Source organism: Ochotona princeps, chromosome 18 (assembly GCF_030435755.1).
Source record: "Ochotona princeps isolate mOchPri1 chromosome 18, mOchPri1.hap1, whole genome shotgun sequence".
NCBI lineage: Eukaryota > Metazoa > Chordata > Mammalia > Lagomorpha > Ochotonidae > Ochotona > Ochotona princeps.
In genome coordinates this window covers 9,708,384-9,769,331 of record NC_080849.1, presented here as the reverse complement: position 1 = coordinate 9,769,331, position 60,948 = coordinate 9,708,384, and the positions used below count along the sequence as shown (strand labels likewise).

At 45.2% G+C, this 60,948-nt stretch overlaps 1 protein-coding gene and 1 non-coding gene across 2 annotated transcripts; both read right to left on the bottom strand.

Annotated features, from left to right (window-relative positions):
• Positions 1 to 815: 815 nt before the first annotated feature.
• On the bottom strand, positions 816 to 30,788 carry VPS4B (vacuolar protein sorting 4 homolog B). Its single transcript, XM_004579452.4, has 11 exons — positions 30,442 to 30,788; positions 19,779 to 19,890; positions 18,298 to 18,454; positions 15,627 to 15,694; positions 11,167 to 11,286; positions 9,093 to 9,249; positions 8,597 to 8,745; positions 8,027 to 8,108; positions 6,604 to 6,823; positions 3,066 to 3,206; positions 816 to 1,055 (listed from the first exon to the last, which is right to left on the bottom strand). Exons 1-11 carry the CDS (start codon positions 30,466 to 30,468, stop codon positions 954 to 956), a joined length of 1,335 nt encoding a protein of 444 aa, XP_004579509.1. The 5' UTR covers positions 30,469 to 30,788; the 3' UTR covers positions 816 to 953.
• A 14,404-nt stretch (positions 30,789 to 45,192) lies between these two features.
• On the bottom strand, positions 45,193 to 45,296 carry LOC118758111 (U6 spliceosomal RNA). Its single transcript, XR_004995538.2, has one exon. It is a non-coding gene; the product is annotated as a U6 spliceosomal RNA (small nuclear RNA).
• Between the last annotated feature and the right edge of the window lie 15,652 nt (positions 45,297 to 60,948).

Sequence of the window (60,948 nt, the reverse complement as noted above, 5' to 3'; positions counted from 1 at the left end):
TGGCCAGGACAAACTGTTCCCTAAATTTAAAGGTGACAGACAAGACCCTTACTATTCTACATTAAAAAAAATTATGTAGCTATATATATATATTTATATATGTACACATACACCCCCCACATTACACATAAGAAACTTTCCATAATCCAAAAGGAGAACATTTCTCTTTAGCAAAGGTTTCCGTTACAGTATTTCACAACAATCATTTAAAATTTCTTATTTATCTACTAGTTGTTTGGTCAGTCTTGCTACAAAAAGACATGGAAATTCTTCTTTAAGGTAAAGAAGTGCTAATTTAGAGTTTCTCTTGAGATTGCACAGTGAAAGGTATCATTTAAATATAAAAGCTTGTTGCCTTGAAAGAAATTCTGTCACTTTACACAGGAAAAAACCATCTTCCTACTAACACTTGACCAGATCTCTGGCTGCAGCACAACCCGGCCCCGGACGCCACTCGGTGCTCGCTGCTGCTCTGCTGCCCATCCCTGAGAGCAAAGGTTCCTACCACTTTAAACTTGTTATAAGGTAAATAAACTTTACATTGACGATACAAATGATGTTTAAGAATTATTTTCAAAATATAAAGTCCTATTTCACTTTAGTCAAAGAGAGCATAAATATTTTTGCAAAGACCATTATTCACAAAAATTCTGAGTATGTTTATGCCAATCAACTGTTTATACTCTTTTTTACTGGGGATTTTTTTTTTTTAAACTATTATGTATCACTCATTTCCCTAAAACCCACTGTTTCAGTTTCTGTTAACAGAAGCATTTAACAGGCAATGGAGGAAAAGTACAATATACAACACAAAGTAACACTGGAGAGAGATGAACACTTCTCCATGCAGTAGGAGTTTTTAGTGGAAATAATCTGAAAGCCATCCAGGAAAGGCAAAAATACCTAGGAAAGAAAGAGTGCACAGGGGAAACAGCTTCCCTGCCATCTTTGGTTTAGCCTTCTTGACCAAAGTCTTCTGTAAACTTCTTTAACTTCAGTAAGTCTTGTTCATTGACTGTGGGCTTGGTACTTGACAGTGACCGCAACATGTCCGACTGTCAGGGAAGAGGGCAGAAGCACAGGTTAGTCGCAGATTAAAAAAAATAAAACTACTGCTTTAGCATTGCTGTGACTGTCACCTAGGATTAAACTGAAGGACCTGCAGTGTGCCCTAAACTACCATCAGTTTCCCGTCCCATCGCTCCTTTGTATAGAAGCTCAGACTCTCTTCCCTTGTACTAACCAAAACCATTCTCCCCATTACCCAGCAACTCCCAGAGCCTGAAGTTCAGAGTGTTTCAAAGAATATTCATGATCTAATTTCTGGCTTTACTGTAGTTTTCCTTAAACAAACAAGTCATCAGTTTTCCATGTAAGTGCAATTAAAAACAGTTGGTCATTCATTTACACTTAAGTGAAGCAAATACCATTTTATTAAAACCAACTAACCTCAGAATTTAAAAACAGCTGACATTAAGACTGTGATGGTAAGAAAAATGGGCTAACATCAGAGACTCGTTAGAAAACTAACTTCAGGCATGGGCTATCTTCTGTATATTAGAATGGAAAAATGACAAAATGGGTAGAGCATAAAAACTTGTGGAGCCGGCCTGATAGCACAACTGGCTAATCCTTCACCTGCAAGCACCAGGATCCTATCTGGGTGCTGGTTCATGTCCTGGATGCTGCACTTCCCATCTAGTTCTCTGTTCACGGCCTGGGAGAGCAGCAGAGGACGGACCAAAGCCTTGGGACCCTGCACCTGTGAGAGACCCTGGAGAGGATCTTGGCTCTGGGCCGGCTCAGCACTGGCTGCCCCAGCCGTGTGGGGAGTGAACCACCAGAGTGAAGATTTTTGTCTCTGCGAACCTGCTTTTCCAGAATAATTCTTAAAAAAAAAATTTTTGTAAAAATACTTCATCAAGGATTGAAACCTTTGAACAGGGTTTCTGAATAACTTGATGGAGAAATCTTGTTAATTAATACATAAATATATGTGTATATCTAAATATCAGGTAAGCATTATGTTAATTAACATACATATGCATCTCAGTCTAGACATTGGATAGAAGTTATTTTCTAGAAGTTACTATTAAACTAGCCATTGAGATGTCTGAAAATCTGCAAAACGTTTTTAAATTTCAGAGTTCATAACAAAGACATGGATCTATCTTTTCAATCACCCCAAGTTCCCTAAAATAGTATCTTAGAAATTATTTAATTCTCCCAATATAAACTCTAACAATGTAACTTCTATAAAAATATTCCAAGTAGTCAAAACTCTTAATTGCATTTTTTAAACTTCTATAGAATGTTAACAAAAAAACATTATTTATGAATTTTATAGAATACAAAAACATTCCTGGTTATTTTGAAAAATCCAAGATGGCGTGAAAGCTTTTTCGACAGTCCTTACTTTTATGTATTTTAAAGAAATGTCTATTTCCATCTACTTGAAAGGCAGAGTGCCAGAGGGCGAGTTGAGTGGGAGAGAACCACTCATCCATTGGTCGACCCCAGAATGCTTCAAGACAGGCCAGAGTAAGAAGCCCTGAGTTCCACTCAGGAGTCGCATGTGGGTGGCAGGGTTCCCAGCACTGGGGCCTCCTTTGAAGCAGGGGAGGGAGCTGGACTGGTAGAAAAGGTGCTGGGACGTGACCAAGTATGGGGCGTGTGTGGGCGTCCCGAGAGGCGACTGTACTGGCTGCACCAAACACCTGCCCTCTTTCTAACATGCCTGACCCTTCTTTCTAGTTAAGCCTTGACAACCAAATACGAAATCTGAGCATTTTGAAAGTGATACTCTAGCTGTAAGACCTATAATGACAGGAATTTATTTTTTATTCAATAAGTTTGTTTCCTCACAGCCCAAGAAAATATTCAAAAGATTATTTTCATTTCAGGCTCAATTATTATTTACAGTTTTTAAAGTGACCTGACAGTATTAGGCATGCTGGATAATACTAACATATTCTGGAAAATTTCACATCACTAAAAAATCTAATCTTACACATATCAGCGTGCAAAGTTTTAAAATATTTTTTAAGAACAAGTAGATTTCAAACCATGGAAACAACTGGCTCCAGAAGTTTATCCCCAGGCACATCCATCCATGTCATTTCCATGGCACCAGGATCCCCTGGAGAGCAGGGTGTCAGCAGATCTTCAACAATGTGTCCAGGATCCGCTCTAGAAGGTCCACGCACCTGGAATAAACAGCAAAACGGAAATATCCAGTTGACCAAATTAAACACTAAAATTTAGCGCCTGGTGCAATGAATGGCTCAGTGGCTACATCCTCGCCTTGCACATGCCCGGTCTCATATGAGTGCCAGTCTGTATCCCGGCTGCTCCACTTCCCATCCAGCTTCCTGCTTGTGGCCTGGGAAAGCACTAGAAGATGGTTAAAAGCCTTAAACCCAGGTTAGCTCCGGCCATGGCAGCCACTTGGGGAATGAACCTGTAGGTGGAAGATCTTTCTCTCTGTATCTCCTTTTCTCTGTAGATCTGCCTTTCCACTAAAAATAAATAAATCTTTAAAAACAAAAACACTAAAATTTAGACCATTACCAGGATAATGGAAAACATATTAATATGTTTATTTTGGATTACAATGTCTACTATTGGGAAAAAAAAGAATATATAGCAAGTATTTATCACTGAGTTACGGGATAGATTTTTGTTTTTATTTTTTTCTTGATATGATTTTCTATCTTTTAAAATTTAGTATAATAAATTACTTAATTACAGGGAGAAAATAAGTGAAAAAGAGGAAGAACAGCTGTTGACTGAGCTTTCCTTTTTTCCTGTAGTGTTTATTTAGTGGTAGTAATCTTAGAAATCAAAACAGATATGTTAACCAACTCTCAGAGCAGGTATTTGGCCTAGTCACTAAGATGCCAGTTAAGACACAAACACTGGGCCTGGCGGCGTGGCCTAGCGGCTAAAGTCCTCGCCTTGAAAGCCCCGGGATCCCATTTGGGCGCCGGTTCTGGTCCCGGCAGCTCCACTTCCCATCCAGCTCCCTGCTTGTGGCCTGGGAAAGTGGTTGAGGATGGCCCAATGCATTGGGACACTGCACCCGCGTGGGAGACCCGGAAGAGGTTCCAGGTTCCCGGCATCGGATCAGCACAGCATCGGCCCATTGCGGCTCACTTGGGGAGTGAATCATCGGATGGAAGATCTTCCTCTCTGTCTCTCCCCTCTGTGTATATCTGACTGTAATAAAATGAATAAATCTTTTTTTAAAAAAAAGACACAAATACTTCCCTCGTTAGAGCATCTGGGTTTGGGACCCAATTCTGGCTCCTAACGTCATTTTCCTGCTAATGTGGACCCTAGGAGGCAGCCACGATGGATCAAATGACTGGATTTCTGTCTCTTGGGTAGAAGAACTGGATGGAGATCTGTTTCTGGCCTCATCTGAGGACTGAAGCAGCAGATGGGAATGCTTGGTCTCTCTCTCTCTCTCTACTACTCCAATAAATTAAATTTTAACAAAATTATAAAAACCATAAACATTTTTATAAATTGTTCTATTTTGTTTTTTTCTCCCCCTTCTATTTTATTTTTAATTTTATGATACAATTCCATATGCTCTGGGATTTCCCTAGCCCTCTTCCCAAATCCCCTCCCCCTGACTGATTTCCCCGCTAGTTCTTCAGAAGCAGTCATAAGTCCATCAATTTGCTATTCAAGTGTGTCCTGACACAGCCGGTACAGACAATGGCAGCCAGTCCAGCATCATATTGTTAAGATACACCCAACAGTCTTATCGGGAGTCCTCTGGTTTGGAAGCAGAGTTGCATGCTGCACTGCATCTTCACATCAGGACACGCAAGTCTCTATTATGCCATCACTACACATCCCCTTGAATGAAAAGTCATAAAACAAAATCAACAACAGGATTAAAATTAAAAAAAAAAAATCTTTTTTAACACCATGGAGTTAAATAACATGCTACAGAATGACCAATGTGCCAGTGAAGAAATAAAACAGAAAACAAAAAACCTTTTTGGAGAAAATGATGTTATTGTATGTTCTAAGAATCAATGAAGAATTTAATAAGAAAATGATTTTAAAGAAATGAAAGTAAGAACAAAAATATCAAAACCAAAATATGAAAACATCAAAAGCAAAAAATGGATTGCAGCAAAAACGGTATTGAAAGGGCTACTGATCTTATATGTTGCATGATGCTCTATTTTCCATAGCTGAGAAACTAGTGATATTTAAAATTTTCAGTTTGAAACTACTGAATCATTTAGTCTTTTACAACCAAAATATTTTCATATAAGTACAAAATTAAATATGAACTGCAGCTTCAATGGCATTTTATGATGTGTAAGTTAAAGAAGTTTTTGGGCCTGCCGTGGTAGTCTAGTGGCTAAAATCCTCACTTTAAGCGTGCCTGGATCCCATATGGGTGCCAGTTCGTATCTCGGCTGCTCCACTTCCCTTCCAGCTCCCTGCTTGTGGCCTGGGAAAGCAGTAGAGAATGGTCAAAACCCTTGGGACCCTGCACCCACATGGGAGACCCAGAAGAGGCTGCTGTTTCTGGCTTTGGATCAGTTTAGCTCCAACCATTGTGGCCACTTGGGGAGTGAACTAGCTGACAGAAGATGTTTCTATAAATCTGCCTTTGCAATAAAAATAATTTTTTTTAAAAGATTTATTCATTTTATTACAGCCAGATATACACAGAGGAGGAGAGACAGAGAGGAAGATCTTCCATCTGATGATTCACTCCCCAAGTGAGCCGCAATGGGCCGATGCTGTGCTGATCCGATGCCGGGAACCAGGAACCTCTTCCAGGTCTCCCACGCGGGTGCAGTGTCCCAATGCATTGGGCTGTCCTCAACTGCTTTCCCAGGCCACAAGCAGGGAGCTGGATGGGAAGTGGAGCTGCCGGGATTAGAACCAGCGCCCATATGGGATCCTGGGGCTTTCAAGGCGAGGACTTAGGCCGCTAGGCCACGCCACTGGGCCTAAAATTAAATATATATATTTTAAAAGTTTTAACTTTTGAAGTTTTATCTATGTACAGTGTCTTCATAATTTGCATTTTCAATCAATTTTTGAAGACTTTTATAGTTGGGACTTCAGAATTCTTTCAATTTTTTTAGATTTATTTATTTTTATTGCAAAGTCAGATATACAGAGAGGAGGAGAGAGAGAGAGGAAGATCTTTCGTCTGATGATTCACTCCCCAAGTGACCACAATGGCCAGAGCTGAGCCAATCGAAAGCCAGGAGCCAGGAGCTTCTTCCCGATCTCCTACACAGGTGCAGGGTCCCCAGGCTTTGGGCCGTCCTCAACTGCTTTCCTGTGCCACTAAGCAGGGAGCTGGATGGGAAGCAGCATGTTCAAGGTGAGGACTTTAGCCTCTAGGTTACCACACCAGGCCCGGGACTTCAGAATTCTTCTGCTCCAAAATAAACTTACCTTTTAATTCCAGCTTCATGAACTTTTTGTAGTGTCTTTGTATCTCTATTATGTAAATCTAGTCGACATTGAAACTTTTTGCAAATTCTTTGAAAACAAACCAGTGATGATCTTAGAAAGCTAATTTTAAATATTTAAGGACAGGTAAAAATTCCTTACCTTTTTAAAATGAGTAGCTGACTGTACTTTTCTAACAGGCTGCATAAGTGCATCACGTACAATGATACTTATATCTGCCCCTGAGTAACCATCTGTTTTCTTGCCAAGGTCTCGGAAATCAGCTTCTGTGAGACTGTTCTGAGTCGTTCCCAAGTGCAGTTTAAACATTGCAGCTCGGGCATGAGCTTCCGGCAAAGGAATATAAATTCGTTTCTCAAATCTTAAAAGAGAAACAATACATAGAATTTTAATAAAAATTGGGATATTTTCCAAAAGAAATAGGTACATATATTTAATTACAGCAATTTAAGTTGATTAAGTTTAAAAAATCCGTATGTGCCAGAGTTAAAAATTTACATCTTGGTTAGCTCTCTAAGGGAGGAATATCAAGGAAGAATTAAAAACCAACAAATAAAATGAAAACAGCCAGCCTAGCAGTTTGGGGTGCTTTCATTTTTGCCACATATTCTTGGTCATCGTGTTCATAAGTCCAGAACTGACAAGGGCACATCTTCTAGGATTAGTTTCCCACTGCATCTGACTCAATCAGGGGATCAGGGAATACAGATTCTTGATTAATAATAAAAAATAGGAGTAAAGATGAAAAAATATTTCTCTGAACTCCAAAAAGTTAAATTATTTCAAAATCTTAGCTAAATACACATTGAGCAAACACTACGCAGTAATGATAATTTTACTTGCCTTCTAGAATTTCAGAACATGGAGACAAAGCAACAAGGGGTCACTTAAATGGTTTGTGCAGATGTTTTTCTGCCAGCCTCCCCCCGACAGTCAGAGGAATTCTGTGTCCTTTACTTGGAGGTGGGGTCTGGAAGGATGCCATTTTTTCCTTTTGTGGTACGGGGCGGTACACCATCAAGCATGGCATAAAAGCAGCAACCATGGAAGTGTTCTTTCTTTCCATGCAAAGTGAAGGGGATGGGGTCCTGGGAGGCAGTGGAAATCTGTGTACTGTTCCTACAGCTGAAAGTTCATGTTCAACTGAAAAAATTAGAGTAACAGCTTCTTTAACTAGAAAAATGTACCTTGGCTCCCTTACTGTGATTTACATAATGGTAATTTTGCTAAAATTTTATATGAAGGATTTTCACCAAAATATCAAATCTGTATTGGTAACTTTTTGACTCATCAGTGTCCACTATGTTCAATCAAAATTAAAGGCAATTTTAAGAAATGTGTTTTCCAATGTGAAAGATTCCAGTGTATAGAAACCTCCTGCCTTCAACAGGGCAGGCAAATAAGCAAACGACCAAAATTCCTTCCCCAAGACAAAGCGTAACTAAGGTAGGGCACCTTAAAAATTGAAGAAATTATCTGATTGCCTCCTACACAGATCAAAAGGGAGTGATCATTACTTGTTAAATCGGTAGTTAGAAATAAGACATTTATGATGCCATCATACCTTCGCCTAATGGCAGAATCCAGAACCCAAGGGATATTTGTGGCTCCCAGAACCAAAATTCCATCATTGTCCACACCAACTCCTGGATTAAAATAGTAATATTTAAATAATATGTAATTCTGATGTTCTTTGAAGTTATCTGTGTGATCCGTAAGAAATGTGGTGCTTTAGCACTTAACTGCCTCATCTTCAGTGTTTCAAAAAAGGCTATTTTTAACCAACCACTCCGCTGCAACATGATGCAAATATTCCCAAGGACCAAATCACCTAGATTCTGGACTAATACTGTGAATATCCTTCTAAAAGGATTTATTTCAAGATTTCATTTGAAGTCAAAATGCTACAGTGTTCCTAGTATAAGTGAATATTCATCTCTGTACTATCTATATCATTGAGTCCTACTTGATTATGATAGAAAAAATTATGTAAATATGAAAAGACAATCAGAATACTGAACATGATATAATGAAACAGTCGGGTAGAATACAGAAATCCTGCTGAAATTTTTCCCCTTGTTTTTAAATGAACAGTTCTACATAAAGAAATCCGTTTAAGAATCAGCTGCATTACCTTGCATTTGCACCAGGAACTCTGTCTTGATTCTACGTGCAGCTTCACTTTCATTTTCACTTCTCGAACCACACAGAGAATCAATTTCATCAATGAATATAATGGAAGGCTTGTTCTCTCTGGCAAGCTGGAATAAGTTCTTCACCAATCTAAAAATAATTAAAAACTCTCAATTTCTTAAAAAATATTAGGATTAAAATAAAGCCATATATCAATATTACAAAAACTGTTTAGCTAAGAAGCTTAATCATGTTTCAGGCATATAAATTAAGAATATATAAATGGATAATTCACTTTACAATTTAACATACAGTTTAAATCTTACAAAAGATATGAACTAGGAGTTTGAATACTTTAGGAGTAATGAATACTTTATTATGTTACTTCTATATTTACTAATGACATAAAAAATGTATTACTCTATAGACTGATAAAAAGTTATCCACTAGCTGCCCCACCTCCTCCCATATCCACCTTAAATTGACTTACTACTTACTTTTCACTTTCACCTAACCACTTAGAAACAAGGTCAGAGGAAGATATTGAAAAAAATGTGGAGTTGTTGGCTTCCGTTGCAACTGCTTTGGCTAAGTAGGACTTTCCTGTTCCAGGTGGCCCAAATAACAGGATTCCCCTCCACGGTGTTCTCTTGCCTAAAATTTCCATAGAAAGATAATATGAGAATTCCAAAACTGCTAATTCAGGTATCTTAGAAATCACCCATACTTGAAGTATCAGTAATAATTAGAAAAGTTTAAAATAAATCATTCCAGGAATGTCTCACATGTACTTTATTTCTAGAGATAACTTTGTCAAAAATGTATTGATATAAATATAAGCCTTCTCACAGAAATGGCATTTGCTTGCTCACTCCTTTATTCTGCTACTATGTGTCAAAGCCACACCCTGCGGACCAAGACAATGATCTCCGCCTTTGCGGGTCTGCGGGTCTGCGGGACAGTGCAGCAGGAGGGCACAGGTGAAGGTGATTTCTAAGCGTCTGCTCTGCACACTGCCCAGTACAGGAACACTGCAGGGAAATTACAGTGATAAAAGAAGATTTATGGCAACATGTATGAACTTTGGAGGAATAACCTACTCAACGGTCTGGAGGGTTTTTGACTTTATTGCCTTGACTCCAAAGAGAAGCACAGGGTAGTACTAGTGGCTGGGCACTTGAAAACTGCTGGGTAGAATCTGTGAATGGGTGAAGTGTCTTTTCAAAAGAATGCTATTCAAGAGGTGGTAAGGAGGGTCTTTAGCCTAGTGGTTAAAATGCCCACAGCCCATGTCAGAGTCCCGGGGTTCAAATCCTGGCTCAGGCTTCTGATTTCAGCCTCCTGCTGGTGCAGACTCTGAGAGGCGGGGGTTATGGCTCGAGCGACCTACCCCTCATCGTTGCAGGCATTTGGAAAGCAAATCAGCAGATGGTGGAATAAGCACCTCTCAAATAAAGAAAATGAAATTTTATCTTATTTTATTTTTTACAGGCTATACATATATATATACACATATTTTAAGATTTATTTATTTTATTGGAAAGGCAGATGCACAGAGAGGAGTAGAGACAGAAAGGAAGATCTTTCATCAGGTGATTCACTCCCCTAGTGGTCGCAACAGCCGGTGCTGTGCCCATCCGAAGCTAGGAACCAGGAACTTCTTTCCGGGTCTCCCACGCTGATGCAGAGTCTCAAGGCTTTGGGCCATCCTCAACTTTTTCCCAGGCCACAAGCAGGGAGCTGGATGGGAAGTGGAGCTGCCAGGATTAGAACTGGCGCCCATATCGGATCCCGACACATTCAAGGCGAGGACCTTAACCATTACGCTATCTTGCCGGGCCCAGAAAATGAAATTTTAAAAATTGGAAAAATAATATGTAGATGGTTAATAGCAAAACTAAACTCAGTTATTTTTATAATTCAAGAGCCTCAACTTTAATTTAAAATTCCATTTCTTATTATTTTATTTATTTGAAAGGGAAAGAGATTTACATTTTGATCTTTATAATAAATGCAAGGATTTAAAAAAAATGACTTTGTCAACTGACAGAGAGAGAAAAGGATTTGTATCTGTTGGTTATGCCTTAAATGATTACAATGGCCAGGGCTGGGCAAAGCTGAAAGCAGGCCCCCATTACTCATCTGGGTCCAAGGGCTTGGGCCGTCTTCTGCTGCTTTCCCAAGTGCCTTAGCAGGAAGCAGGACTGGGGATGCCAGTGTCATGGGTGGTGGCTTGACACACTGTACCACAATGCTGCCTCAGTGAAGACATTTTAATTAGTCATAGTACACACTAAATTTATCACTGGACATGTACAGTGTACTTTAATGAGCACACAGAATTCTGCTGCATGTCAGAACTACCTTCTGCCTCGCTGGTTGACACATACTTCTGCAATCTACAGTGGAAATTCTGATATGCACACACAATAATAAAACATCTTAGTGTAAAGGTATCATCACCAGCTTAGAACAGGCCGGCATTAAAGCAGTAATTCAGATGCAGCGACAAGAATCCAAAACGCTGTGCATTAAGAGTCATTAACTAACGCTAATATGAAGCGAGCTCACCTGTGAAAAGATGCGGGAACTTGATGGGCAGAATCACAGCCTCCTTAAGAGCTTCCTTGGCTCCTTCCAGCCCAGCGACATCACTCCATTTCACGTTTGGTCGCTCTATAACAATGGCACCTATAAAAAATTTTTGTCAGCTCTAAATTAAGCTCTAAATTAAGGAAGTTTATTTCATTAAAGTTAGAACACTACGAAATAATGATGTTTAAAATAACTCGAAAAGTATTAGGCACTACAAATCTGTCTGAAGTGGTACAATGAAGCAGTTCTTGGGGTAGAGAGTAGGTATCAGGAACCTTGGGTTGGTGACAATATAACCCAGGCTAAGCCACTTAACCTATTTCTTCTACCTCATCTGTGAAGTAAAAATAGTACCATTTGCCCAAACTGCTTAGATTAGTGGGAAGATAAAATAATGGATATTACAGCATTTTAGCAATAGTTTGAATTTTGCATGCACTGATTATGGAGTATTGAAAGGACTTCGTAGGGACTGATCCATGAGTTGCTTCAAAAGGTTTGTGGAAAATGGAATTAAAACGTAAGTTTGGGTACCAAAGATTTTTGAAAAGACATGTAGTTTTTCATAATATACATTTCTCATGAATTTTTAAGAGTCCTCAATACATGGATTTAAATTCATTTTTTGGCATCAAAAACTATTTTTTTTTCTTTAGTTTTCCACACTTTTTGAAGCAGAAGGTGATCTAAAATGCTCCCCTCAAAACAACAGGAAAATACGCTCAACTTTAACTGAAGCCAAGACGGAGGGAAGGAAAGGGGAGAGCAGAAAGGATGGAATGGAACAGAAGCAGATGATGGAAAAAGGTTCACGCTTCTAAATTCCTAATTCTTTCCTGAGAATTTTCTGACTTCTAAAAGACCCATATATAATTTTTGTAATTTTAATGTATAGCTACTATAACTTAACAACAATGCATAAAATTATTGTTTCTGACTGCAGTACACGCACAAGTCATAGGAATTGCTGCAGTAAAGCCAACAAGGGTTCTTTGGATGTAACTTCACAGAATGTTCTAGCTACTGTTATCAAACAATTTTTCCAAGTTTCTAGAACACAGAAATTGCTCAACTGCAACTATATACATAAATATTATATATGAATTTAGCATATGCAACATATGCAATGTGATGACTGATCTAGCGATTAAAGAATTGTCATTTCTTTTCATTATGATCATATACTATTCTAAAACTACTTACACTCAGCAACTTATTCCCCCTTTTCATGAAATTCTTTGGTTACTGGATTGAAGTTAAATGAAACCATAAAGATTTTTGTACTATGGCAAGTCCAAGAGTAGTACAAGATAAAAAAAAAAAATGTCGATTCATTTTATATTCCAGCAAGATTAATAATCTCAACTGAGAAAATACATCACATGATCGATTTCTTGTCAATTTTTTTCCCATTTAACTAATACTTTTTTCCTTAAAGGTGAAAGCTGACTTCGGAATATTTTGTTGATAAAGACTAAAAGTCAGACTTTTTAAATGGATTGTTAAATTAAAGAGGAACAATGAGTCTAACAGAAAATACAACTGGCTTATAACTTCAATTATACACATTTATTCAGTCTTTGATTTTAATATTATACTAACTATAATTCAACCTCAATTAAGTTACTATCAAAATTAGCAAACAGCAAGCTCAAACCATAAACCCATGTTTAACAATGAAGTTAATTCATAATCTGAAACAAAATTAAAATACAATTTCACAAAAAAATAATAGGAAAGGTTTTATAAAAATAAGGTGCATATTATAAAATCCATCAGTGATTCAGCAAATTAAAACATAAAGGGGGAGAAGAATCTCAGATAAGAAAGGCAAAACTGCTCTCCTATTGTATCTCATGAAATTCTAAAGAAATTTCTACATGCAAATGTTTTACACTAAAAAAAACCAGAAAAGCTTTTCTCTGATCCTCATCAAAACTGATAAGAAACTTACAGAAACTTTTATTTAAAAATTGGTGGTGAGGCTGGCACTATGAGGCAGTAGGGCTAAGCCTCCACCAGAGGCCCAAGCATCTCAAATGGGCACCAGTTTGCATCCTGGCTGTTGCACTTCCAATCCAGCTCCCTGCTTAGGGCATGGAAGGCAGTAGACAAGGGCCCAAGTCCAGAGGAAGCTCCTGGCTCCTGGCTTCGCATCAGCTCAGATTCAGCCACTGTGGCCATTTGAAGAGTGAACCAGTGGATAGAAGATCTCTTTCTGTTTCTGCAACTCTGCATTTCAAATAATTTTTTTTAAAAAAAAGGTTGTACTTTTCTCAAACAAAAAAATACAATCCAATTATCACTTGAGCTGGATGAAGGTGGAGATATAGAAAGAAGAAAAAAACTAAAACCAGTAAGACAGAACAAGCTGCTGGCCTTGTGTGTGTGAGACAGAGAGGGGGGATTCGATTGCATTTCAGGCAGTAGCGACACGGCAACACACAGAGATTTCTACCCTTGAACTATACCCACCTTTGAAATTCGTGGCATATAGAACACTCTGAATCCTCATGAACCACACTGTTTTTAAGATATTATCCATACAGTGTTATCCTACACATTCCAATGAAGTAGATTAGATAGAACTACTACCAACTTGAGAAAACTAGTGAGACCAAGTTCGAGGTCTGGCTCAGCTAGGATGTATTCAGTGGTCAGTGATCAAGGCTGAACTACTTAACAGAACCATTCCCAGTTTCCCATGCTACTTGGTAATATTCAAACGATCAGATACACACTCTCAATAACTGGGCATAAATTTTAATCTGGAAAAGCATTAGCTACAAAATAAAAGAAGCTCTGAAATGAAAAAGAACTGAATTTTAGCAATGAAGAAGCCAGAAATGCCTCCCCTTCCCCCTTAGTCCCTTCCCGGTCTCTGCTGTTTTAAGAAAACATTCAGGCGCAGGTGCAGAACAGTGCAGCACAGTGGTCACGCTGCTGCCTACACCTGTAGGCCATACCAGCAGGCCTGGGAACAAGACCTATCTATACTTCTTTATTTAAATTTCTAAAAAAGTTATTAGAAAGGCAAATTTACAGAGAGGAGGAGAGACAGAAAGATCTTCCATCTGTTGGTTCCCTCCACAAGTGGCTTCAAGGGCTGAGCCGGTCCAAAGCCAGGAACCAGGAGCTTCTTCTGGGTCTCCCACACAGGTGCAGGGTCCCAAGCACTCGGCCAATCCTCTGATGCTTTCTCAGGCCACAAGCAGGGAGCTGGATGGGAAGTGGAGCAGCTGGGACACAAACCAGAGCCATACTGGATGCTGGTGCTTGAAGGTGGAGGATTAGCCATCAGTCCTCAAACAAATGCCTTTTTAAAATTTTTTGTATCTATTTGAGACAGAGTGACAGGGAAAAAGACACACACACACACACACACACACACACACAGCTATTTTTCATCCACTCTCTCACTCACCAAATGGCTGCAATCCTGAGGGTTAGCCAGCCCAATTCCAGGAGCCAGCAACTCCTTCCAGGTCTCTCAATGAGGGGCAGGGAGGCATCTAAGTACTTGGTCACCTACTGCTGCCTTCCCAGGCATATCAAATGGATCAGCATTCAGAGCAGTGGCTAGAACCAGCACTTCACTTGGGACATGAGAATTGCAAGCAGTGACTTACACTTGCTGTGCCGTGCCAGCCCCAAACTGATGCCTTTATATATGTAGCCACCAGTTTACTGAATCCCTTGAATGTGTGAGATATAACATGAGGTAGTTTTCACACCGCTTTAAATCTTGTAATAGCCCTGAAAGGAAGTTTCCATTTCAAGGACAGGAACTCAGATTCTGGGAGGTCAGGGATGTTGCCCGTGATGACAAAGCTTTTAATGGCAGATTGTGGTGTGGAACTCAAGAGACTGGAATGGGAGTCAAAATCTTCACCCTCTCCACATGGCACCTGCATGCAAGTGCTTCCACAAATGTGGAAGGTCAAAGCAGAATACCTAATGAGTTCAATGGCAATGTGAAGAGATAAACGTAAATGAAAGCACCAAAAAGCAGGTGAGGAAGAGCCGGTGGCAAACATGAATCAACTATCAATGACTCAGCCCCAGCACCAGCAATAAGGACCAAGTGTAATTTCTAATCTATTCTGCTTGCTTGTCTGACAGTAAATTTTTGTCCATCAGATTCTGTAGCTAGCTCAGAGTATAAATGATACCTTTTCTATAAGCGGGCAAGTAGAATGAGAGACAGAAAGCTAAATAACAGCCTTTTAAAGGCAGATATAAGCCCAGCTGAACTATTACAGATCTCAGAGTGCAAGCTCTGAGCATGTTCTAAAGAAAGCCAGCATGATTCCAGAACCAAAAGTCTTGAATTCATTTAAATGCGGGAGGGGGGGGGTGCTACAAATAGACAATTCACTAAAGATTTTTTTCAAAAACAAGATAGTAAGTTTTAAAAAAATGAAATCCAAAGCAACCTTGAAGCTGATTCTGCAGTTTCTTTTTTTCAGGATCGTCAGATTCTCCTTCCCCATCACTGTCATTCCTAATAGAAAGAATTTAATATGTTCAAATGATCACTCATCGCTACCAAATAAGGCAAAATGTAGGAAAGATAACCCGAAATATTTGCAATTTAAATGACAAAACAAGACATTCACATTTATGACATTCAATAATATATTAAACAAAATAGGAAGCAGGCACATTATCACTCAATAGGGTGTCGGGAACGTGAAAAGGACATAAAGACCAGAATGAGATTGGGAACTAACTCCAGGTGCCCATGGCATACCTATGCACATATGAACTCACAAATGCATGGGCCACACAGAATTGCAAACCATAAAAACATCAGGACAGGCAAAATCAGAACACGAAGTCACAGTGCGCCAAAACCTCAGAAGGTTAGCTACAAAGGGCAACAGGTCCATAACCCTTAGTTGGGGCACTCCAAAAAACGGGTGAGCTTCCGGATGAAAAGGAACTGAACCCAATGAACACACGGGCCAGTCAAGTTCCTTTTATCTCACATTTATTCTGAGGAAATAACTTAAAATCAGCTTAAGCAGTGACTGCAAGGATAATTATACCCTCATTGTTCACACCAGGGGAAGAAAATACAGAAATAATTCATGTTTCTTCTAGCAATGAAAGTGTAACAGAATACATTTTAGAAACATATCCTAAAAACGTTAAGAGTGAAAAGCTGATAAACCAAAATTCATCTCATTACATCATTTAAAAACAACGTATAAGGATTTAGGCTAAAATGGGTCAGTCTTGGTGACTGTGCATGGTTAAAGATGCGGTTGCTAGACTCGCCCCTTGGAGCTGTTTGCAAAGGTGCTCTGTTCTGCAAAGTGCCCTCATGGCCAGGGTTCTGCCTGGGACCCAAGTTCCCTCAACACTGTGGGACTGCTCATAGGGAAACCGAATCTTGAGATGAACACACCGGCTTTTCTGAGGGAGTGGGGAAGTCTGAGCTGGTTTTACTGTCTGATCTCACCTTGACCCACCTGGTACAGCTCAAGTATCTCTCTTGGGAATGAGGAATCCCAGCTTGATTTTCTGGCCCCTTTACTCTGCAAAGCAATATTCTATGAAGTCCCTTTTGCTTAAACCAGTCAAGGTGGGTAACCAAGTAACTAATATTGCTATCTAATTATAACAGGAGAACTGGCACTCCCAGATAAGCACCCGTTTCAGGGGGTACCACTGTTGCGTCTTCAAGCAAGACTAGAACCTGAGCAGACAGGAAGAGAACTACTGTGTTAGTAAGGCACTCGTGCTGGCAGCTAGAGGGCCTGGCACTGTAGGTGAGCTGAGTGTTTCTCAATGTCTTAGTTTCTGGATTGGAGCCCTGTCTTACACCAAACATCCTTTCATGCCAGAAATCCTAAATCTTAGCTCAATAATTCAATCACACTCTGACCTGATTTTTCATTAAGCTGGTGCTGTAGGTGCTGAAGAAAAAAATATTGCTGGAATGTCAGGAGTACAAAACAATGAGCTAACTAATACTTGTCTTCAACTCTGTCTTGTGGTTCCAAGCAGCCAGTCAACTCTGGTTCTTAGATTCCCCATATTTTTCTAAATGGTCTATGGGAGCCGCCACAGCGCTCCCAAAGCACTGCCTAGCAAAGGTCCCTCTGTTTCCATACATTCTAAGTTCAAGAAAGAAACTGCACACTGTAAATGACACATTCCCTGCCGAGGAGTTTTAACTCCCCAAATGGGTTTTAATAGTCAGGCTGTACAGCCTTTGAGTTCTGTGGACACTAAGGTTCTACTGCAACACCAATCCACTCAGCTGCCACAGCATGAAATCAACCTTAAACAATAGGGAAATGACTGGGTGTGGCTATGTTCCAATAGAACTTATTTACAAAAACAGGCTGAAGCAGATCACCTCGGCCCATGAGGCATGGTTTGCCAACACTTCCTGTAGGCATAAGGCACAGTCTCCATGAACCGGACCCCACATTGGCTGGCACACACAGGAGTCAGGGCTGGGGTCACCTCTGGTAAAGTCTCTTTGGAGAACGGCCCCCTCCAGCTGGATCACTGGATTCAAAACTACAACCATAGGGAAAAGTCACAGAAAATCCCAGGGAGTGCATGTGTCAGAACTGCCCAGATGCATGTGGGGGACACGACAGATCACTGAGGCCTGCAGAGGACATCTAGTACCACGGAGGGCAGAACAAACCGGACAGCTCTTCCAGCCAAGCTTTGATGCAAGCATCTGGGTCAACGGAGACTTTACCATGGACTATGTCAGCCAATGAACCTTTGAAGGATTTCCTCAACTTTGGAGCAAAGAAATCAACAACATCTCAGAACTATCGAAACCACTTGCGCAGGACCCTCAGAACAGGCTCCATATTGGGGACCCTAGGATGACACTACTGGCCGACCCCATGCCCAGGTACTGATGTGGTTAGGCTGCTGGGTGTAGCCCTCTCCTCTTCTCTCCAATACAGGAAGGAAAAAAAAAGAAGCAAGCACCTGTCTCATCCACTTTCCCCAATTCCACGTGGGTATAAAGCATTCTCAATTACATAAACATCATCAAAAATAGCATTCATTAATTCTATATGTGAAGAAGATACAGTCTCCTATGCGACTGAACCTTTCCACACTTACCCCTTCTCATCAGCTGGACTTGGCTGAGCCTCCTTCATAGGCTTCTGCGGTTTCTTCTCCTTCTGTTTCAGATACTCCTTCAGCTTCTCCGCTCTGTCGAGATACTCTGTGCACTTTGCCCGGATGCTCTGCTTGGCCTTGTCACCTTGTGCTTCATCTAACAAAGGAAAACGAGAGACTCTTTCATTAGCATTTGGTATAAAATGTTGAAACGCCTCAGCCCGCATTTTTCAACAAGCAAAGTCGGCTGGGGGAGGCCGGCAGGCTCGTCGGTGACTCAGCGACCAGGGATGACCAGTGCTTTGCTATTCCTTACCCTGCTCCCCAGCACGGCTGACGTCAGTACTAACTGTGCATTAAAAAAAAAAAATCTGAGCAAAGCAAGAGGCTTGTACTTTGTTAATTTCCTATTCTCTTCTTCCATCTGAAAGTTGTTGGTCCAACGTAAGAAATACGGATCAGAAGTAACATGGTATTAAAATTTCCATTAATACCTCTATCAGTTTGGAGAACACAACAAGTGGTAGGAACCTGTATGTCACACATACCACTAGCACAGTGATGTTATTAGTTTATAAAGATCTCAGGGCTATTTTCTTTCTTTAAGATTTATTTTATTTTTATTAGAAAGTCAGATATACAGAGAGGAGGAGAGACAGAGAAGAAGATCTTCCATCAGCTAGTTCACTCCCCAAGTGGCTGCAATGGCCAGAGCTGAGCCGATCCAAAGCCAGGAGCCTTTAGCCTCCTCCGGGTCTCCCACACAGGTGCAGGGTCCCAAGGCTTTGGGCTGTCCTCCACTGCTTTCCCAGGCCACAAGCAGGGAGCTGGATGGGAAGCAGGGCCTCCGGGATTAGAACCAGTGCCCATATGGGATCCCAACGTGTGCAAGGTGAGGACCTAGCTGCCAGGCTACCATGCCGGGCCCTCAGGGCTATTTTCAAAAGTTGACTTCAGCACTGTGCACAACGCATTAGCCCTGCATATCTATGTGTTAATGATTCATTCTCGGTTTCGCTTTACTTTGACACAAACCTTCAAACATAAGCTTAAGATGCTTAAAGACAGGGATTTTTATTAATTCCACCCCCCCTTACTCTGTCCTCAGTGCCTAGAATGGTGCCCAGCTGACAAAAACCATGCAGTAACTCTTTGGGAAATACACAGAATATTTCCCAAACTACTTCTGAAACAATATGGTTAGAAAATGGCTATTAAGGTCACAAAATTTAGGTTCATTATCAGTAAAATAAAAAACGATTTCCGCTGATCACGTGACATTTTAAGGTGCTCGGTCACACAAGCTGGAAGCGCTCACATTTGTTAGCTAAGTCTGAGTGCTCAATTTACTAGGAAGAAAGTGGGAAATTGTTGGCCAGTGGACAGTTCCACATTTTCTGGTACTGCATTTCCAATTCTGTGAGTGGAATGGAGTAAGGCTTGCTTTCGGTGTCCCCGTGAGAAAGCTCGGCCGCCCTTACACTTGATCACATGCAGGAAGTACTGCACGGCGTGCTGGTAGAGCTGCAGGGCTTCGTCATAGTTCCCAGCCTTGTCTTCCTGCGAGGCCTTGCCAGCCAGATCAATGGCTTTCTGTTTGAGGAAGACAAAACAAGATTACAATTAAAGTTTAAACCCAAGCTTAAAATAATCACAATGAAAGGTTTTTAAATAAAAGCAACATAAAAAAAAAAAACTCCACCACTCGCTGTCTAAATCACAGCTGCATTTTACTGTTACTTTACCAAATGCAAATTACATGAAGCGGGGATAAACTGCCATCTAATACTATTTTACCTAGTACTAACCCTTAAGTCTTACATAACTTTCACTCACCTAAAGTCAAGCTCAGGGCTAGTAACAAAGACTGGATAATCTGAAAACTCAGATTTAAAAAGTCACTTACAGAAACTTAAAATCTTAAAGGCTGTATTTGAAACATATTAATAAAAAAATCAAGAATTAAAAAAAAATCCAAATAACAAGAGAAGTCTTTTAAATAACAAAGACAACAGCCAATGCTATGGCACAGCATCCTAAACCTCTGCCTGAGGTACATCACATGGGGGTACAGATCTGAGTTCATATCTGGGGGCTCCACCTCAGATTCAGCTCCCTCTTTACGGCTTGGACAAAAGCAGAGGATGCTCAAGTCCTCGGGCTTCTGCACCCATGAGGGAGACCGGGAAGACGCTCCTGCTTCCTTCTCTTTGTAATTCTTTCAAATTAAAATAAATCCTAGGGCCCAGTGCAGTAGCCTAGCAGCTACAGGCGCCTTGCTCACACCGAGATCACATATGCGTGCCAGTTCTAATCCCACCTCTTCCTATTCAGCTCTCTGCTTGTGGCCTGGGAAAGCAGTCAAGGACTGCCCAAGTCCTCGGGCTCCTGTTCCCGTGAGGGAGACCGGGAAGAAGCTCCAGGTTCCACAGCTCTGGCTCCTTCTCTTTGCAACTCTTTCAAATAAAAATAAAAACAATTCTTTAAAAAAATCAAAGACAAAACCTGGAAATTTAATTCTTAAGTAGTAATAGGCTACCACACAACAGAATATTGAAAGATCATTAAAATAATACCAAGAAACATTTGCAATAACACACAAAGTGTTTATGATGAACAGTTTCAAAAGCAGGGGATACGACTTCGCAGCCTGGTGCAACTGAAACAGCCCAAACAGCACACGACGGGGGCGACTGAGCAGGCCTGCTAAGGCGGCCTCCCCTGAGCGTTTATCTTCTCCTTCTTCACATCTTCTAGAAACGTCCATGATGAACAAGGACAACTTCGAAGCATTGTCATGCTTCCTAGCCAACAAGGCTAAGTTTCCTGACCTCCAGAGGATGCTGGAAACCCTGGATGACATCCAACACTTTGCACTGTCTCGCACAGCGACATCCCTCCCAGCATCTACGAGAGACTGGTTCCACACCACAGCAGACCTCAAACCTGTGGCTGCCTCCGTCTCACAGGACCGACTCACACCTCCAGATCACTCGACGGACTCGACACGACACACACAGAAACAGATGGCACACTGGCTGCTCACAGGAAACAAGAGGAGAGGGTGTACATGGGCAGCAGAAACCCAGGGGGCTTTTGGCCCTGCATCTGCCTGGCAGCTAAGACACCCAGGCCGTTTCTTGGGTTTCAAGTCCCAGCCTCCACCCCAGTCACAGGTTTGGACTACTGTGCGTCCCGGGAAGCAGCAGCAAAGGATCACGCAGGAACCCAGCAAGTCCCTACCTCCACGTGAGACCAGTACTGCCTTCCCACCTCCCCACTTCCGCCTGACCAGCTGGGGGTACGGAAGGGACTGAGGGAGTGGAACAGCAGAGGGGAGCTGCTTTCTACTACAGAAATAAAAATTTAAGCGTAACATTGTTTAAATTTTTCAGAAGAAAAAAACCAGAAAATTTCCAGGATTTAGGGCTGGGGGAGTCTTAGATTTCACATCAAAAGCACGTCTAAAAAAACTAGACTTAATCAAACTTACAAATCATTATAAAAGATCCTGTTAAAAGGATGAAGAGATAAATTGCAGACTGGGAGGAATATTTGCCAAACATGTATTGAAGGCTGGGTATCTAGAATGCAATTAGAAAATGGGCAGGGACCACCATGATGGCTCAATCCTCCACCTGCATATTGGCATCCCATATGGATGCCAGTTTGCATCCTGGCTGCTCCCACTTCTCATCCAGCTCCCCGTTTATGGTCTGGGCAAAGCAGCAGAGGCTGGCCCAAGTTCCTGGAATTCGGCACATGGGAGACACAGAAGACGCTCTTGGCTCCTGGCTTTAGATTGACTCAGCTCCAGCTACTCTGGCCATTTGGGGAGTGAACCAGCAGATGAAAGATCTTTCTGTTTCTCCTTCTCTATGTAAACCTGCCTTTACAATAAAATAAATCTTCCAAAAAACAAAAAAAAAAAAAAAAAGAAAAGAAAAAAAGAAAAAGGAAATGGGCAAAAGCTGCGAACAGCCGTTGTGGTGGAGGAGCCACACAGACGGAAGTGCCAGGAAAGCTGTGCAAGCTCACCAGACAGCAGGAGCACAGATGAAAACCAAGGAGACACCAGCATGCGTTTGTCAGGAAGGCTAAGGTTAACAGATACTGACAACATCAAATGCTGGTGAGCACACAGAGAACGCATCACTCACACACTACTAGTGGGATGTAAAATAGCACAACCACTCTGGGAAGCCAGCTGGGCTGTTTGTCTACAAAACTAACCTCACAACTTGCCTATGAAAACCAAATGTACTAGGGGGTATTTATCCCAAGAAATGGACATTTATGTGCATATTAACATCCATACATGAATACTCAGATGCCCTTCGAAGGCTGATCAGTTTGTTTTAAAGATTTATTTGTTTATTTATTTTGGAGAGGCAGATATAAAGAGAGGAGGAGAGACAGAGAGGAAGATCTTTCATCTGATGGTTCACTCCCCAAGCAGCTGCCACAGCTGGAGCTGAGCTGACCCAAAGCCAGGAGCCAGGAACTTCCTCCAGGTCTCCCAAGCGGGTGCAGGGTCCCAAGGCTGTGGGCTGTCCTCGACTTTTTCCCAGGCCACAAGCAGGGAGCTGGATGGGAAGTGAAGCTGCCGGGATTAAAACCGGCACCCATATGGGATCCCGGTGTGTTCAAGGTGAGGACTTTAACCCAACGCTATGGTACCAGGTCCAGCTGATCAGTTTTAAACCATGTGGTACAGGACTGTTACAATCTGGAATCCTGAGGGGATCACACTGTATGAAAACCGATCCCAAAAGGTTACATACTGTAGGAGTCCATTTACTGTAATGTTTTCAAACTGACAGAATCAGAGAGGGAGAGCAGGTTTGTTCTACTGGGGACAGGGATGGTGGGCAGAAGACAAAGGGAGATGGCTAGGGTTATGAACGGGCAGTGAGAGGGATCTTCATGAATGAAGAGCTCTGTGTCTTGACACATGGTACCACACACATGAACCCACGCATGATAAAACCTCACAGGAAGCACACACAAGTTAAAACTGGGAAAATATGAGTAAGAGTTGTGGAATGCAGCAATGTCAATTTCCTGGTTGTGATATTGTACAACTAGTTTTACAAGATACAACTGTGTGAAAGGTACATGGGACCTCCCTGTATTCTTTCTTACAACTGTATAGGAACCTACAATTATCTCAGCATAAAATTTTCACTAAACTTCGCTTTAAACTTAATTTTTCTTAAAGATTTATTTATTTTTATTGCAAAGTCAGATATACAGAGAGGAGGAGAGACAGAGAGGAAGATCTTCTGTCCGATGATTCACTCCCCAAGTGACTGCAATGGCCAGAGTTGCATGGATTTGAAGCCAGGAGCCAGGAACCTCCTCCAGGTCTCCCACACGGGTGCAGGGTCCGAAGGCCTTGGGCCATCGTCAACTGCTTTCCCAGGCCACAAGCAGGGAGCTGGTTGGGAAGTGAAGCTGCCGGGATTAGAACCGGCACCCATATGGGATCCTGGCGTGTTCAAGGCGAAAACTTTAGCCGCTAGGCCACTGTGCCAGGCCCAGCCTTAAACTTTAAAACTGTACACAGAACAACACAAGTAAAGAGGAATGATTATAACATTCCAACTGAGTTAGTTTAGGTATTAAAACCAAAACAAATGCGGACCCCCCCCCCCAAAAGATAATGATCACATTGTGAAAAACCAGCATTTAATTAAGCTAAGTATGAATCATTCCATTTCAAAGCCAGTTAGATGTCAGAATGATGCTGTAGTTTGAAGCAGGTGCTCATGGATTAGACCTGAAAGGCAAGACATCTATGAAGGAGGCGCTCAGGCCTCCCACTGGAATACGGGAGCAGAAAGCGGTGCATTTTAAAGTTGAAAAATGCAGTAGTTACCCAACCATGGCTCAGGGAGCCTGGAAACCAAGCTAAGGCCCTTCTGCCAAGCTGAGGTAAGATGGGCCCCAGTCCTGGTGCAGGGGCAAGCCCTCCCAGGGGTCCTCAGTGCACTGCCGTGGCAAGGGAGCCCTGTGTTCAGCTCTCCCACTCCCACACGCTTACCCCATCCTTAGCGCTCCGTTTATTTCTCTATATCGTTCCTAGCTGCATCTCTACGAAGCTAAGCTGCCTGGGAACACACTCCACCTGGAGTTCACGAGGCCGAGACCTTGGTGGGCAGTTGATGGTTATACCACTGCTGAATGAGTGAAAAAAAATTCGTTTTCTCAAAATCTTCCTCCCTTTGGTTATTCCAGTTCTGTCATCTCTAGCAAATTCTCTGCGCTGGGTATTTCTACCAGGAGCCAGTGTTCCTTACAAAGTCCCTGACACATCCTTTCACGGCAGCAGAGCGTCACCGCCGCAGTGCCGCAGGTACTCTCCTTGCCCCACGGAGCCTCATGATGCCAGACTGCAGGCCCACCTCTGTGTCACACTGCACGCTGCCCAGCCACAGGCACGTTCTCCTGCTGTTCTCCCATCTCTCTGCCAGCTACCTCTTAGTCTGCTCTGTGGATTCTTCCTCTTTTACGAAACACTGAAGCAGGCTCCAGGAGTCCGTGCTTGGAACTTGTACCTGTTTACTGCCCCTTATGCCCACCTCCTGGCCCTGGCCATGTGACATTTCGGTGGTTTATGGCTGATGACTATCCCATTTAGTCCATTTAACATGCACTTGGCAAGCAGCCAACACTGTACCTGCGTAAATCCCCAGCCCTGGACTCCTTCCACCCACACAGGGCACCCGGAGTGCTTGCCAGCTTCCGGCTCCAGCCCTGGTTGTCACACACATTTGAAAAGTGAAATGACAGCAGTGATCTTGGCACCCTCTCTCTGTCCGCCTCAAAATGTAGCACAGCTACCCTCCAGCTCCTTCCAGGCATGTTCTCTGTGTGTGCAGCTGTGTGTATGTGTGTGCCCGTTTCTCGCACTGGAATGCAAAGTCCGGCAGGAACAGGAGTGACGCGTGCTGGGGTCTGCTTCACACTCCCAAATTTCGCACAACGGCCAGCTCGGAGCGGATGGCTTCACCGCAGCAGGGTCAGGCCGGACCCAGACAGCAACATGAAAGTCCAAAGGCTGTGAGCAGCTGGGACTTGCCCTTTCAGATTAGCAGACCATGATGTGTCCACCCTAGAAAACCCTGAAACCAGGGACACTGTACTTCTCAGGAAAAAAGATGTCCTAGCAGCTGTCAACGTGAACGCTGTGCTCCGAGCCTGTCCCGCCTCCACAGCACGTAATCCTTCTAGGGCGTGCCGAGCCAGTGTGAGGTCATGCCTCCACAGACACCAGTTCAAGTCCCGTTTCAGACTCATACCTAGAATTCACTGTCCTCAGTGCCTAGAAGCCATCCTAGGCTTCTCGCTCCCATCTCACTTAGATCTTTATTTCCACAGCAAAATCCCAAAGGATCCCAGTCTCACGATGCCTCCGCACAGCAATGCTTTCGGCCGTGCCAAAGCTCACACTTCAACTCTAAAGTCCTCGCCTTGCACGGGCCAGGATCCCATATGGACGCTGGTTCTAATCCTGAAAGCCGTGCTCCTCATCCAGCTCCCTGCCTGTGGCCTGAGAAAGCAATCGAGGATGGCGCAAAGCCTTGGGACCCTGCACCTGCATGGAGACCCGGAAGAGGCTCCGGGCTCCTGGTTCCTGGCTTCGGATTGGTACAGCTGTGACCGTTGCGGTCACTTGAGGAGTTAATCACTGGACAAAAGATCTTCCTCTCTGTCTCTGTTTCTCTCTGTATATCTGACTTTCCAATAAAAATAAAAAAAAAAAATGGGCCCGGCAGTGTGGCCTAGCGGCTAAAGTCCTCGCCTTGAACGCACCAGGATCACATATCGGCGCCGGTTCTAATCCCAGCAGCTCCACTTCCCATCCAGCTCCCTGCTTGGGGCCTGGGAAAGCAGTCGAGGACGGCCCAATGTACTGGGACCCTGCACCTGTGTGGGAGACCTGGAAGAGGTTTCTGGCTCCCAGCTTTGGATCGGCGTAGCACCGGCCGTTGCGCTCACTTGGGGAGTGAATCATCAGACGGAAGATCTTCCTCTCTGTCTCTCCTCCTCTCTGTATATCTGACTTTGTAATAAAAATAATAAATAAATCTTTAAAAAAAAAAAAGAGTGGAACTATCGCATCCACCCGGACAGAACCCTTGGAGGATGCACTGCATTGTGACCCAGGTTGATATCGGGTGGTTGTTCCCCATCCTCAGGTACTGGCACGGTTGGGAGACTGGGTATGGCCTCCATTTATCTCTCCCCTCTCCGCAGAAATGGGAAGAAACAGAAAGCTTGGAAACAATGATCATACCCACTTCTCCTTAGCCCTAGATCCTTCCCACCCTGGATCAACTAGGTAAACATCACCTGAAATAATAATAATAAAAAAGTTTTTAACGAAAATAGTCATTTTTATTGGAAAGCCAGATTTAGAGAGGAGGACAAAGATCTTTCATCTGCTAGTTCACTCCCCAAATGGCTGGAATGACTCAAGCTGAGTTGATTCGAAGCTAGGAGCCAGTAGTTTCTTCTGGGTCTCCTACGCAGGAGCAGGGTCCCAAGGCTTTGGGCCATCTTCCACTGCTTTCCCAGGCTAAAAGCAGAGAGCTAGAAGGAAAATAGAGCAGCCAGCACACAAATTGATGCCCATTTGGGATCCCAGCAGATGCAAAGGCAGGACTTCAGCCGCTAGGTTGCTGCACTGGGTAGCACCTCTTTGAACAAGCGAGAAAGGCATCATCAAGAACTAGAGAGGAGAGTGAGGCTTGTACCCGGTTCCCACCTCGATTTCTGCAGGAGTTGTTTACGGTGCTAGAAAAGAACAAGTGTGTGAGTGACGCACTGGGATGGAGCAGCACAGTAACTTCATTCTTGTCGAGGCTGAGACATCGGTGCAGTGGGGCAAGCTTTGGCCCAGCAGTCACGATGCTTGCATTTCATGTCGGAGGGCCCGGCTGAATGCTCAACTCTGACTCCCAGTTCTGCCTTCCTGCTTGTCCAGACCCTGGGAAGCGGCTGGCAGTGGCTGAGGGCGCTGGGTCCTTGCCACCTCCAGGGGAGACCTGGTGTGACCTGCCTGGTGTGAGCCTCACTCCTGGGAGCATGAGGAGTGAGCCAGCAAGTGGGGGGCTCACTCTCTGTCTCCTCTCTTCCTCTCAAAATGAATAGAATTTAAAAAAGAAAGAAAGGCCTCAGGGACAGTCAAATGGAAATGTCCAATCATCATCTGAATTCAGATGTGTAGAACTAAGATTGAGCAGCCCTGGCTGCAAATACGGATTTTGGAGTAACTGGTATTTATTTCATTTTTTTGTATGAAAGGCAGAATTAGAAGAGAGGCGGGGAAGTTCCTGGAAGAAGTGCCTGGCTTCAGACTGGCTCCGTTCTGGCTGTTTTAGCCACTTGGGGGAGTGAACCAAGATGTTTCTCTCCGTATCTCCTCTCTGTCAATCTGCCTTTCCAATAAAAATAAATAAATTTAAAATATAAAAGTGCTACACTAACGTGACCCCGTATTTTCTGCCATCGACTGTCTTTCTCCTAACTGCTCTCCCGACTCCAGTCGAGTTTCTCCCTGGACACAGGATAGTTCCATGCTAACACACAGCACCTCAACAGGCCACTTGACGGCTATAGCTGTCATGTGGAGTAGATGATGACTGTTTATGCAGCACACGAACCTCCTCGTGACAGGGCCTAACCCTCCGGCCCATGCCACCACCTGTACACTAAGTTCCAATCATACCAAACTCCTGGCACGACCTAGTCCAACTTGGCAGGCCTGTCTGCCCAGAACATCCTATTCCACTACATTGCTGTAGAATCCCAGCTTCTGCAAGGCTCTGGGCATGGGCCTCCTGCTGCAGAGAAACCCCGTGCCAGCGTCGCTGGAACCGCCTCCCTCTAGACTTCTGCTGGCCCTGTACTTAACTCCCATGGCCACATTTTCACATGGCACAGGGCACCCACCATTCAGGATGGAGTACACTTAGCTTTATTTCACGCGACACACTTGCAATTTCCCCTAACCCTCTGAAGGGATTTTATTTTACACCTTTGAATTGAGGAATATACTGTTGTTCTCTGCCTAGGAAACATTCTACTTTCTTGTTTAAATAGTGGAATTATGTAGGGAGTTCAGAGTTCTAAGCACAAAAACCTAGATTTAAAACTATCCCACACACTCAACACCTCTATGTCTTTGGGTAAACCTTAACCTGACACTGACACTGGAAGAACGCTCACACTGCAGAGCTGCTCCGAGGCCTGGGATCACACAGAACACCAAGCACACAGTGGCAGCGCTCCTGGCTTTATCCACGCCCACAGCACCTGCTGCGAAGCACTTCTTGTGTGCCTGGAAGACTGGGATGCGCCTTTCCTTCCTACCCACCCACCTACCTTCTATTACAGCATTTGTGAAATTACTGGTAATTTTTTTGACTTTCAGATTACAAGCATCTGGCTAAAGGGGGTTAGTCTTGTTCAGTGGATAGCTGACTCTTTATCTGAATGATTTTCAAATTTCCTGAGTAAGGGACAGGACTTCAGTCAGGTAGCTACGATGTCCAAGCCCGCCATCAAAGTGCTTGGGTTCAAGGGCAGCTCTGGCTGTCAGCTTCAGCTTCTTGCTACTGTGGATGCTGGAAGGCAGCAATGATGCCTGCGTAACCGGGTGCCCGTCAGACACAGCAAAGGCCTGCTGGGAGTTCCTGCATCCTGGCTTTGACCTGCACGCATTCGGGGGGAGGGTGAACCAGCAGGTATGAATTCACTCCATATGAACCTCTCTTCCTCAAAAGAAAAGAAACTGAACGAGAGACACAGGAGTGAGTCAAGCAGCAGTAAAGTTCTGTCCTGACACTCTTCCTGTTTACCGCTGGCAATGCTGTCTTGAACATTGGTCAGTTCCTAAGATAACTCCCTGAAGAATACCCAACAATCCCGTTCAAGAAGGATGCACTCTGATTACAGAGGAAAACGGTCACTGTGGCAGAGGAAAGGTATCTGTAAGTGGATGGAAGTCGCTTTGTGGAATGACCAGATCACGCCCAACGCTGCGACCAACGAAGGCTGACAGGACAGCGTTGGCTAACCGACAGCCAGCAAGCGTGATGACAAGATGTTCACCTGAAATCTCCTTTAATTCTCAAAATGACAAACATGTTTTCAAGACACCTTTACCAAAAAGATCCTTTCTGAAGGAAATGCTTGGATTAAGTGGAAATTGTTCCATCTCAGTTGGACACTTTAGTGGGAAAAAACACAGATACGAAGCAACACATAATTTTTTCTTAATTCTAAGAAAGCAGTCGCTTCCAGGATCGTTCAGGCTCACTTTGAGCACAGAGGCCCTGAGCCGGCCTCTGTCCCCACTCTGTTTCCTGTCTAGGTAGCTCTCTTCTGCCTGGGCCTCCCCCAGGACCCTTGACTTTGGCTTCCAAGTGCACCCCGTTACCGTTGGCACCTGTTACCAGGCATTCAACGAGAAAGGCCCATCCCACACACTACTGGAAGCCCGAGATGAGCTGCAAGGTGGGCATTTCAATTGGGTATCCACTGCCTGGCAGTCCTCCAGGCCCACTCACGCCCTAGACTCTTAAGTCCCAGACCCATTTGGGGGTTACACAGTTACACACATTCCTTTTAGAAAAAGTCGCTCTATAGACGACCAACGCGGAGGTCTCCATCTTTGGAGTTCCCAAGTCGCCTACCAATGCCTTGCTCACCACGGGGACAGTGACAGACAGCAAGCACAGAGGTTTAACAAACACCCCCCACTCTTACAGTTTGGGAGTCAGGGAACGCGTGTGCTCAAACGACTGGGGGCAGGCAGGCTCGTCCCTCCATGTCAAAGCGGAAGCCGTCCACGGCTGCTCCCCGAACAGCTCGGAGAGCCGAGCTGAGCTCCAAAAACCGACAACCACCCTACTCCCAGCAGGGCCAAGAGCGGAGCTTTTGCAAACAAACCAAACCCTGAGGTTTTTTTCTTCTTTGCAGTCATGGACAGGCTCTGGTCCCGGCTCGGCTGCTTCCTCTATTTCTGTCCAGTGTCCCGAGCCCAGGGGCCCCGGAGCGAGCCACCCGCCCCGCTCCCCGCGCCTCCCCTCGGCTCCGGCCCCGCGGGCGGCGGCAGGTGAGCAGCAGCCATACCTGGAGGTTGGGGCTGGCGGATGACATGGTGGAGGTGCGAGGCGGTTCCCTGAAGTTCCACAAGGGGCGAGGAGAGCCCAGAGCAGGGGCGTCGGGCCGTGCCCTGTAATCACAGCCCCACACCGAGGGAGGCCTCCTTCCCACAACTTGTTAGTGAAACAACACTGTGAGAACCCGCTGCCGACCCTCTTCAAAACTTCCGCAATCCCGAGCCCCTTCGGCGTCTAGGCCCGCCTCCGGCAGGAGCACTTCCGCTCCGTCATCACCACGCGCACAACGCAGTCATCACCCCGTCCTCTTCTCGCAGCAGCTCGGGACTTTCCAAGAGCTAGTCTTGAAGTCTGACCAACACCTGGCGGAAGTCGGGCTTTGCGCAGGCGCAGGCGACTGCGCTCTAGTGGCGACGCGGATGGCGGGGTGGGTGCAGGGAAAAGCGCAAGCGCAGGTCAGAGGTCTTTGCAAGGAGCTGTTTACTGAAAGTAAGTTTGTAACACTGGGCATCAGGAAACTATCAAGATGAAAGTACGAGAGCTGCAGCAATGGGTGGCCCAAGAAGCCGCTCCCGGGTGCCTTGCCCAGCAGTTGCAGCCGCCCAAGGCCACACGGGGTTGGGCTTTATTCCGCTGACGGAAGGATCTGCTGAAGGGCTCTCCCTTCCTTTCCCCCCTCCTCCCTCCCCGCCTCTCCCCTTCCGGTCTTCCATCTTTGCTGGGATGTGATTTGTTTGGACCTTGGTCTGTAGGATGTGAGCCTGCCGGGCGTTTGTGGAGTGGGCCTGGAGGAGAGCGGCACAGGGAGATGGCGTCCTTCTGGGGCGGCCTGAGGAGAGGGTGCGGGGCGTTGCTGCGCCCCGAGCCCAGCCGCTGCTTCCGTGCTTTGGGGCTCAGTTGCTTTCGCTGATTCAGACTCTTCAATAATAGTCACACCAGTTCTTAAAGTGCCAGTTCCCAGGTCACCTCCTCCAGGCGCCTCTGAAAGCTGTCAGCTCTGTTTGCACGGTGGACTTTGTGTTGTCCTGGGTAAGCGGGGCTGACTGCCTAGCAGGGCGCCTGGCACACCCCGAAGGAATCAACGCTGTCAAAGCCCAAGGACTAAGCCAAGTTCCCAGTTTCTTCAGCCCATATTCACATAAGCCAGAGTATGGTCCCAGTGGCCAAGGTTTACTGAGCACGGTGAAGAAAATGCGGAAAGCTAGTGGGCAGGCACATGGCGCCTGTGCGTTCTCAGCTTTCAGAACGTCTCCAGGGCAGCCTGTTCAAGACAGAATCGGTCTCACGCAGGCCGTCTTTAAGAAATTGTGTTCTGCCCCCGCCTCACCCAGCGCTGCCCTGGGAGTTAGGTCTTGGCTTGTCAGCTCCCTCTCTGACCTGTAGTATTCTAGAGGGGTGACTCATGCTCACCGCCCAGGCAGGAAATGGGCTGGGCCATGACTAGCCCTTCAGTGTGCCCAGTTACCCTGGAGGCCCAGCCCCTGCTGGCGGGGTGGGGATTCCTCTCAGGATTCCTCTGAGGAGACAGAACTTGTGGGCAGCCCAGCAGGTGAGTCAGCTGCACTGTCCACCAAGCACTCCATGCACCAGCTGCTGCAGAGCGGGGAGGAGGCAGTTATTCCTGCTCGTTGACTACACAGGGTACTGCCGGGTGAGGCATCAGCCCAGCAGAGAAGTTGGCAGGCTAATGTCACCGTGGTCCAGATCACATGTGCTTGGCATGCAAATGATGTGCATTAGTAGTTGATTTCAGGAGCCAGCATTGTGGCACACCAGATCAGAGCTAGCATCCCACATGGGTGGTGGTTCAGCTCCAGCTCATTGCTGATGCACCTGGGAAGCAGCAGAGGAGGCGCCGAGTGCTAGGGTCCCTGCCACACGGCCCTGGGGTGGGGTTGCAGACGGGAGTTCACTCCCTACATGGCCACACCGGACCTGGCCAAAGCCAGGAGACAGGAGCTTCATCTGGGGCACCCCTCTGGGTGGCAAAGGCCCCAGTACTCAGACCATTTGCTGCTTTCCCAGCTTGCGAGGAGCTGGATTAGAAGCTGAGCAGCTGGGACTAGAACGGATACTCCGATGTGGGATGCCTGTGGAGTCCCTGCACTGGCCCCTGTCTCTCCCTATTGATTGCTCAAAACCATTTTTATATTAAATAATTTTGATATATGTGAGGGAAATTTCCCGATTCACTCTTTGGGTTATAATTTTTAAGGATTTATTTATTTTAAAGAGTTGTTTATTTTTATTGGAAAGGTAGATATACAGAGAGGAGAATTCCCCAAGTGGTCACAATGGCTGGAGCTGAGCCAATTCGAAGCCAGGAGCCAGGAGCCAGGAGCCTCTTCCAGGTCTCCCACGTGGGTGCAGGATCCCAAGGCTTTGGTCTGTCCATTGTGCTTTCCCAGGACACAGGCATGGAGTGGAATGGGAAGTGGAGCAGCTGGGACACAAACCAGCACTCATGGGATCCCAGTGCTTACAAGGCAAGGACTTTAGCCACTAGGCTACTGCGCTGGGTCCAGAATTTTTTTTTTTAAGATTTGTTTATTTTTATTACAAAGTCAAATATACAGAGAGGAGAGACAGAGAGGAAGATCTTCCGTCCGATGATTCACTCCCCAAGTGAGCCGCAACGGCCGGTTCTGTGCCGATCCGGAGCCAGGAACTAGGAACCTCTTCTGGGTCTCCCACGCGGGTGCAGGGTCCCAAAGCATTGGGCCGTCCTCGACTGCTTTCCCAGGCCCCAAGCAGGGAGCTGGATGGGAAGTGGAGCTGCCGGGATTAGAACCAGTGCCCATATGGGATCCCGGCAAGTTCAAGGCGAGGACTTAGGCCGCCAGGCCATGCCGCCGGACCCCCAGAATTTATTTTTATTGGGAAAGCAGCTCTACAGAGCAAAGGGGAGACAAAAAGATCTACCCCCTGGTTCACTCCCCACTCAAGTGACCACAACTGCTGATGCTGAGCTAATCTGAAGACGGGAGCAAAGAGCTTCTTTCCAGTTTCCCACATGGGTACAGGTCCCAAGGTTTTGGACCTCCCTCTACTAGTTTCCAGGCCACAAGCAGAGAGCTGGATGGGAAGTGGAGCAGCCGGGACACAAACTCATGTTCATGTGGGATCCAGGCACGTGCATGGCGAGGACTTTAACCTCGGGGCCATCACACCAGGCCCTTTGGATTATTATTTTTAGTGTGACAATTTGTAGTGTTTTCTTCTTGCTATGTTTAGAAAAATCTCACCCTGCTTTAGATTATATAAACAACAGCACCATACCTTTTTCGTTCCAGTCCTTAGAAGGTTGCATATTGCACTTAAATCTTTGACCTGCCTAGAGTTCATTTTGTTGTCACAAATAAGGTCGTTGTCCATCTCTGTGTTTAACTTTTATTTATTCAGAATTGGAAACATTTTTTTTGTACATACTCACAGGCCTGGCTTTGTGATACCTCAGTTTTCCACAGGGATTTGTTTGAAATGTTGATAATGTTTTAACCATCTATACTTTCTTTTACAAAATGAACTCTGGTAGCTTTATAATACATTTCAGTATGTGGTGGGATAGCCTGCTTTATTGCAAGCAAAAAGCAACACTAGCTAAGTCCTCAGGCCCTGACGTTTGAATGCTTTCTGGAAGTCTTGACCTTGGGACACCTGCCACTCAATCGCCAAGCTGTTTCCCCATCTGTAAAGTAGAGATAACAATACTACCAATGATGAAATGTAGATTAACAGAATTGACTTTAGAGCATAGTTAACTTTCAACAACTGCTGCCTATCAACAATTTTCAGGATATTTAAGATTTTCTGCTTCATATAAATTTTATTACAACTTGCAAATTTGAAAGTTATTGGAAGCTGTGGTTACAATTCATCTTAAGGTCGATATTTTTGTTGAAGAAACTTAGTCCTCCTACTCTAGATGTAATTGTGTGGAAATTTAGACTGATCACATATGGAAGAGAATGCTAATTTACATGTGGTGAAAGCTATGAATGCCAGGAACCTACAGAGAGGCAATAGAATTGGTGACATAGTTATGCTTGAGTCAATCATGCTTTTGAATCACCTGAGCAACTGATGCTAACTGAGATCTTGTTAAAGATGCAGCACTTATATTTGATGCTTAAATAAATCAGCAGGGGTAAGTATTTGATGCTACGTTTAAGATGCCTTTAGGGATGCCTGCATTTCGTCTTCCAGTGTCTGGCTTTGACTTCCAGCTCTGCCTCCATCCAGCTTCCTGCTAACGCACAACCTGGGAAGCAGTGGTGATGGCTCAAGTTGTAGGGTTCTTCCACTCATGTGCAAAACTCGGAGTGTCTAGCTCCTGGCTTTGGCCTGGCCCAGCCTGAGATGTTGCAGGCATCTGGGGCCTAAAGCAGCAGGTGGAGATTGTGTGTGTGTGTGTGTGTGTGTGTGTCCCCCTCTCCATTTCCTTCTCTTTCTTTCCCACTCTTCCCCTCCTTCTTCTCTTCCTTCTTCCTCCCTGTTTATCTATTTCTCTGTCTTAAAAAAAAAAAGTAAATAAAAAATGTTAAACAGCCAAAAATGGGATCAGTACCAAGGCATGGTAGCCTAAGTCTGTGGCCTGTTGAATCCACATCCCATCTGGGTATCAGTTTGTATTTTGTCTACTACACTTCTGGTTCAGCAGTGGAAAGCAGCAGTGGATGGCTCAAGTTCTTGGCCCCTGTACCAACGTGAGACATAAACATGACCTTGGCTCCTGGCTTCAGATTGGTATAGCTCCATCCATTGTAGTGAACTAGCAAATGGAAAACCTCTTTCTTGTCTCTCCTTCTCTCTGTATCTCTACCTTTCAAATGAAAGTAAAATAAATCTTAAAAAAAGAAAGCAAACAAAAAAATATGAATCCAACAGAGAAATCAAACGTGATTGCTTCTTTCTGAAAGTTTCTAGTGTACTGGAAAAACGGAGGAGATACAAGTAGAAAGCCATCTATTTGGGTCAAAAGTGTGCTAACCACAGTGTAGGCCTTGTGAGTTACAGAGTGAGAAAATTTAGCCTCAGTGATCATAGGAAAGGTGGGGCCAGGGCTGCTCCTCAAGAGGAAACAGGATACAACAGAGGACTTGACTTGTTCATACAATGACACTCAGTGCTACTGGAGAGAGATGTCTTCTTATATTATTCAGATTGTAATTACAAAATGGAAATCTTGAAAGCCCAAATGTTTATTCTTAATCTTGGCCAAATTCCACCTTGGAAAAGTGAGCATAAGTTAAAAACCACAGCCAATTCAATCATTTCATTTCCCTGTACTAAAACTCAAGGTTGCCAAATGATCTCATTGCCAAATTACATCCTCAGGTCATCCTGGGAAAATAAGTTCCTCTGTGACAGAAGATTGCTTCCCAGGGGCTGTTCTTGGCCAGTGGTATTTCTGAAGTTGCAGCATGGCTGTGTTTTTCTCTGGAAAATTTCATCTTTCTCCCCTGGTCTTCTTGGAGAATTCTGTAGCTTCCAACCCAGTATAACTAAATGTTGGACCAATCAGGGCCATGCATGTAACCTGTGAATAACAACTAGTACCAGGGAAAAAACAACAAAAAACCCTTTTGTGATGGATTTTGTGAAGAGGTACCTTGTTTTTATGAAGATCATATGAGGAAGAAGAGAAGTCCAGTGTTACATGGAAATACTTTCATATAGTATGATCAGATATTCACAGATTCTGAAAACATGATAGCCAGAGATACCATGCTTGACAGCGTTACAAATGAAGACATGTAAGCATAGGAGAGTTTAGCTGTCGCTGTTGGTGTTTGCAGGCCTGTTTTTTCAATGGCGGGTCTTCATAGACACGGGAGGTTCAGGTTCCCTTCTCAAAGAGAAAGCGCACTACTCCATCACATCAAGGAGTGGTCCCACACAAAGTAGTTCTGTTGTGCCCGGGACAAGTGAGAGACTGCAGAAAAGGGATATCATGAGAGCCCCTTGGGGGTAGATTTAGGTCAAGGAAAATCTATACCTTGGAGGGAGATGGAGACATTAACTTACTTAAAAGTTGGCTCTGTTCAAAGACCCTGGCGTGTAAAGTATCATGTAATTGATCTAAGTGGCCAATATGTCAATCAACAGATCTAAATTGAGTTGACTGGTCTGTGAAAGGCACCCAAGCCTCCAAGCTCCTTCTAAAGTTCCCACGTGTAAAGGAGCAGCACTGTGCACTGATTGTCTAACTCGCAGATATGACAACACAAATGTTTTTCAGAAATGCCAACAAGGACTTCGTGATGTGACCAGGCGATGTCTGCACGCTGTGGTGTGGCACAGCCCCACAGTTCCGGTCCAGGAGTTCTCACTCTGTCTTCTTTGCCCAACAGCTTCAGTGCCTTTCCTAGTGGATAGGAGAGGGGCTTGGAGTCAAGGGGTGTGATTGGACCAGAAGATCCCAGGTCTCTAATTATCTACCCTATTGCCTCGCTCTTGGACGTTGGGAAAGTCAGTTTCTCCTAGGCATGCACCATGGTCTCTAACATCCCTCCCGTGTTGAGCCGGTTCCATGAAGGGGAGCGTAATTGCATTAGGCACGGTTACTGTGCACTCTCCCAGGCACCTCTCGGCCTTCACGCTGACTCTTAGAGTGCTGGGGAGCAACAGAGAGCACTGGCGGTTTTTATGAGACCTGTGGACAGGCACTTAACTGCTCGGTTTTCTTATCTTTGAAACTGGACTAATAATTCTGGCTTTGTGGGATTGCTGCAGAGGGGAGTGATAACTAGCTGTGGTGTCTGGCCCTGGTGGACACTCATTAGCGCTGGTGCCTTTCATTGTTCTGCGAATGACTTGATGCCGGGGTATAGTATTATTCCTATGGGAAAGCAAAAGACACGTTATGCAATCTACCAGGTCTAGGGCATCGCCGTGGCAGACACCACATAAAGCTACCTTTTGTAAGGTAGCCTGTTGGGTATGAGATCTGAGGAAAACTTGCTAATGGACGTAGGGCTCTGCATTGGATGTTGCCTTGCACTGTTGCTCGCTTAGATTTTCTGACGCTGCATGCCCAGGCCTTCTGCAGATGGCCAGACCAGCTCTGACAGGTTCCTAGATGGGCTAGAAACAGGCTGAGTGAAGCTTTCCCCGGGCTAGGCGATTTCCTCAGTTATTGTTTTCTGGAACACAGCAGTAACACTGCTCATGTTCCTGCCTTTTTACCACGTGGAGGATGCTGCTGGATGGCCCTGCTCTCTTTCAGGAAAACCCAGACCGGCGGCAGAGCCAGCCGTGGCTGCTTCCCTGCGCCTTCTGGGTAACCTCCACATGGCAGTGCCTGCTTCCAGAGTCAGTGTCAAGTTACTTCACATCTGTCCTAGGCTGTTCTTGCACTGAGGACCTGAGTGGTCCTCACACATGAGGGTTCATTACTGAGGGATCAGTAAGCCCTGTTTTACTGGGCTTACTGATCACTAGCAAATCCGCGATCCCTCTTCTCCCAGTGACTGGTTCACTCCTGGCGAAAGCAGCAGGTGGAAGCCTGTGAGGGCTGCACGGGAGAGCAATCCCCTCGGGGCTGGGTTCGGGCCCTGCTGCCCGACTTGTCCCTCGGAGGTGGCAGGGCAGAGGCAAGGCTTTCCCAGTTAGAGCTTCCTGCAGCCCCTGTGTGTCTGCCTTTGGCGTGAAATCTGCTGTGCCCTCATCTCGTGGGCAGCTCCCTCCCTTCTCTGATATGAGTCTGTCCTTCTCAGCACGTCGGTCAGCAAACAAGGGCGCTGGGAACAGCAACATCAACCGAATAAACACAGACTCCAAATATTGCCTGGGAAAAGCTGGACCCAGCGGCTATGACACCCCAGAGGAACAGCCGCTGAGAGCACCCCTGACTACAAAGTCATCCTCTGGTTGGCAGGATTTTATTACAAACCACAGGAGAAACTGCTGTTACAGAATGCGCCCATCAGGAAATTGAAGCATCTCCCTTTTCAGTGTTTAGAAATCTCAAAGGCAAATTCAAATAGTTTTAAAAATTTTAATTTAAAAGAAAAAATAATAAAAGGGGCAGTTTCCAATCTCATTGCTGCTCCTTTAAGTGTGTTGGCTTTTGCAACAGGCCCCCGAATTGGGCCTCTTTGTAAATTTCAAAGAAAGTTTTTCACTGAATAAAAATTCGCTTTAGCTTCTTATCTCACCAAGTTGATCTGTGAATCCTGGCTAAAAATGTTGACAGGACATTACAAGTAATAGAAGTTTGAGAGGTTTTCAGACTTAAACAGGATTAGACCGCCATCTAGTGGCCAGCTTTAGGAACTACAAATTTTTAGCCTCACGGATTCAAAAATGATCTTTGACCTCTTGTATTCACCTGTAAAAAACTGTCCAAAGGATTAGCCTCGGGGCACCAATATGGAAAGATCCAGAATAGGACATTATTCTGGAAGTAAATGTCAGTCTGCAGCTCTGGGTTGAGCTGAAAAATGCTTTGATTTAAAAAATGCCCTCCCCTTTCTCTATAGGACAGAGCTGTTCATTGGGAAAGTAATGCGAGTTCCAAGTGTAAGCCAAATGTGTGAGCTTGCATTTTCTGGTGGCTGTATTAAAAACAAACTAAAAAGAAAAACATGATATTAATTCTAATAATGTAATTTTTTAAAAGATTTATTCATTTTATTACAGCCAGATATACACAGAGGAGGAGAGGAAGATCTTCCGCCTGATGATTCACTCCCCAAGTGAGCCGCAATGGGCCAATGCTTGCCGATCCAAAGCCGGGAACCTGGAACCTCTTCCGGGTCTCCCACGCAGGTACAGGGTCTCAATGCATTGGGCCGTCCTCAACTGCTTTCCCAGGTCACAAGCAGGGAGCTGGATGGGAAGTGGAGCTGCCAGGATTAAACCGGCGCCCATATGGGATCCCGGGGCTTTCAAGGCGAGGACTTTAGCCGCCAGGCCCAAAATAATGTAATTTAACATGATATTTTTAAATGTGACCTCATGCGTCTCAAGATTTTACATTTCAGGATGCAAGTTCTTTGTCCTGTGTGCACACTCCCCTGCAAGACATACAGCCACCTTTTGGGTGCTCAGTCATTACACGGGCTTGTGGTTGTTGGGTTGCACTGGACAGACCGACTAGTGGCTGGAACAGGCACAAAGTCTGGTGAGCTGACATCACAGCTCAGCAACCATAGCCCAGGGCTACACGGTTACCGTTTGTCTGAAGTCCATCTAGAAAAAGACCAGCCAACACTGGTGAATGGGCTTGGAAGAGCTGCAAGGCTACAGTCTGTTGGAGCACAAAGGGGTGCCAGGGCTCTGCAAGGCGGTTCACATGTGTGCAGCCTCTGGGCCGGTAGATCTGTCCGTGGGAACTGCAGCCTTGGCTTCGGTGCCAAGCTCTGCTTTGCTGGGCGGTAGCTGGCAGCTAGAGGTCCCTTCTGACCCTTCAAACTTACTTCATCTTGTTTCTTGGCTCCCAGGGGCTTGCCTCCCTTACCCTCCCTCTAGCGGTGTGGGTGGCAGGGGAGGGGAGCCTGAGGTTGAGCTGGGCTAGGCAAAATTTAGATGAATATGTAAAATAAATTGTATGCATAATATAATTAAAATAAGTAGCTAATTACACCAGGTTTATTATTGCTCATGAACGTCTTCGCTGTCCAGGTCCATTTTAGTGGGTCTCCTGAGAAGGGCCCAGGGCTTATGTGAAAAAGAGTGACTTTGCCGGACCTTCTGTGCTGGAAACCTCTGCCTGGGAGGGGGTGGAGAGCTGCACCTGAAGCCATGGCTGAAGCTGCTGGGCCAGGTCTTAGCAGTGTTAGGAGCAAATGGTCGCACCATCGGACTTCTAGTATTTGCATGTGGCGGGGAGCATAGAGCTTTCAGCTGGAGTTTCAGCCTGGTTCTCCCCTTCACTCGGCAGGTTCTGGTCTGAGCAGTGGTAACTGCAGGCTGAGTGTCAGCGCCTGCCCTTGCCTTCTGCTCTTCCCAGAAGCCACCTCTGCCACCACCTTGGAACTGGTCTTTGTGGAATAAAATTTGCGTCTGATTCTTCAAATACCTTCCATGAATTTCCACTTGCAGATTTTGCCAGAGCTAGTCAGTGTCTACTGGCAGTTTCCTCCCGAGGGAGCAGGGTGCGGTACTTTCCCTCCCTGCCAAATCGCACAATTGCTTGCTGCTTCCTCTCCCTCCCTCCGCAGGGATCCTCAGGCTGGGCTGCTCTCCTTCAAACCCACGCCTTGCCTTGTCCTCCACCTGGCCCAGCGTGGACTGTCATCTCATCGCTCCAATGAAGACCGTGAGAGGAATGTTCCTACCTGTCAGGTACATCATGACACTCCTGGTGTGAGGAGGTTGTTAACCAAGAGGGATGTTAACCAAGGCTTGTGGGCCATGGGTCAGGGCATGCCAGCATGCCAGCTATGCAGAATTCATCAGGCCAGGGACTGGGGGACTAGGGGTTTCTTCAGGCTGCATCATTTCTCCCTCCCTAATATGAGGTCATACACCCAAGGCTTGGCTTCCCTGGTCATGTCTTACTTGTCTTCCCCCAGGTGTGCCCAACATTGTGAGACCAAAACATAACCCAACATCAGTTCATTAAATTCCATCGTGTTATTGAAGCGTCTCACCTATAACCATGTTTTCTCTCCAAATGAGACAGAATTTGGACCCTTAGAAGCTGGGCCTTGAGTAGCAGGGAAGACACCTCCAGCTGGGGATGGGGATGCGTAGCTAAGGGTGTGCCAAGCAGGAATCCTTTGCGACAGTGCGAGAGGCTCCAAGACAAGCCCAACTGCTTGCTGCAGCTGTGAATGAGCCGGGCTTGTCAAGGAGCATGGATGGCAGCGTTGCTGAAAGTTGGAACCGATGACTTGCCATCCAGGGAGCTTATTTATGAGTAAGAACCTGCTAGAGCCTATTACATGTCGAGTCCATGATCCTGAGATAGAAGAATCAAAAAATAAGGAGCAAGGCCAGCCTTGCGGCCCAGTGGGTTAAGCTGCTGCCTGTGATATGGGCATCTCATATGGGCATCCTGTAATCAGGCTCCAGCTACTCCACCACCGATTCAGCTTCATGCTGAAGTGCCTGGGAAGGCAGCAGAAGACACCCAAGTGCTTGAGCTGCTGCTGCACAGGCAGGGACTAGGATGGAGTTCTTGGCTCCATGGTGTCGAGGCTGTTTGGGGTGTGGGTCAGCACATGGCGGAATATGCTTTCTCTCCCTTTCTCGGTAGCTCTCCCTTTAAATTAAATAAATAAATTTTTTTTCATTTATTTTTGACAATCTTTAGCTAGTTCATTAGGGCACAAAGGTCCAAGGGCTACAGGAAAATGGGTAAGACTATTATTTCTACATTTTTTTTTTCTGTATCTGGGGTAAAGGAGATAAAGGGAGAAGCCCCACCCAGCCTTCCACCATCCCAGGTCCCTGATGTAGGGCATGCTCTGAGGGTCTTGCTCAAGTGGTTTTGATAGTTCAACAGTTATGAACTGCTGCCAGTCTCGCCATTCCGAGCACGACAAAGTCGCTGCTGAATCCACTGATTGACATAGCCCATGTTAGAGTCTCTATTTGCTCAATTTTCATTGCCAACATATGGCTGGGGTAGTTGATTGATTTGTTCTGTCCTCTGTTGTGGTGCCAGGTATCCTCTGCAGGTTCCGACAGACTGCCATATCCTCCTCTCCACTGCTCCGGCTGAGCCTCTGAGGAGGCTCGGCTCTGGCACTTGCAGACAATGGCAGACCATGGAACCTGCACTTCTCTTCATGGTTAGGGTTCTGAGTCTGGCAGTTTGATTGGGGAGATCCCCAAAGAAACTTCATCTGAGGTGATTCCAGACCAGATTCTTGTATGTTCTAGCAAGCACAGGGCCCGGCACAGTCCATCTCCACGATCAGCTGGTGGTTGCAATTGCTGGGTTGGTTCTGGTTTCAGTCCTGACTTCCACTGGAACCAATGGGTGTTGCAGTCCAGCCTGGTTCTGCCCAGCACATACTCGGCCCTCACATAAACCAGTGGGAGCTGCAGCCTAGTCGGAGCGACCCACAATAACTCTCACCAGGCCTGCCCCTTTTATTTTTTTAAACAAATAAATTTTAAAAAAAAAGAGAGATCTTGTGGTTCAGGAAGTGTTAGGTCACCAGCGGTTACAAGTACAACAAATACTAGGATGAGAAATTTCTTAGAACAGAGGGAGTAGTCAGGAAATGCTTCTCTTGAGCACTGGAGACTCACCTTCAGTCAGAGAAGATGACAGTGTCTGTGGGCAAAAGGCAGATTCCAAGTAGAGCTAGAACGAGTAGGCAAAGACATGTTGCAAGATACTACTAGTTTAACAGTTTTAGTGTTGAGAGTTTTCTACAATCAGGTGTGCACAACTGGAGCACTTTAAAAAAAGGATTTACTGATTTATTCACTGTAAAGGCAGATCAGATACACAGAGAGGAAAAGAGACAGACAGATATTCTGTCTGCTGCTTCCCTCCCCAGGTGGCCACAGCAGCTGGAGCTGAGCTGATCCAAAGCCAGGAGCTTCTTCTGGGTCTCCCACGTGGATACAGAGTCCCAAGGTTTTGGGCCGTCCTCTACTGCTTTCCCAGGCCATAAGCAGGGAGCCTGAAGGGAGGTGGCAGAACCGGAACACAAACTGGTACCCATATGGGATTCTGACATTGTGCTGGCCCCAAATTTAAACATTTTTAAACACTGAATTTAGTTTTAATGTAGAGATTGTACATTCAGCTACATAGAGTAATCTAAAGGGCATTCTTAATTTAACACGTGGTACATGCAGATAGATCTCAGTCTTATTCGGTGTTATTGCTCCAGGCCTCTTCCTCCCCCTGGACAGAAGACGTTAGGAGGCCGCGTTTCTCACCCCACCATAGAATAACCTGGCAGCATGTGGCCCTGGGCACCCCCTGATGCCCCTCTGACAACATGCGTTGCTGCTTCCATTCAGGGGTGCTCTCTGTGGATCCTGCTGTGGCCCTGGGCCTCCTCCAGCATCCACAGCTCAGGCCCTGGCCATCCTTGGGCTCTGAAACTGAATGTGGGCCTGTACTGAGTGTTTTACTCCTCCTTGCAGCCCTACCTCCACTTGCCAGGGGTGTTGGGTGGGACTCCCCACTAGTGTCTTACCTTTTGTCTTCCTTGCTAATTCTGATTCCTCTTTCATCCAAGTCAGGGGTATTTAGTGTTAGAGGAGCGAGGGTGTGGCTGTATGAGACATGGATCTTCTCTCTCAGCCTCTTTTTGATGTTTTCTGCCTCGTTCCCTGCGACAGCTTCGTTTGATGATTCCCGTCAAGCCTGGGCAAGTGCAAGGCCTGTGAGTGCTCTTGAGATGTGCATACGGAGGGTGGCTGCCACATCCCGTCTCACACACTCCAATCATGTACACCCATCGTGCCCCCAAGAAAAGGGGTTTCCGGGTGGTAAAGGGTGTCTGGGTGACACCCACTGGTGAAGGTCTTAGGGGGCGGTATGGCACCCAGGAGAGCTGATCTGGACCGAGGTTGGGGAGTGGGTGTGGAGCCTGAGGACATTCCTGGTGCCGGAACGGAGGGTGGAAGTGGGCAGTGTGATCTGAGTGTGCAGAACTGAACCTGCTATGAATGAGTTGCATAATGTTTCCAAGAAATGTATTTTTCATTCCTTTTTTTCACTTAATCAAAGAGGGTTACGGTTAAAAGCGCAAATCACTTACTTTATTTCTTGGATATGAAAGCCTTTTTCCAACCTTGAGTAAATACCTAGATATTTGAAAATGCAGTAAATTAAAAGCATGTGGTAGCTTCCAGAAGTATTGCCACACACACCTCCAGCATGTCTGAATGGGCCAAGTTGAGTCTCTGTTCAAGGTGTGCTGTCAGAATGAGACAGCGCTTACGTCACTCAGGGACAATAAAAACACGGGGAGCCATCTGTAGCAGGAAGCTGAGATGAGAGTCTCCAGGGAAGTACCTTGTCTGTGCCTGGTTCCCTGAGGTGCGCATGCGTCTCCGGACATGAGTACATGTATCTCATGACTTAGTACCACATACAGAGTTCTTCCCTAAGGTAGGACACATGTCATAATGATGGATTGTAGTACTCAGCGTTTATTCCTCAAATGTACAGTCCTGTAATCCCCATTCCTGGAGTGACCAAGAACCTGAAATGTGAACCTTTTCTACTGCCAAAGTAGATACACACACATATATATATATATACACACGCTTATATAAGTGTGTATATATATATATATATAACTTGTATATATTAATGTATATAAATTAATGTGTATAAATGAGCATATATATATATTTTCCCCCACCCTTCCTTTCCATGTGAATTCATTCTGTTGAGGCCAGATTTGGGGAATACAGGGCTGGTCATCTTCCTGCAGGGGCCTGTTTGAGTGACCCCTGTCTGGAGCACACCCCACTGGCACCGTGCCCAGAGCCCGGCCAGAGGACCTGCCCAGCACATTTGTATCCTGGAGCAAAATTTTCTGTCTTGGGAAGAAGTCAGTGAGTTCTCTGTGACGTAAAGGGAGCAGCAGAGGGGTGGGTCCGGCCGAGGTGGACGGAAAAGGCTCTCTGGTTGAGGACCACTGGGAAAAGTTGAACTGAGATAAAGAACAATTCTGAACTCTGGAACATTTCAAAAGAAACATAACTTAATACTTTCAAGTATTACTTATATTCTTAAATATCTGTGATTGTTAACCTACTAAATAAAAAGGAATATACTTTCTTAGTCCTACATTGAGTGTATACCAATATATCAAAAGTAGGAAAAATAAATGGTTTTGAACTTTTTACGAATTTGCATATCATCCTTGCGCAGGGGCCATGCTAATCTCTGTATCATTCCAATTTTAGTATATGTGCTGCCAAAGCGAGCACGGTTTTGAACTTTTAAGCAGAGACAAGTTATCCACGTGAATGTACGATAATAAACTTTAAATGAGGGAAGTTGAAATCAAGGAAGATCTTTGGCTTATTATTAACATTAGTTATTGCTTACTCATTGTGGCTGTAACTGCTTGGAGGCCTCTGGATGGTCATGTGAAGTGTGCTTTCTTTGCAATAGAAAAATCCAAATTCCAAGGTAGGTAGGCTACCCTTTCCATGACAGATTCCGACGGCAGTGATTGGTCTGCAGATGCACATGTGGCCTAGGTCGAGCCAATCAGAACATGGCCCCGAGCTCTCATGCAATGGGCTCTGCTAGGAGAGAATGAGTGATGGATCTTGGGAAACAGACTGAACGAGATGTAGAGACAAAAAGAGGTAAGAAAATCCTGCTGGTGTGGAGTCCCTGCTCTAGTCTTGCCACACTCGCTTAGTTGAACAGACTTGGTTGGACAGACTTTCTGCTGTGCCCTTTCCTGGTTAGTCCACTTGTATTTCTGCTGTGTGTGACCAGTCCTATAAATATCTTGACAGCAGGTGCACAGTCTCTAGAATTTTTTTTTTAAGATTTATTTTTATTTTTATTACAAAGTCAGATATACTGAGAGGAGGAGAGATAGAGAGGAAGTGGAGCTGCCGGGATTAGAACCAGCGGCCATATGGGATCAAGGCAAGGACCTTAGCCACTAGGCCACGCTGCCGAGCCCAGTCTTTAGAATTTTAAGAAAATATATTTTTGCTACTTGAAGCCATCGGTCTGTAATATATTTTTTTATGGCAGCCCTAGCAAACTAATAAAGTTTGTGTGTGGCTATTCTGTTCATATCTGGTTGCTAAGAGAAGGTGTGTTATCAGAAAACAGAAGAACTTGGAGATGTTGACTGACCTCAGAGACATACCAAGTGTTCATCTTGCCTTAGCGAGTCAGGAGGCTTAGCTGGACTTCTGCAGGTGTTTGCCTGTCTTCACATGAAGGGTGCCATGCAAATGGGAAAGGGCGGAAACCAGAATGCAGGAAGATCATATTCCAGGTTTTCTTCCCCATTGTCCAGCTGAGTACATTGAAGTTGGTAATTTGTCTCTTTGAATTTCATCAGGGAAACAAAGAAAATGTGACCTTGAGGAAGACAGTGGCTACACCAGACTTTTTTTTTTAAAAGGTTTATTTATTTTTATTACAAAGTCAGATATACAGAGAGGAGAGACAGAGAGGGAGACCTTCTATCCGATGATTCACTCCCCAAGTGAGCACAACGGCCGGTGCTGTGCCAATCCAAAGCCGGGAACCAGGAACCTCTTCCGGGTCTCCCACGCGGGTGCAGGGTCCCAAGGCATTGGGCCATCCTTTACTGCCTTCCCAGGCCACAAGCAGGGAGCTGGATGGGAAGTGGAGCTGCCGGGATTAGAACTGGCACCCATATGGGATCCCGGTGCGTTCAGGGTAAGGACTTTAGCCACTAGGCCACGCTGCTGGGCCCCAGACTGTTTTTTTTTTTTTTTTAAATGTCTGTTTATTTTAAATGACCGATTTACACATTTAATTCACACGCTATGCAAAACAGCATGTTAATTAGAAACATCATGCTTTTCCAAATTCACATTTTTGAAACCATTTTATTCCAGTTTTTGTGCAGTAGCCTAGAGGTTGGGGTCCTTGCCTTGCATGCGCTGGGATCCCATAGGGTCCCTGGTTCTAATCCTGGCGGCCTCGCTTCCCATCCAGCTCCCTGCTTGTTGCCTGGGAAAGCAGTTGAGGATGTCCCAAAGCCTTGGGACCCTGACCTGAGTGGGATACCCGTAGAAGGCTCCTGGCTTCGGATCGGCACAGCACCGGCCGTTGCGGCTTACTTGGGGAGTGAATCATCGGACAAAAGATCTTCCTCTCTGTCTCTCCTCCTCTCTGTATATCTGCCTTTCCATATATGCTGATAGTAGCATCTGTTTACCACTTCCTCGATTCTGGTGAGTTTGCAGAGTCCTCACTGTGTCTGTCTGAATGGTTTGAAATGCCTGCTGACCCTGAGTTTTAAAACTAGCTGGACTCCAGTCACACAACTTTCAGACCGTTGACAGTCTCATCTCTTTCATAGATGTTGTAGTTGTAATGCATGTTTTATTACTTACATTTGAGATTTATTTTTTGTTTTTAGTAAAACAGTATGTCCATATGTTGTTATCTGTGTGTAGTATATTCATGGGATTTATATGAATTTAGCATTTACAAAGGCGGATAGCATTAATACGTGCTTGTTGGTGCTGACACTGAGGTACCTGGGTTGAGAAATGCTTCTGTTACTCTGTGTCTAGTGAGGCTGTCTTAGTGTTCACTTGCCTGGTAGGCCTGTCTCCCGCTCACACCGTCCCTGTTACTTCCCAGCTAAGCACCTCGATGTCCCAGCCCCTAGAAGCTTTACTCCTTAGGGGGTAAAGTTCAGGTTTTGTCTTGTCTCTCCTTGAAGCTGGTGGAAGCATAGCAGACACTAACAACACCATATTTGGAGATGGAAAGATCTGAGTGACCTAGGTCTGACTTGGAGCTCCCGCCCCAACTCTGTGATGGATGGTTTTGTTCGTATTTCCCTGAAACTAGGCTGTTGGCTGGCTTCACAAGGTAAAGACCCAGCTGGCGATGGGACATCTAGAAGACCATACGTACCTCTTATATGACTGTTGTCACGTTGCTAAACCCTTGTTTCCTTATCTAAACCTGACATTCTTCCCTTTGGTGGGGAGGCTGGATATTGAGTGCCAGCCTCTGTTCTCCCTGGTTCCCCTCTTGCCCCACCGCACATGTCTCATCCTCTAAGACCCTGGCTTCTCTAATGATGAATACTTCATTTCAGGTTTGGCATAAGAATTTCAGAAGAGAGCAGGGAGGTGGGAAATCCCAATCTAATTATGAATTACTAATAATTTGTCCAGTTGAGTAGGCTGCTGGGTCCTCCACACCATCTTTAATGATAAAGTGCAGTAGGTGGATTGGTTTTGGAATGTCTTCAGCCTACATCATAGGTTTTCGGTCTTGGGTCATAGCTGTCTGAATGATATCAGTGGGAGTGGCCAAGACAATGGGTTCTCAATTCTGCAACATTTGAAGAGCTGTAGCAAAGACCAGATGAAGTTCAGAGAAACGACTTCTTAGTTGCGTTTTGGGACCATGGGTTTACCTCTGTTCCCCCATTCCTTCTTTCCCAGCCTTGAATTTTTTTTGTCTACATTCACATTACCTGGGGAAAGTGCTAAAAATGGTGATTTTTTTTTTAAAAAGGCAAATTCTAGAAATTCAGAATCGTTAAGCATGAGTGGACCCTGTCCCAGAATCCTTACTTCGCAATCACTCTTGTGATTCTGCTGAAACTGCTGCTTAGACTCAATTTGATAGCTCTCCTATCCAGTTATTCTCAATATAAGCTGCTAATTTAATATTATCTGGAAGTTTTGAGAAAATACTGATGCTTGGATATTTTCCCAGATCAATTACACTGAAATTTCTTGGGGTGGAGTTTGGGAACTGTGCTTGCTGAACACTCCCAGGTTAATCTAACCTGTAACCAGGGCAGGGAGGATCCCAGCCAGACAACTGCATGTATAGGATGATGCTGACGTGTGATTGCATGCATGGAGGGAACAGTGTTTGTTCAAAGTTTGTTTAAACCCATGTTCATGAGTTTGCTATTATTATCCCCATTTTGTAGATGAAAAAACTGAGGTTTAGAAAAGCTATAAACATAATCCATGGAAGTGGATCTTATGAATGTTGGAACCAGCTTTGGATTCTGGGGCCAAATTCCCCTTCTATATGTTCCAATACTTCCTTCCCCTGACAGGTGCCATGGAAAAACACAAGTGTGTGATTTAGTCTTGGAATTCACATCAGCTGGTTCCAAAAATGCCTGTAAAAATTGCCCTTGTTGAAATGTTTCACCAATAGCTTTCTTCACCAAAGGAAGTGGGTCAGTGTTAACAAAGGAGATATAAATTTAGCTGGTGTGAAGCAGATATTCCATCTCTAACGGGTCTTTCTCTTGAGACCATGGCATTCCAGCCTCATCCAGGCCTCACCAAGTCACTCATGGCCAAGATTCATTCAAATGCAAACAAGCTCCTCAGTCAAGCAGTTGGGGAGGGGATTCTAGGTCAGACCTATATCACTCAGGCTTTTTAATCCTCAGAGTGGTATATGGGTAAGATCTGTTACACTTTCACCAGCTTTTAGGAAAGGACAAAATCCGAGAGGAAAATCCTTACACAAAATAACAAAGTGTTGGAATGCCATGTGCATGCAGTATGATGGATGATCAATGACCCAGATGCAGCCTTGGGGATGGATGAACATGTGGGACTGTTGGTTACACACCATAGTGAAGTGTTGAGTGTTTTCTCCCTCACACATACGAGCGACTTGCACTTGCTGAGACTGGAGCCTCCTCCCCTGAAGACCAGCCCGCTCCTCCTGGGCAGGAGCCTCTAGAAAAATTGCTTCTTGTTTCTTTTTGTTCAGTCTCAGTGGAACTTCAATTCATTTTACAAAGTAAAAGGGAATACTTAGGCCAAGTCTGATGCGCACCCTCCACTTGGCAGTGTTTTACACGAACACAACCCTTCTAGAAGGACAGGACTCAGTCATCCTTTCTCTTACTCGTTTTGCTACTGGCTGCCAGACTACCTGGGTGAGGCTGTGCCACTGGGTGATTCATGGTTACTCCCAGAGGGTACCCAGTAGCCTGGGGCTGATTAAACACTGCCATTAACTGCTCCACCCAGAGATCCATCTACTCACCTGTGAGGGAAGGGCTCCTTGCTGTTCATTGTGGGGATCTACATTTCCTGCATTCACATAAGGTTTGACTGGGTACATTATTCTAAGTCAGTATAAAAATGATTTTGAAGGTAGGCTTTGAGTGTGAAAGAGGAACTAAGAATCTAAGCTTTTGGTTTTTCAGTAGTACAATTTTCAGGAATAATGGCCAGAATGCTACTGAAATCCATTGCTTTTGTGGGATGTATGAATGCAAAAGTAAACCATGTCTTCAGTGTGTGTCCGTCCAATGTAGGTACCTCCTTTCTCCCTCAGCATGGTTGTGGGAACAGCTCCAGTAGGAGGCTGAATGGCTGCTCCTGCCACTTACACTCACCCTGCCTATCCTACTCCATTATCCAGTGATACAGAGGCAGCACCCTGTGATTCTATCAAGGAGTGTCCTTTTTTATTTTTCTCCAGTGTGGCAGGCTCACTAGTAGTATTTATGTGTTACTCTGGTGTTCTCCATAATCCTTAAGAAAGTTATGTCTAGCACTGTGGTATGGTGGGTAAAGCCTCTGTCTGGGGTATTGACATCCTGTACCGGTTCCAGGCCCAGCTGCTCCACTTCTGGTCCAGCTCCCCGTGTATACTCCTGGGAAAGCAGCAGGAGATAACCCAACAGCTTGAGCCTCATGGCTTCGGATCAGCTGAAGCCAGGAGCCAGTGACTGGAACATTGTCACTTCCAGTTGGAGTTTGAAGGCAGCAGAAGTCTCACGTTCCAGCTCCAAGGGGGTCTGAGAGAGAGAAGTCCTGCTGGTCACTCGTTTTGCTCCATCCAGGCCTTCTGTAGGTTGCCTGTGGCCACTCACAGTGCGGAGGGCTTATGGTTTTCTCAGTGCATCCATGCAAATGCAAGCCTCACCTGGCAACACCCTCCCAGGCTTGCCCAGAGTACCATGGAGCCACATACACAGTGTCTAGTGCCAGTTTGGGTCTGAGCCTGTGATCTGTCTTCTGCCTTCCTCTTCTCATTGATGTTATCTTGCTTCCTACTTTTCCAGATCACGATTTTCTTTTCCCCACTTGCATGTCAGTCTTACTGTTTGTGTCTTTAATTTAAGGTTAAGGATGACATCTTCTTCCAGAAAAGACCAATGTTTGCTTCTCCTGAGCAACTGGGACCACCAGCAATCTGAGCTGCCATACTGCATTTTCACCAACTGGTAGGATTCAAAGCCCACAGCAATCCCTGTAGAGGAGTACACCTGTGTAGTTCTTGCTGACTCCACAGTGCAGCCCTCTAGACTGCAGACTGAAGCTTGGGCCATTCACCAGACTGCCTGAGCTTGCCCTTGACATTGTCTGGGCTTCTGCTGTTGCTTCCCTGTCCTTGTGAGGTGACCACCAGGGCCACTCTGACTCAGAGCCGTCTGATTCAGAAGCGGCAGCTACCTAGGATATAGCATCAGATGTGGAGGTTTTCTATCTGCATTGCTAAGTTCTTTCACATTGTGTCAGCTATTCACTGAGTGTTAGTTCCCCCCATGTCTTTGAGTGCACAGTTTTTCAGGATCCAGTTTTGCTGAGTGGTCTTTAGTGGGGAGGTTGGTCTGATCATCTGGATCTCCAGTGGTGGAAGCAGAAAGCCTTTGTTCACTTGTCTCATCACCAATAGCCTTTTTTTAAAAGATTTATTTTATTTGTTATTACAAAGTCAGATATACAGAGAAGAGGAGAGACAGAGAGGAAAATCCTCCATCCGATGATTCACTCCCCAAGTGAGCGCAACGGCCAGTGCTGCGCCAATCCGAAGCCGGGAACCTGGAACCTCTTCTGGGTCTCCCACGCGGGTGCAGGGTCCCAAAGCCTTGGGCCGTCCTCGACTGCTTTCCCAGGCCACAAGCAGGAGCTGGATGGGAAGTGGAGCTGCCAGGATTAGAACCAGCGCCCATATGGGATCCCAGCGCATCCAAGGTGAGGACTTTAGCCGCCAGGCCATGCCACCAGGTCCATCACCAATAGCCTTTTTTGAGGTTAGTTTTATCCCCTTTCTGCGCTGATATTATTTGTGTATATGGGGTGTTGGGAGGGAATTGGAGGACTGGAAGTGGATGGAATCACGGCTTGACCATTTCTTTATCTAACTAATGAAGTGAGTGGAACAGGTTTCAGTTTAGAAGCACAGACAGGTGCACCATTCTTTTTTTTTTTAAGATTTATTCATTTTTTTTATAGCCAAATATACACAGAGGAGGAGAGACAGAGAGGAAGATCTTCCGTCCAATGATTCACTCCCCAAGTGAGCCACTACGGGCCAATGCGCCCCGATCCGAAGCTGGGAACCTGGAACCTCTTCCGGGTCTCCCACGCGGGTGCAGTGTCCCAGTGCATTGGGCCGTCCTCAAGTGCTTTCCCAGGCCCCAAGCAGGGAGCTGGATGGGAAGTGGAGCTGCCGGGATTAGAACCGGCGCCCATATGGGATCCCGGGGCGTTCAAGGCGAGGACTTTAGCCGCTAGGCCACGCCGCCAGGCCCTGATCATTTCTTTTTAACTGTTCTGACTTCTTTAGTTCAGCACAATGTTCTGGGATCCACGTTACTGTCTATTTTTGTTGCTTTAACTTTTCAATTACAGAATGATGTGCTGCATGAACATAATGAAATTTGTGTGATAGATATGTGGTCTGTGTTTTCCTTTTCCCATACTACAAATAAGGCAAGCTGTCATGAACTATTCCCTACAAGTCTTTGTGGACATATGTCTTCAATTCCCACGGGCAGAAGTGTTGGCTCATATGATAAGTGTGTGTTTTGCTTCCTAAGAAACTGCCAAAATTGCTCTCCAAAGCAATTATGCTATTTTACATTCTCATTAGCAATGTATGAGAATTCCAGTTTCTTGTCCGGATTCGATTTACCCAGTGGTTTCAAGGTTAGCAATTTTAACTGTGTTGTAATGATATTGCATTGTGGCTTTATTTTATATTTTTCTGATAATCAATGGTGCTGAACATCAACTGATGTGATTTAAAATCAATAGGTAAGTAACTTAGTATGTTAAGCCTCTGCTTGTGATGTCAGCACCCCATGAAGTGGCTGGTTTGAGTCCTGGCTGCTCAACTTCCGACTGAGCTCCCTATTAATGTGCCTCAGAAAGCAGCAGAGGATGGCCCAAGCCCTTGGTCTCCTGCACCTGTGTGGAAGACCCAGAGGAATGCAGGCTCCCAGCTTTGGAATGGTCCAGTTCTAGCCATTGCAGCCATTTAGGGAGTCAACCAGCAGGGGTAAGATTTCCCTTTCTGCTTCTCCTCTTCTCCTCCCTCTCTGTAAATATGCCTTTCAAATAAAAATAAATAAATCTTTAAAAAAATCTGTCTATCATAATGTTTTCTCTCATCTGAAATATATATTATGTTCAAACAATTTACCTGTATTAATTAATTTTATTCTCATCTTTTTTTTGTGATGGTAATTGTGGCCTGTGAGGTGTTAATCCATTAGGAATTCTTGTCCTGTCATTTCTTTATTATTTAGCTGGAATATAACCATGAAAAGGAAACTTCTTATGAATTATTTAATTATTTGAGATTTCCATAAGAAAGCTGGAATGAAAATTGACTTCTTTATTTTTCACTTCAGCTTTCAAACTAGTATATTGATTAGAAAGGTATATATATATATATATATATATATTTTAGATTTATTTTTTTCATTGGACAGTCAGATATACAGAGAAGAGGAGAGACAGATAAGAATATCTTCCTTCCAGTGATTCACTCCCCAAGTGGCTGCAATGGCTAGAACTGAGCCAATTCGAAGCCAGGAGCCTCTTCCAGGTCTCCTACACGGATGCAGGGTCCCAAGCTTTGGGCTTGTGCTCGACTGCTTTCCCAGGCCACAAGCAGGGAGCTGGATGGGAAGCAGGGCCACCAGGATTAGAATCGGCACCCATATGGAATCCCAGTGCGTGTGAGGCGAGGACTTTAGCCACTAGGCTACTGCAAAGAAGGCAAAATATACGTGATGCTTTTTTGGTTGCCTAGAATTTAACATGCAAACTCTTTTATTTTAGCAAAGTCTGATATGTGGTCTTCCCAAAGACCATGCCAATGCAGATGATGAACTCAGAATCTCTGCCAGAAAATGAGCACAAGACATCCCTGGGACACTTTGCATCTTCAAAGCATTTCAGAGCTAATTGTTCCTTCCAACTCCCCAAAGGAGTAGGCATCATTAACTTCATTTTAGAGATAAGAAAATGGATACTTGAAGAAGGTATGAGAACCATCTGCCCCACGCTTAAGAGATGCCATTAACATTTACGAATGACTTACTATTTAATTTCAGAGTCTGAGAAACGTGAGCTAGAGACCCTGGAGTCAGTGCTGGTGTGGTGATTGGGCAGGGAGCAGAAGGTTGTGGATTCCGTGGCTTGACCCTGATCGGTGAGCTGTGTAACAGGGTGATTCCTGGCACATGGGAGGTGAGGAGAATAGGTATGCCAGATGACATCAAGCAGACAGCACGCTCATTCTGCCCCTGGGGTGTGGCAAGCACTGAAAAGCTTCCATTATGGAAGGCCAGGTTGTTGGAAGATGGCCCTTGTTACCCCATCACCCTGCCCCTCTAAATTAGAACTGCGTAGTGCATGCTACTGTGTCTTCATGTAAAACAAGGGGAATCTTTAGCTACAACCTTGGGCGTTCTCTGCTCCTGCTGATGGAGTGCATGTCTGTGAAATGATAGAACTCGGAATAAAGCTTCTTGCTGCAAGGCTGATGTCCATTCCAACACCTTGGAGCCAGGACACAGAAGGTTGGTGGCCTCCACCCAGACTAATTGCCCCAACAGCCTGTAATTGCCTCCATCTCAGGGAAACTGGCCTCCTCAGCATAATGCCTGCTGTTAGTGGTGAGGAGTAGGGACGGGAGAAAGCTGACGGGCACAGGGCATTTTCAGAAGGAAGAAGCCCAGAAACCACTTTCTGACTGTACATTTTTCTTATTAGTCACTAATAGCACCCTTTCACTTAAAAACCATTGGATGAGCTTGATGCTGACTTGGCAATTTACTTTCTTCTTGAAAAGTACTGCTAGCTACCATCCATGTGCTACCATCTCCCATGCTCTGACGTTCTGAGTTGCTACAGAATGCAAGAGGGTCTTCCCGTGTTGGTCTGCTCCGTGCCTGGCTCTCTATATGATTTCTTTAATCCTCCCAAGATAGAACACCATGTTAGACTTTCTAAAGTTTCTTAAATGATTTCCTCAGCCCTCAAAGAAAGTGTTTTTTTTTCTTTTTGTTTTCTACTTAGTTTTGAGCTTTAAACAGGATTTTTAAAAAATTAGTTTTAATTACTGGAACAAAACTCAAAAAAGTCACTAGAAACTGAATTGTGTTGGGTGTATTATTTTATTATTTTTTAAAATAAACTTCTGTAATCAAGCTGCTGTTCCACTGGTCTCGTGCTAGAAAGTGCTATCCAGGCTCAGACTGCAGAGACTAAACTGGGGAGTGTGGACCAAGTAACCCCTAGAGCTCGGCTCCTGCTGCTCCTGGGGCGGAAGGCTTGTCTGCCTCCCTGCCTCCCTGCCTCCCTGCCTCCCTGCCTCCCTGCCTCCCTGCCTCCCAGCCTCCCTGCCTCCCTGCCTCCCTGCCTCCCAGCCTCCCTGCCTCCGTGCCTCCGTGCCTCCCAGCCTCCCTGCCTCCCTGCCTCCCTGCCTCCCAGCCTCCCAGCCTCCCTGCCTCCCTGCCTCCGTGCCTCCCAGCCTCCCAGCCTCCCTGCCTCCCTGCCTCCGTGCCTCCGTGCCTCCCAGCCTCCCTGCCTCCCTGCCTCCCTGCCTCCCAGCCTCCCTGCCTCCCTGCCTCCCAGCCTCCCAGCCTCCCTGCCTCCCTGCCTCCGTGCCTCCCAGCCTCCCAGCCTCCCTGCCTCCCTGCCTCCGTGCCTCCGTGCCTCCCAGCCTCCCTGCCTCCCTGCCTCCCAGCCTCCCTGCCTCCCTGCCTCCCTGCCTCCCAGCCTCCCTGCCTGCCTGCCTCCCTGCCTCCCTGCCTCCCTGCCTCCCAGCCTCCCTGCCTGCCTGCCTCCCAGCCTCCCTGCCTGCCTGCCTCCCAGCCTCCCAGCCTCCCTGCCTCCCTTCCGGGGAGCACTACCAGACTTTCCATTCCACACAAATTTCTTTTCATGGGAAGCGGTCCTGAATTTCACAGTAAACTAGGTTTGGTTTACCCCTCCCCTGGGATACGGGCTTGTCTTTTTTGTCTATACATGGGAAGTTAGTAACACAAATTTCATGTTAATTTGCAAGTGTTCTTTGGATTATTAATTCTTGTTGTTTGTCTCTAATAATATTGTGAAAATACTTCCCCTGTTTCAGGCTATTATAGTGTGGCTTTCTAAATTTGTTATAAGTTTATAAGTTTAAGTAATGAATTACTAACACATGAAAAAAAAGGAAAAAAAATTTTACAATGATTTGTTTATTTGAGAGGCAGAGAGGCACAGGCATGTCAGCGGGGTTGGGGAGAGGTGACGCTCCAAAAAAGTCAGGAACAGGAGTTCAATCCAGCTTTCTCACTGGGTGGCAGGGACTCATCTCTTTCAGGCATCACCACTCTTCCCCAGGTGTCCATTAGCAAGAAACTGGAATCAGGCATGAAACTTGCATATAAACCTGAGCTCTGCTAAAGGGCTTCGAGCGTCTCACCTGTTATGTCGGAGGTCTGTCCCAATGGACTGTAGACATCATTACCCCAAAGCATGTACATGTTTCAATTATTGGGTGATAAATCTTCCTGTTTAGTCTTTCATATTCCTTTGGTTTATGTAATTCCCAATTCACATGTCAGAGAATCTGTTGAGCTTTGTTTGCTTGAGGGGCTCTATTTATTTTTAGTTTTCATCTGTGCCAAACCTAAGGGGCTGGTCCATTGCTTACAGGTATCCTTGTGGTCCCTTCGACGGGTAGGGAGGGAGGCAGAAGGGTGTAGTCTCTTCTATCCCACCCCCTCTCACTCAGAATCCACTGAAAATGGCTTCACTTCTTCAGTCGCCTCCTTCTCCACCTAACGGAATCTTTCCTGAACTCAAATTGGTAACGACAGGTGAACACTGGTTGGTACACCAAATGCTGGACTACCAAGAACTTAAAAAAAAAGCAGGTTTTAGATCAATACCAAAGACAGGTTATTTTATGAGGAGTTTCGAAAAGTTTATGGAAAATGTGAATTTGGAAACATTGGGAAATTTATTCAGGGACTTCCTTGAACTTCTGGAAGCCCCTGCTGTGCACTGATTCTACATTTACCACTTCTGTTATACTAACAAGTGCCATAGCTGCCAATGGGACTCAGTTTGGGGTGTCCAATACTGCAGATCCCTAAGGAGGGGTGGTGGGTAGCCACACCCTGCACACAGTGAGAGGCTGAGAGCCTTAGGTGGCTGAGGCCAATCAGGTGAGCTAGCATGGTGCTCTGGGCTTTGAGGTCAGGCTTTGGACTTCCCTTTCGAATGATAAGATCTATTGGAAATGATAATAAACGTTGAGAGACTTGTTGCAGTTTACTTATTTTCTTCAATCATTGAGCTATGTTTAGGATCCCAGATTCATCTTTTATCTCTCTTTTTTTTTTTGTATGTGTGAAGCAGTGGATGGTGGTATAGTCACACTTAGTCTGAATATGAACTTGGCTTTATCTGTCACTAGTAACTCCTCTCATTTACTTTTCTTTCTTAAAAAAGTTTATTTTTATTTGAAAGACAGAATTAGAGAGAGAGAGAGAAAATCTTCCTTCTGCTGATTCACTCCTCAAATGCCTACAACAGGAATTGAACCTATCTGAAGCCAAGAGCCTGGAGCTTCTTTCTAGGTTTCCTACGGGTGCAGGGGCCCGAGGAGTTGGGCCATCCTCTACTGCCTTCCCAGGCCACAAGGAGGGAGCTGGATTGGAATTGGAACCGCCAGGACATGAACTGGAGCCCATATGGGATACAGGTGTTACAGGCAGAGGATTACTCTGATATGCCACTGCTCTGGCCCCTCATTTATTTTACTTTTGTAAACGTCTATTTGTTTGAGAGGAAAGGATGGAGGGAACGGGTGAGGGAGAGAGAGAAAGAGAGAGAGCGAAAGATCCCATGAGTGATTTACTCCCCAAAATGCTCAGGGCTACGAACTCAATCCAAGTTTCCTGCATGGATAACTGGGCCAGAACCAAAGTATCTGAGCCAGCACTGCTGTGTCCCAGGCTCTGCATTGGCACAAAACTGTGGGAGGGCACTGAGTGGAAGTACAATGAGGGGGGTGCGAGCACCTAACACCCTAGGCTAGTGCTTAACTTGTGTTAATTATTATTTTTAAAGATTTATTTATTTTTATCGCAAAGTCAGATTTACGAAGAGGAGAGACAAAGATCTTCCATGTGCTGGTTTACTCCCCAAGTGGACACAATGGCCAGAGCTGAACTGATCTGAAACCAGGAGCCAGGATCTTCTTCTGGGTCTCCCACGTGCGTGCAGGGTCCCAAGGCTTTGGGCCATCCTTGACTGCTTTCCCAGACCACAGGCAAGGAGCTGGATGGGAAGTGGAACAGCCGGAACACAAACTGGTACCCAAATGGGATCCCGGCATATGCAAGGTGAGGACTTTAGCCACTAGACTATTGCGCTGGGTCCATCGTGTTAATTCTTGTTGTCAATTTTCTTATTTTAAAATGGGGATCACAATACATAACAGAGTGGGTTATTGTGAAGTTTAGTAGAAATAATGTATGTTTGTATAAGTACTTTGGAAAAAAGGGTAAATACATTGTCAGAGAGATAGTGCTAATATATATAAATTATTTAACTTAAAATATAGTGACATATGCAACATACTCTCCTTTTTGAAATCTGAGTCTCCCTCTCTCACTATAACTTTCACTTTCTTTCTTGTTTGAAAGATACCATGATACAAAAGCGGAAAGTGAAAACAGTATGTTAATTGTGTGCAAGTGTATGTGTGTGTGCTCCTGTGATAGGGTCAGTTATTCTGAATTCTTTTCAACCTTTAAGGACTACAATTTTTTCTTCCAATTGAAAACACCTTTTCCTTTTTTCTCCAGAGTAGAGGTAGCTCGTGTTGAGGTTTGTAATTTCACGACAGCTCTGAGAGAGGAGCAGCCATGATGGTTCGTGTTCACTGAACACTTCCTGGAGGTGGGCGGTTTCTGAGCATGTTTCATCCCGTGGAGTCCTCTTCATAACCCTGTGGGGAGTTGCTTAATGTCCCCTCACCTCAATCCTGCCTTCAGTGTTATAGATGGGGATACTGAAGCAAAGTAGATGTTGTGATTTTCTCAAGGCTTGGTATCAGTAAAGACAGAGTTGGCACTGACCAGCATCTTACTGCAAGCAGTGCTCAGCACTGGTCAGTCTGTGTCAGCGCTGGGACGTCTGTGATTCTAAAAGGGAGATCTGTGAATACTGGCTCCAGACCACTGGGAGGAATTCTGATTCCCAGACCTGCCTCATGGGTGTGGCTTCCTCCCTGTACACACACACACACACACACACACACACACATGCATGCACTCACAGTGATTCTGGTGCACAGTGATGTTGAAGGACCAGTAGCACAAATGTGTTAATTTGCAGTGACTGGATTTAAACTCCTTTGCTCTGCTAGAGTTTTTTAATCTTCATGTTGCAGATTGTTAAAGTAGCTCCACTCTCTTTTTCTTGGACACAGCTTCCTTTGTTACGATCATTATCTGCACCAACTTGCTGCTACAGATAATTTATGGGTTTCTACTACTAGTGATTTGCTCCTATGTCCTCTTTACTTTTTATTTTTTTATTTATTTGAGAGGAGGAGAGACAGAAGCAGAGAGAAAACAGTATCTCCACCTGAGGACTCACTTGGGTACAGCCAGGGCTGGGCCAAGCAAAAGCCAGCAGTCCGGAAGGCAATCTGAATCTCCCATGTGGGCAGCAGGGAACTGAGCACTGGAGCCATGCCTGTTGCCTCCTAGCAAATGCATTGGCAGGAAGCTGGAATCAGAATGGAGGTGGGGCTTGAACCTGTGAAGCCAATATGGGATACAGGTGTCTCAATCAGCAGTGCCCAATGCCCATTTTAAGACACATTTGATGTTGCGCAAAGCATTGTGTGAGTTCTGTGGGAATACCAATGAACAGACACACTGGGTCCCTGCCCTCCACGTAACTTAGGTCTAGAGGATGACCAGGCTCAGATGCAAAGACTATGTGCGTGTGAATGTAGGGGCAGAAGTATGGAATGGGGTTCAGTGAAGGAACGTCTGATCCCAAGGTTTCACAGTAGAACCCTGCAAGTGCCTGGAATTATAGCATATGAATCACAGAGGCCCCCGAGCTCCAAGGGAAACTGAGGACACTGGATAGAAGGAATCATTTCTTAAATCCCATTATAGGAGATGAAGAACAGGATACAGAGGTCTCAAAGACTCTGACCTCAAACCTTCCACAGAATAAGGAAGAAGGTAGTTCGTGCATTTCTCTCCTGTCCCCGCACCACCAAACTCCTTTAAAGTTTTATGACAGCTTCCCTCCCACCCCTGAATCCCCCTTTGCAAGGATCTGAGATTTGTCATTTCCTACATTCTCCTTGTTATTGAATTAGTGCTGTCACCTTATAGATTGGAGTGCTTTTAGTGGGAGGTATATTCCTCATATGTCACACAGGAACAGTGCATTTAATTTCAGATTAAACGTGGGAGGATAGAGCTTAAACCAAGGCTCTAGTGTATTTGTCAAGAGTGTTACCTGGGTTCCAACCTCATGCTATTCTTCACTCCTGGTGACCCGGGGCAGCAACTCTGAGCACTGCTTTTTTTTCTTTCTCATTTATAAAATACGGTAAAAATAAACTATGCAAAATAGT

Excerpts from the sequence above, each read along its gene's own strand:
- VPS4B (XM_004579452.4), bottom strand. The coding sequence starts at position 30,468 with ATGTCATCCGCCAGCCCCAACCTCCAG. Across the intron at positions 18,455-19,778 it reads CTTCCTGCATGTGATCAAGT|ATGAAGCACAAGGTGACAAG; the intron begins GTAAGGGCGGCC and ends TTCCTTTGTTAG. Across the intron at positions 8,746-9,092 it reads TGGTTAGGTGAAAGTGAAAA|ATTGGTGAAGAACTTATTCC; the intron begins GTAAGTAGTAAG and ends AATTATTTTTAG.